The following is a 72,089-nucleotide window of genomic DNA, read 5'->3' on the forward strand; positions in this document are numbered from 1 at the left end:
TGAGATTTGACTTCGAAGCGTCGAATAACAAAGTCGAATACGAGGCCCTATTGGCAGGGCTCCGTATTGCCAAGGAACTAAAGGCAAAAGTGATACATTGCTACAGAGATTCCGAGTTAGTGGTTAATCAAATTTTAGGAGAGTATCAGGCTCGTGGTACGAGAATGGCTGCATATTTAGAAAAGGTAAAATCAACACTAGAGCATTTCGAGTTCTATGTGATAGAACAGGTTCCTCGGGAGCAGAACTCGAACGCGGACGCCTTAGCCAGGCTTGCTACCTCTACCGAGACTGACGAACTAAACATCGTGCCAATCGAACATCTCACAGCGCCCAGCATTCACGAGCTGGAGTAGGAGGATGTTTGCATGATCAATTCCGAGCCAACCTGGATGACTTCGATAGTTGAATACCTTGAGACTGGCATTCTCCCAGAAGAATGGAACAAGGCTCAAAGACTGATGTATCAGATCCCTAGGTATACCATTATAGATGGAAAGTTGTATAGAAGAGGATATTCCATGCCGCTACTCCGATGTGTCACCCCACCTGAAGCTAAGAAAATCATGGAGGAAATTCATGAAGGGTTCTGTGGAGACCATACTGGGGGGCATAGCCTATCGAAGAAGATCATACGCTAGGGATACTTCTGACCTACCATCAAAACAGATTCATTCGACTACGTCAAGAGGTGTGATAAGTGCCAACGGTCTGCCACAATTCCTCAAGCTCCACCCTCCGAACTAACTATGATGACCTCCCCCTGGCCATTTTCGGTCTGTGGAATCGACCTTATAGGCTCATTGCCAACTGGCAAAGTCGGAGTGAAATACGCAGTAGTCGTTGTAGATTACTTCACGAAGTAGACCGAAGCCAAACCTTTGGCGACGAACACCTCGAAGAATGTCCTCGACTTCGTAGTGAAGAACATCATATGTCGATATGAGATGCCAAGGAAGATTGTGTCCGATAACGGTACTCAATTTGACAACGACCTATTTACCAACTTTTGCGGAAAAAATGGGATAATAAAGAGCTTCTCATCGGTGGCCCATCCCTAAGCGAATGGCCAGGTCGAAGCTGTAAATAAGTCCCTAAAGAGTTTTCTAAATAAAAAGTTGGGAGAAGCTAAAGGAAGATGGCCCGATGAATTGCCCCAAGTCCTATGGGCATATAGGACCACGACCCGTACATCAACAGGACATACCCCATTTTCTCTAGTGTCTGGTTGCGAGGCTATGTTGCCAATCGAGGTCGAAATTCCCACAATTCGAGCCTTCGCTTATGACCAAACCTCGAACCAATCCCAGCTCGAAGAAACTTTGGACCTGATCGAAGAAAGAAGGAATGAAGCTCAGCTAAAAAATGCTGCATACCAACAGCGAGCTACCCAGTACTTCAACAAAAGAGTTCGAGATAGAAAATTCACCGTGGGAGATTCGGTGCTGAGGCATGTATTCTTGTCAACACGGGATCCAGCAGTTGGCGTGCTCAGGCCAAATTGGGAAGGACCTTATTAGATAGAATCAGTCATTTGACCCGGTGTATAAAAGTTGGCAAGATTGAATGGAAGTTTGGTTCCACGAGCATGGAATGGCGAACATCTACGACCTTACTATCAATAGTGTAGGAATGGTGTCACCTATAACCATGCTTGTTTGTCTGTACTATTTTCCTATTATTGAATTATTCGAATAAAGTTTGATTTTGTTTTAATATGGTGTATTTTTTGCAATGTCTCTTAATTAAATAACCTATGGTCACACTCATAGGATATTAAGGGGGCATTAATGGTACATATACCATCAGCTTGAAAAAATAAAATAGCATATACGAAAAGCATATAAGTGTTTGGATATAACCAAATGCGCTAGCTAAAATAGTTTGGATATAACCAAACTATCAAAAACATATAAGTGTTTGGACGTAACCAAACGCGCGAGCTAAGAAAGTTTGAACATAACCAAATGATCAAAAGATAAAAATGTTTGGATGTAACCAAATATGTGAACTAGATTAAAAATATAAGTTTATGGATTACAAACCAAACACGACCTTAATAGGTTTGGAACAAACCAGCTAAAACTAATCGACAGTAAGTTGGAACATATTCCTGCTTCGCGATAAGTCGAGATCGAGGCTGGAGTATCTTACAAAACGATAGTTTTGACCTCATAACCTCGGGGAACTACTCGAAGACGAGAAAAAGTAACTAAAAAAGTAAGATATAACTAAACCATTTGCATTACACACCATATAAGCACTTTCAGGTGCATGGTAAAAGTAATCTCCGACCTTGACAAATAACGAGATCGGATGCGGATATTTCGAGCAAACTGTGCATAAATGCATTGAACCTCGAGCTTAAAATCCACCATATGTTTGTATGAATAAACAGGCATGCAAGACACTTTAATATAAAAATGTGTGAAATATTTCGACCCAAGAAATGTAAATCAAATATATTAAAATAAAGTCAAGAATGGTATTTCATATATCATAAACTCTTCCACGAGCTATAGAATTATCATGGCCCCGAGGGCACAAAAAATAAAAAATCGAATATTAATACTATTACAAGAAATTCAGAGGGACGTAGCCCCGAGGCGAGATTTAAGAAGAAGGAGCATTCTCCTTGGCCTTCTCAGCATCAGCATCATCCCTGGCTCCCTCTGCCTCATCCCGAGCAGCCTCCTCATCATCAAGTCGAGCTTGCCATTTAGCGACGAGCTTTTCTTCAAGAGGGCCTAAGAAGCTGGGGTCGAGGTCGACATTGTTGGCCCAGATTCTATACATGGCTAGGTCAACTGCTCGATCCTTCTTCTCCTTAAACTCTTCAAGAAGATGAGTCTTTTAACCCTCCATGATCTTGAAAGTGGCAGCCTTCTCTTCTTCAAGCTTGGCATTGATCTTCTCAAGCTCCACGACCCGAGCATTCACCTTCTTGAGCTCCGCAAGCCGGGCATTCAGTTGCTCAGCTTCTGCCTCCATCTTTGCCTTTGTGGTCTTGAGCTCGTCACTTAGCTTGACTAGGAGATCCTTCACCTCCTGAGCCAAAGACATACTCGAGTGGATCTTGTTGTTCAACTTATAATTAAGCTAAGCAGAGACATCAAGAGTCTGACATACGAGGAAATCAAATTAGCATATGAACCAAGTATAAATACGGTTAGAGGAAAGAGAAGAAAGGTTACCACAGCAGTAAGCTTGATGCTCTTCTCATAAAGAGTGTTGCAATCTCGAGCATTGTTCAAAAACTGCCAGTGAGGGGCGTCGAAGCTGCCAAAACTATGGCCCACCCGAGATAGAACGTCCGAACCTAGCGTAGCCCCATGGGGTCCAGCTGCGTTGCCGATCATATACTCATCGACGTGAGTAGAAATCGAGAGCAACTGTTTTCTTGAGGCTGAGGGTTTCTTCGGAGGTGGGCCAAGTGTGGGATGGACCGAGCTCCAATAGTGCTCAGCCTCGAAGAATTCTCTCCTCGGCTACGAGGTAGAAGGTTCCCCCATCAGTGAGAATTGAAGATCTCCCTGCTTGAAGGCGATTGTCACTTTGAGCGTAGGGTCGAGAGGAATCGGCCTAGGCTCGGTGTCCGAATCTAGATAAAGGGAGACCCTTAGTTTTTTCCTTTTCCCTTCTTTGACCTCGTCTATCTGATGTTGGAAATGGTCTCGAATGTCCTCTTGCTCACGCCTTAGTTTGTGCTCCCGAATCAAGCGTTGGTTCTGAGTAAAAGGAGACTCCGGGCTCGGAGCTACTAGTGAATAAGGAATCGCGAGCTTTGACCCCCACCACTTTCCTGAGTTCTGCAGCATTTAACAAGAAAGCAAAAGGGTGAGGGCCAAGCGAACATGAAATAATGAGATAAATAGAAGACCCAAGCTCGAATGATCGAGGCTACAAGGTAAGCTCGATCCTAAGGATGAGGCCAATCTCAGAGCGTGTAGTCCACCAAAAGAAAAGAAGGTGGACATGTTATTGGAAATCTCGATATATCAGGGAAGAAAGGTGGAGGTAATTCAAAAAGTGATATTTTTGGGAATCGTGCATTCTTTAAAAAAATACCATGATTTTGTACCCAATATCTTGGTGTGCAAGATATGTCCTCAGAAATTCAAAAACCTAAAGAAAGAGCCATATTTGGGTCTCTTTGCACATAAACTGGGTTTGGAGCCAATAATGTTAGAACCTAAATCTAATATTTAGCAGCCGAAATGTTCTAGTGCATTAAACTAATGAATGGACCAACAAAATCCTAGTGCCCAAGGTGCAATAGAAACATGAACACACATGGAAAAAATAATGCAAAGATACGGATATACGAAGCCATGAACAGAAAACTCACACAATGCGATCGGCGAATACAGAGAAATGGATGATTGTGTAAGCGGCTGCAAGTACGATCTCATAGAATCAAAGAGTCCAACGTTGTTTTGTCTTCTCGGCTTGGAGAACATGCAAGAAATGGGAAATGAGGTTTCTGGTTTTTCTTTCTTTCTTTAATTTTGAATGTGAAAGTAAAAAAGAAAAAGACGACTAGAGTCCTATTTATAAGTCCGTTGAAATGTAAAGGGTCGGATTAATCTGGGCCATTGGCCAGATTCCGTATCAGATCAAGTGGCTAGGAATCCGTGAGTTGGTAATACCTTAAAGAATGGAAGGCAGATAGACGTGGGCAGGTTTCCAAGGTACTCAAGTACTTTGAGTGATCAATACCCAGCTGACGCATGTCCACACTCGAGTATGTTTGATGGTACGGTTCCCAATGGAAGTAGTTCAAAAGTTTCCTTCTCATAGGATTTGAACTAATACTTTTGAGGGGGCAAACTGTTACACCCAGATTTCGAGGTAAGAAATTATGACCTCGAAGGCTGGACTCGTCGAGTGTGAGCTCGAGATATATAAAAACTCATGTTCATGGTCTAGCTGTAAATCCCTCGAATCAAGACGGCAATCTCGAAGATGTAACCTTGAGATTCTTTCTAAGCTCGAAAGAGCATAGCATTGGGATACATCCGTTAGCGAATGCCTTCAGATTGAGTAGTCCGAGCTTAAAGAGCACAAGATCGAAATGTGACAGCCTCGATGGTATCTATCTGCTCTGAGCAGGTTTTGGAATAAGACGGCCAGTTCGTAACCTGTCCGTAAACCTTGACTGACGTAATGTTGGTTGCTGACCTCGGAGATTTGATGAGTCATCTGATGTAATGCGTTCTGTACGTTTAAAGATATTTATTGTTGTAACATCCTAACATTAAAGGGATATTAACAAGTCTGTTATCCATTTCCTAGTCTTCTGGGGACGTTTCCTTGTATATAGGAGTTACAACATTTAATATCATTATTTCAATTAATATGCAGAAGTATCTCCCTGAAATATGTGGGAATGAACTCTGAAAACTCTCTATAAATAGAGAGGTCATGAACACTTGTAGGGGGGGGGGATCTTTTAATATCTTAAGAGAGAACTCTGGGGAATTCATCTCTGAAGGATTTCTAGAAAACTCCAAGTTCTAATAAATTAGACTAGTGGTCTAGGCACATTTAACTGCTGAACCACGTAAAACCCTTGTTGTTCCACCATACTATTCATCTGCACCATAGTTCATATTGTTTAATTGCTCTACATTTTAAGTTGACGAAAAACGGCGTCAACATATGTGATGAATATAGGTTTATTTAGATTTTGGGAAATATGATAGAAATAGGGGAAATGCTGCCCAATTTCTTTTAAGATTTAGTAATTTGAGAATTATGCATGTTTGATTGATTAGTTGGATATTTTTGTGTATACCATGTGTTGTATAAATGCACATTTTAAATTTGGGAGATGTGACAGAAATAGGGGAAATACTGCCCAATATTTTTTTGGACATATTGTTTCCTTTATTTACTTGTCAATTAAGTAATCCACAAACTTAATTGTTAATGTTTGTTGCTTTGTTTTTTTTTTGTTGTGTGAAGTTTGACAATGGATAGAGATTGGATGTCAGCGAATAGGTTATCCGTGAAATATAGGAATGGAGTTGAGTTTTTCTTGGAATTTTGTGCAAGAAATACTCAATCTCCTAATAGTATTCTTTGTCCATGTGTTAAGTGTGGTAACGTTGTGAGGATGCCAATTTTTAAAATAAAAGACCACTTATTTAGGAATGGAATAGACAAAAGTTATAAAGTATGGTTTTTGCACGGAGAAAGAATGAAAGTCACTGATGAGGGACCATCTAAGAATCAGAAGTATTTTGATGTGGATTATGAAGTTGATGATAATGCAGAAATGATTGATGATGCGCAATATGAATCACATGGGGATTCAATTAAATTTCAGTCAACCTTAGAAGATGACGAGAAACCTATTTTCCCTAATTGTACAAGGTTCACTAAATTATCAGCACTGCTTAGGTTGTATAACTTAAAAGCCAAATATGGGTGGAGTGATAAGGGAATGGCAGAGTTGTTAACATTTTTAGGAGAATTATTACCCGAAGGTAATGAAATGTAGTCTTCATTTTATGAAGCAAAGAAGACATTGCGTTCGTTAGGCATGCAATATGAAAAAATACATGCTTGTCCTAACGATTGCATCTTATATGGAAAAAGATTTATTGATGCAATTTCATGTCCGACATGTGGCGAGTCTAGATGGCAAAAGAAAAAAAATTTAGATGCAGTTAGAAAAGGTGTCCCTGCAAAGGTTTGACGGTATCTACCACTGATACCTTGTTTGGTTAGGTTGTACCAAAATGATGATCATGCTAAAAATTTTATTTGGCATGCTAAAGATAGAGTAAAGGATGGCAAGATAAGACATCCAACTGACTCGCCAGCTTGGAAAACAATAGATGTTAAATGGCCATAATTTGGCAATGAACCGAGGAATATTCGTTTCGGTCTTTCGGCTGATGGAATTAATCCACACAATTCCCTTAGTAGTAAATATAGTTGTTGGCCTGTAATGTTAGTCATCTATAATCTACCGCCATGGTTGTGTATGAAGAGGAAGTTTACCATGTTGACCTTGTTGATATCTGGTCCTAAACAACCTGGAAATGATATTGATGTATACATAGCTCCTTTAATTGATGATTTGAGCACATTGTGGTATGAGGGAGTTAATGCTTACGATGCTTATAAGAAAGAAAATTTTAATCTTAAAGCACTGTTGTTGGGAACTATTGATGATTTTCCAGCCTTAAGTAATCTTTCTGGATTTAGTGTGAAAGGGTCCCATTTGTGAAGAAGGGACTCATTCTGAATATTTAAAACATTCTAGAAAGATTTGTTATATGGAACACCGAAAGTTCTTATCTGAAAAACATAAATTTCGAAGTTTGATAGATGCCTTTGATGGTAAACCTAAATTTGGAAAGGCTCCACCACCTTTACTTGGAGGACAATTGTTAACAAAGTTGAACAAAGTCCAATGCAAGTTCGGTAAACCTAGAAATTTTTCAAATAAGACAAAAAATGTTAGACGTAAAAAAACAAAGGAGGTTGTAGATGGTGCGACAGGTTGTTGGAAGAAGAAATCTATTTTTTTGAGCTTGAGTATTGGGAGCATTTGGTTTTGCGGCACAACTTGGATGTAATGCACATTGAGAAAAACGTGTCGGATAGCTTAATTAGTACATTGCTGAATATTCCTGGTCAGAGTAAGGATGGAATTAAAGTTTGGTTGGATTTAAAAGTAATGGGTATACGCAGTAAGTTACAACCAGAGGTGAAAGTATGTCATTCTTTGTCAAATGTGAAAGTACCGGAAGGTTATTCTTCAAATATTTCTTCTCTGGTAGATATGAAAAATTTGAATTTAGTTGGAATGAAGTCTCATGACCATCATACACTACTTGAACATCTACTATCGGTAGCTATCCGTTCTGTGTTACCCAAAAAAGTTCGATATGCAATTACGAAACTATGCTTTTTCTTTAAATCTATTTGTTGTAAAGTGGTAGATGTGTCGAAGTTGGACAATCTTCAAACAAATATCGTGATAACTATGTGTGAGTTGGAGCAGTATTTCCCAACTTTATTTTTTGATATAATAGTTCATTTAATAGTTCATTTGGTGAGAGAAATAAAATTGTGTGGACCAGTATACTTGAGATGGATGTACCCATTTGAACGGTATATGAATGTTTTAAAAGGTTATGTTAGAAATAGAAGTAGACCTGAGGGTTGCATAGTTGAATCCTACATCGTTGAAGAAGCAATGGAGTTCTGCTCAGAATACTTATCAGGTGTTGCGAGTATTGGATTATGTTTTTCTAAAATTGAGTTTGAAATAAGTAAAGGTGGTAGAGGTGGTGTTGTTTCTGAAGTAAATAAATCTGATAGAGATGAAGCACATCGCCTAGTCTTACAAAATATTGATGATGTTCAACCATACATCGAGTAAGTTCTCACACATATGCATGGTCAATCTTATTTTTCTCTCTGATTATATTGGCAATGAATTTTTTTTTGTTGATATAAATGATATTTCTTGAAGAGAAAATTTCAATTGGTTCAAGACTACTTATCCTAATAAGTCTCGGAATAAAAAATGGGTACAAGATGAACATTATCGAAAATTTAGCACTTGGTTCGAGAATGAGGTAAAATACTTGTGTTGTTCTTGTTTGAGTGTTGTTGTATTTTAGCTTGTTAGAATTTAATATACTTTGTTTTATTTTATTGTATTCTAGGTTCTGATTAACACCACAAACAAAGTGTCTGAAACACTAAAATGCATAGCACGAGGTCCTTCAATGAGTGTAATTAAGTATCAATGCTATTATATTCACGGTATTCAATTCAACACCATCGAATATGATAATATTAGAAAGACACAAAATAGTGGTGTTACTATTATCGCACAGACTTTTCAAATATCTAGTTTCAAAGATAAAAATCCAATAAATTGTGATATGACATTTTATGGGGTGATCAAAGAAATTTGGGAACTAGATTATGTGACTATTCGAATTCCTGTATTCTTGTGTGATTTGGTGAAAAGTGATAATGGGGTCAAAACAGATGACTTAGGATTCACAATGGTGGACTTAAACTGAATAGGACATAAATCTAACCGCTTTGTAATGGCATCACATGCCAAGCAAGTATTTTATGTGAATGTTCTAGTAGATGCTCGATGGTCAGTTGTCCTAACAAGTAAACCAAAAGATTATTTGATCAAAGAGTCTTGGAGCGATGACATTATACTTGAACAAGAAACATTTACCATTGATTCACCGCCTATTGATGTCGCCATTGATACCGATGATGACTATATACGCGAGAATGGTGAAGGGTTGTGGGTAGATAATTAAAGGTATATATATTAATTTTATGATTTTGTTTTTATGTATTTTGTGAAGTTTATACTTGATAATATTTGTGTTTACTTAATTACAGATTTATTGATTATGGATCCATCATATGATGAAGAGGGCAATCTGTTTTTTGATGATCATGGTAATGGTATGGAAGGGATTAATCCTACCGCACCAACAAATACACAAGATAAGAAGTATAGGGGTAAATCGTACTGTAGTGATGTATTCAAAGCAGGAAGTGAGGGTCGTAATTATGAGGTCGAGTACAATCCTTTTGGTCGAGCGATGGGAAAAGAGGGGATCAAGATGAATAGCACCATCGGTCTTCTATCATGCACAACCCCTCCTTTAGATATCGACAATAGGAAACAAATGCCGAAGGATAAATAACAGACTTTATGGGGTATAGGTAAGCTATAATATTAACTATTAAATTTAGCGTAATTAATTAATATATTGAAAAAAGTTTAATATTTTTTGGTTCGTTTGTGCAGGAAGCGTTCAAACTTCCAAATTCTTCTAAAACAGACGTCCTCAAAGAAGCAGGAAAAACATGGAGAAACTGGAAAACAAGACTAACAAAAGATCTTATATATGTATATAAGAATGTAGCTCCTAAGCTTCTCGCCAAGCCGCCATCAGACTACATCGAGTATTACAAAGCTGGAGATTGGAAAATTTTTGTTGCTAAAAGACTAACCCCAGATTGGGAAGAGATGAGAAAACAAAAACAAGATGCTCGGGCTCAGAACAATTATCCACATCACTCAGGGCGTGGTGGTTATGCACTGGTAGAGAAACAAATGGAAGAGGAATTGGGTCATGAGTTGACCGAATATGACAGAGCTGAGATGTGGACACGGGCACGGATGAACAAGAAAGGAGAAGTTATTGATGAAGAAGCTCAAGATGTGGTGAAGAAGATTGTAAGTGTTCTTCGACTTTTTAAAATAATTGTAATGATTAGTGTGTGTGTTAAATTATAATTGATTTATTTACTATGTATATAGGCCGAATACATGCAAAAAGTAGCAGAAGGCGAGTTGGTGGAGAAAGGTTCAAACGATATACTAACAATGGCATTAGGCACTCCAGAGCATGGGGGACGTGTTAGGGGGTTCGGTGCACACGTCGTTCCCCGTCAAAATTTTCATGTCCCACCGCCAAAAAGATTCAATCACAAACAAAAAGGTGTGGAAGATGCTCGTTATAAGGACCTTGAAGAGAAATGGCGAAAATCCGAAGAAAGGGCATGTCAACAGGAGGAAAAGTTAAAGCAGTTGATGACGCATATTGCATCTCAACAGAGCGGTGCATTTGGATCTTCAAATGCATCTGGTTCGGGTGTAGGAGGAGCCTCAAACGCACCACACACACCATATGCCCCTACACCACCGACACAGGCACAACATGCTCCGCCACCATCGACATGGACATTATACGCTCACCGACCACCCTCACAGCTACCATTTGATTTTCCACCACCGACACAGGCACCATGTGCTCCCCCACCACCACAGTCAAATTTTCTTGATGAGGTAATAGTTTCTTATTAATTCATTATTTCATATATTTGATACAGTAAAAATAAACTAGTTTATTGAAAAGTCTAACAGATTAGTTGTAAGTTATGTCTTGGTTCGACACAAAATATAGTTGCAGAGGGGAAACTTTCAAGTACCTGTTGCACAGAAATACATAGCGTTCAACTACCTCCTGGAAATTATCGTGCCAGAGTTGAGGTAGCCATTCAAGAGAACACTAGTTTACCATATTCGCTTACAATGGAAGGTTATACATTGGTTGGACAAGCAGTCGGGTATGATGTTGGATGGCCACAACATTGGGTTCTTACTAATCAGCAAATGAAAGAGCCTACATAAGTGCCTATCACAAAAATATTGAAGTGTTTGGTGAAGTTTATTGATAAATGGAAAGCTGACTGCGTGGTAGAAATTCCAATTGTTGAAAGGGCATTTGGATTCCAAACTATCGCTCTGTTAGGGAAAGATGATATCCTTCACTTTTGCAACTATGAGATGATTGGACAGATTGAGCTAGCATTATATATGAGGTACAATGGGGTTTATAATCTTTTATTTTATTTAGTTTAACTTGAAATTTAATAGTTTATTAAGTTTTTTAATTATATGTAGCTTCCTCGATGATTTGGTGCTAACGAAGGGATTGAACCACATGTACACTTTCATGCATCCCGCTTTAGTGTCCACTAATGCAGGAACCAATGAAATACGTGCTAAAAATCTCTTCGATCGGTTTCTACAGATGGAGCTAGAGACATAGTTTCTAATTTGTCCTTGGAAAAACAAGTAAGTCAACTTAATCTTATATTCATATATTTTGTTTATTGATAAATATCTTACACAAGTTTTTTTATTGTAGCTTTCATTGGATGTTAGTATTAATTCAGCCACACGGTCATTTGGTGGCCTTTTTGGATCCTGTAAACTCACATTTTCGTCTGGAAATAAAGGAGATAATTATCATGTAAGTTTTTCATATTACTTAATTAATTTATGATTTTATTTCAAACTCATATATGAGTAAATATTAATATTGTGTGCAGGGCGTTGGATCAATATGGTACACATCGAAGACTAAAAGAGTCATTCAATCTAAAAGTTTGTGTTCCTAAGGTAAGTAAATTATATTATTTATTGTATTCAACTTTTTGACATATTTCTATTATAATAACTTACTTAATATAATACTTAAATTTGGATAACTATGTTGTAATAGTGTCAAAACCAGACTGGGCCAATCGAGTGTGGCTTTACATTATGAAATTTGCTAGAGACTTGATTTCACAACCTAGACCGAAGGCCTACTTGAAAAATAAGGTATCGTTTTACTTTTTAATTTTCATTTAAACTATCGTTCATGATTTTATTTGGATGATTTCTAACTTATTATTTTATATATTTTCTAATTAGTTTATGAATACGAGTCCATATTCGGCTGACAAAATCAACAAGATATGGGATGAGTGGACTGAATCAATTATGGCGTATCTCAATTAGCAAATGAGCAAGTTGGTGAGGAAATTTTAGTTTAAGTAGGTTTAATACTTAGAAATTTAGAACACACAAGAGTACATATATTAACTTTGATATCTGAATTACTTTTATAGTTTTGATCACAAATGTTGTTTTTCTGTTCATACTGCTGTTTTTCTGTTTCTAGTGCTGATTTTTTTTTTATCAAAATAGGCTAGGGAAGTTGGCATAAACATTTGAAATTTCCCTGGTTAATACTTTATGTGACAATGCCCAATTGACGCAAAAAATACTCATTTTTAACATTTGTGGCAGTGCCCCACTGACGCAAACCAGAGTGTCATTTGCGTTAGTGGGGCACTGCCACAAATGCCAGTTTGTGACAGTGCCCCACTGACGCAAATGACACTCTGGTTTGCGTCATGGGAAATTGTGTCACATATCAAATTGACGCAAAAAGTCAATTGTGGTAGTTATAAACTGACGCAAATGACCTTTTTTGTTGTAGTGCAGCCTACAAACTACTCGACCAACCGACCTAACTGAGCCCCTTCGCATTGCTGGTGAGTATGGCAAAGAGTTACTAGACCACACTCTTCATCACGTAACAACAACTCAGACCTTTAAGACTCGACCCTGGCAAAGCGTTGAAATTTTCCTACACCAAGGCTTCGCTGAAATAATGACTGTAAGCATTTTATCATAAAAAGCACTAACTTTCTTATCGATTGTTCTTATTTTAATAGTTTTCCAGTAATTTACTCGAGGGACTCATCACTGTTAATCATGCTCAACGTCAAGCAGTCGACTATAAGGAGCTGGTCAAGGTCTTGAATGATCAATTGGTGGAAGTCCAGGCAAAGATTGAAATTCTGAGTAAGTCCGAGAAAGATCTCCAAGAAAAGACTGAGCAGGCAGAGAAAGCAGTTGCTTGCTGGGACATATCTCTAAAAATGTTTGATGATGAGAACAACAAGAGAATCCAGGCCAACAAGACGTTGACAGACCAACTGGCAGAAAAATTCAAGAGAATGAAGAGATGAAGCAAAACAAGGAAACCAATCTGGCTCGTTACGAAGAAATATGTTTCAATTTCTTCTATCAGATATGGAAGTTAAACAAGACTCTCCACCTCGACTTTCTCTCTGAAGAAGCAAAGGCGGAAGAGCTTGCCAAATGTGAAGCAAAGGTCGCCGAGGAGACGGCCCTTCCAGCTGGTGCTGTGCCTACCTCTCTTGCTCTATCATTCAGACTAGAGGAGGTTCCAGATGTTGATGACGGTGTTGACCAGCCAGGGACCAGTTTGCCCAACCAGTAAACATGTTACTCAACCATAGATGCTTCCTACTCGACCAGTGATGCATGCTCAGCCGACCAGGGAAGTTGTATGCGCTCTCCCGGCTAGGGAAACTTTGCACCTGATCAGTAGAACTTTGCACTTGGCCATTGGTTTACTCTTTTTTCTTATGCTTTTGTAAAGACAATTGCTGCTTAGTAGATTTTACATTTTGCTCGTACAGCTGAGCTGTTGGCATTTATACTTTACTTTTATTTTTTAGCTTAAAACATTTTAAGTCTTTTTAGAATTTAAACATTATAAGTTTTTTGTGAATAGTAAAGTCACTTTGATTTATGCCTTATATATTTTCACATGAGTAGTTAGTTTTCTAACTTAGAAATTATAGACATTTCATAAGTCCCTTCTAAGTATACTTTCTCACACTCTTATTGCGCTAACATTTTATGAGCATAATGTTTATTTTCACACGAATATCTACTTCTGACTTGAAATTTTTAAAAATTCCAAGTTACTTAAGCTTTATCAAACAAGTTAGCTTAATAGCCTTTTTTGACTTCGAAAATTTACATGTCAACCTAAAAACAAATATCTTAACTCATGCTCTTATTGCCTATGTTAAATTATATACCAGTATGCCCGATGTGCCCCCAAGTGATCAAGGGTTGAAGGATCCTTGGTCACTTGCTACTTGACCGAATCTGTTCGAGCAGTTAATTTCTTGTGAATATATGGAAAATATTCGAGCAGTTGAACACTACTTGAACGTACCGAATAGTTGAACACTGCCCAATTTTACCGACCAATTGAACACTGTTCAAAAAATTAACACACATGCTTATTTTTAGCAAGAATCGACCACGCTGCACATAGTCTCTTTTATTACTCGTAATATAAAGTGACAAAACGTGTCTAAAAACGAATCTTAACCAAAAAACAGGTGACCGATCGGCTAATGACCAGCCCCTCGACAAAGTTAAATAACAAGTTGAACACTTGAAACTGAGCAACCACTCTGAAAGTGGTATTTATTGATGATGTATCCTCAAATGCTTGTCATTCCAGTAGTTCCTGGTCAATGTCCGTTCAACCAAGAAAGTTTGTAAGTGCCAGGAGGAGAAACTTGCTTGATCTAGTAAGGTCCCTCCCAATTTGGTCCTAGCACTCCAGTTGCTAGTCTTTGATGAACACCTTTCTCAGGACCAAATCTTAGACCAGGAACTTTCGATCTTTCACCTAGAAATTGAAGTAGCGAGATATTTTATATACCAATATACTTTATGTTCCTCGCAATTGATCAAGGGTTAATTACTCGTGAAACACATGGGAATATATGGAAATTTTTTGAGCAGTTGAACACTGCCTGATTTTACAGATCAGTTTAACACTGATCGAATCTACGCACTAGTTGAACATTGTTCAAGTATGTTGAGCAGCTGAACACTACTTGATTTATCGACCAGTTGAACACTGCTTGATTTTACTGACAAGTTGAGCACAGCTCGAGTATACTAACCAGTTGAACACTACTTGATTTTACTGACCAGTTGCACTCTGCCTGATTTACCGACCAGTTGAACACTACCCGATTTTACCGACCAGTTGAATACTTCTCGATTTTGTCGACTAGATGAACTCTACTCGGTTTTACCGACTAGTTGAACACTACCCGATTTTACCGACCAGGGAACACTGCCCGATTGTAAAGACCAGTTGAACACTGCCCGATTTTACCGACTAGTGAACACTGCCTAATTTTACCGACCAATGAACACTACCAAATTTTATCGACCAGTTGAACACTGCCTGATTTTATCGACCAGTTGAATATTGCTTGATTTTGTTGACCAGCTGAACTGTACTCGATTTTATCGACCAGTTGGACACTGCTTGATTTTACCAACCAGTGAACATCGTCCGATTATACCGACCAGTTGAACACTTTCTGATTTTAATACAAATGCTAACATTTCTATGGTCAATGCCATCCAACCCGGTAGACTAATTTTTCAAGCTTTGCACCGCAACAACCAGTACGTCAAGATGAGCTTGAATAATTGGTTGGGCGTTCCCGGCCGGTGTACTTCAATCAACTATTTCAACTTGATTGTCAGGGCAGACAGGGCATTGGTCTTCGACAACGAGGATCTTCTTTTTGTTGCTGATGACGTCTCGCAAATCTCTCTGGGTAGCATGTCCTCTTAGCTGATCAAACTCTGTAATTTTTTATTTTTCCTTATCAAACGGTTTATTGCGCATGTGAATACGGGAAATTTTCCCTATGAGCACCCCACACCAAGTCGCAAGGGTATACCCTAAGAATGACCTCCCAAGTTTTCAAGGTTCCTTGGGAAGAAAGAATGACTTGTTCATTTGCCGAGGCACAAGGGCCTCGCATAACGAGGCCTGCCTTGACCGTCCAACCCATTCGCCGAGGCACTAGGGCCTCAAATACGAGGCTCACCTCGCTCAGTCAGCGTGTCTCACCCGTGTCGCCTAGATGTCATGATGCCATGCGAGCGTTGTTTGCCAATCGTCCCCAGGCAAAGGCGTTAGGGCCTCGCTCGGCTAGCACGTCTCACCCGCATCACCCAGGTGCCATGATGCTGCATGAGCGTCGTTGGCCAAGCGTCCCTAACCAAAGGCACTAATTCCTCGCATAGCGAGGCTCGCCTCACCATAGGGACCGTACACCTCGCTAGCCCGAAGATATGCGAAAAGCGTGTTGCCTCCTCATATATGACCCGTTCCTCGCCGAAGAGGTCATACTTATCCCCCTAGAGCACGGGCCCCCAGCGGGGCACCTCTTCATTGAGTATTCTATTAAAATATTTCCCACACATAGTAAAATATAAGGAGGCTTGGAGAAAATATACATCTTAGAGGTGTAAGAAGATCCATCAGGTACGTGGCACGCGTAAGGGTACATGGTGTACGACCCTGAGGACGACAAAGGCATGATTTTGATATCCGTATCCAAAAAGTTGTGGAGGTATGAATTCGTATGAGACGTGGGGGCATGACTTGTATTCCTCTGATTGTTACCAACATCGACACCATAACCCTCTGCTCCACCAAGACCTGTGCCACTATCCTGTTGGTGTACCAGTGTACAATTTTGCCCCCAGGGACCACTATGTATCAGGGGCCATAGAAGCCCAGTTATAAATAGACCTTCACCACTCAAGGTAAGGGCTGGAAAAATTCATTGTAAACAAAGATAGTAAAGCAATATATGATTTTTTCCTCCATTGTTGTTATGCATCTCTCTTTCTTAAGATTTATCTAAGTCCTTCCTACGTAGTTTTCATAACAAGCTCTTAATTTTCCATCCATATATCATTGATGAGCTCTTACCGTCAATAATTTGGTGTCGTCTGTGGGAAGAACAAGTATCAAGCCAGCGTTCTTTCATCACTTCCAGCAAGGAAAAATGCTAAGGCGTTCCAAACGCCTACGTCAACTACAAGATGTCGAGCTTCGCCTGGACGGAGAATAACTGAGGGCCTCTAGAAAAGAGCGTCTGCCCCATGGGCATGGAGATATGTCGTAGGAACATCCTTCCCAAAGAAAGGAGAAGGAAGCGTCATCCACGGTTGTCCAACCCGGCGGAGATCATTCAGAGGCACTAGCGCACCCACATCCTCGGCCTCCAGTGGCACCACGCTCTGGCCACCAAGACCCCGGTCCCTCGACGCATAGGCCAGGCAAGAGTGCACTTGGTGAGTTCTAGCTCAAGGACTCGCTTCTATGAGGACGAGATTTGTGAGTTACACAAAAATAATTGAAGGCTGGAAACCACACTAGAAAACATGCAGGAGGTTTTAAACGACCTTCTGCAAGGAAAGTGGAGCATACCCCTTCAAAAGCATAAGGAGAAAGAACGTGAAAGAGGGGAAACCACTATCCCTGTAGATGATGGGAGAACTTGACTTTCCACCAGCAACGCTCCCTAGACAAAGTACCATGAGGAACCTAGGCCAGGGAAATACCTCCAGGAGCAAAGGCGGAGTGACGACGCTGGTCGTAAGAACGAAGTCGAAGTCACCTCTAAGGAGGCGCCCCCTGACCTAAGAGAAAATCTCAATGGGATGAGGTCAGATATAAGGACGAAACCTCCTCTGGCCCTTCCAAAGGGCAGAGAAAAGAGAAAGGCCAACCCTACTGAGTTGAAGGACTCCTTGAATAGGAGGCGACAGGAGCTAGATACCGAGATTAGGAGCCTTCTAAGCAAGATCGTCACGACGTCTGGGGGGCACATTACCGATGAAGAGTTCGACTACGAGTCACCCTTCATGTGAGAAATTTAGTTTGAGCGGCTCCTGACTAACTTTAAAGAACCTCATATGACCCCATATGACGGCACCTCGAACCCCAAGTACCACTTGGACGCCTTCAACAATTTAATAAAGATGAGAGGGATCTATATAAGAGTAAGGTGTCACTGTTTTGCTGTCATGCTGAAAAGGTCTACATACAAGTGGTTCAAGAGGCTGAGGCCTGGGACCATTAGGTCATGGCAATAATTTTCTGATGAGTTTCTCCAACAACATCACGCCGTACGCGATTACACCATGCCGGGCACTAGCCTCGCTAACATAAAGCAAGGTGAAGGAGGAAGCCTGGAGAGCTATATCCATAGGTTCAACATGGAGGCGGCTAAAGTGGGAAGTCTGACCAAGGGAGAACTCAAGACGGAAATCACGGCTGGAGTGCACCCAAACAGTAAGATTTGGGATAATATGCTCAAAAGGGAGGTGAACGGCTTAGACGACTTCTACGAAAGCGCACAAAAATACATTCATGTCAAGAATGGCCATGAGAACCTAAAGGCAGGGAAAAGTGAATCCCACGTCAAGCCCTCAGCCTATGAAGGTTCAAATGGCGCGAAAAAGAAGATGGCGTACAAGGGGCCGAGAGATTACCACCAGAGAAAGCCCAAACGCAGAGGCGACCCTAGACAAATGTCTTACACCTTCTATACAATCATGTCAGACACCAGAGAACATATCTACCTCATGAATGAAGGCCAAATTCCCTTCATGAGGCCCCCACCGATGAGAAAATATCGATCCCAAAGGGACCCTAGCAAATACTGTCACTACCGCAAGGACATTGGCCATACTACAACAGAGCGTATCCATTTGAAAGTACAAATTGAGGAGCTCATACGCAAGGGGCACCTGGGTAGATATGTCAGAAGGGAAAATCAAAGACTGGAGGAGGCGTCGGCATCACCTCGTGCCCGAGAAAGAGCCTTGGAAGTACAAGGAGAAGTGAGAATGATCTTTCGAGGCCCATGATTTGGAGGAGAGTCCAAGAATGGGCGAGACCAGTACACTAGAGAAACTAGACGAAGTCCACCACCGTGTGTCATAAGCTTGGAGCAACGGCCCCCGAAGTGTTTTAAGGGAGAAAATGACTCAATCACTTTCACGGAGGAAGATGCACGAGGGGTGCATTTCCCCCACAATGATCATGTGGTGCTGAATGTTCAACTGGCCAATATGAGGGTACATCGGGTCCTCATAGACACCCAAAGTTCCATGGAAATATTGTATCCCTCCACCTTGGAGAAGATGGGATTGGGCGTCAGACACTTGAAACCCTGCCATTCCTCCTTGTACGGATTCACAAGGGACTGATACAACCTTTAATAGTGATCGAATTGGCCCTCACCATGGGAGAATAACCCAGACAAGGCACTATCATGGAAAACTTCGTCATGGTAGATTGTGCTTTGGATTTCAACGGGGTATTGGGGAGACCATCCCTGAGAGAATTGAAAGAAATATCTTCAATATATCACCTAGCTGTCAAATTTCCAACTCCTGGGGGAATTGCGAGTATGAAAGGGGAACAAAAAAAATGAGGGAGTGTTATAACACCTCCCTCTACACGTCTGTAAAGCCCCGGGAATCGATGGCAATGATAATGAATGGAGGCACAAATTGGCAGGATATAGATCCTAGAGTCACAGAGGAGCTAGGGGCCAAACCTGTGGAGGAGTTAGAAGAAATTGTTGTAATGGAAGAACCATTACGAAAGTTGAAGGTGGGAAAAATCCTTCAAGATGGTACAAAGGAGAAATTGGTGAGGTTCCTGAAGGATAATCTTGATGTATTCGCTTGGAGTCACGAAGACATGGTGAGGATAGATCCTTCCATCCTATGCCACCACTTAAATATCAACCCCGAGGCAAGGCTAGTTAGGAAAAAGAGACGAGTGCTCGACCCGGATAGGTATGTTGCCTTGAAGGAGGAAGCCAAAAAATTGAAGGCAAATGGGTTCATCCGCGAAGCGTTCTACCCTGTATGGGTATCGAACCCCGTACTAGACCCAAAATCGAATGGAAAATGGAGGACCTGAGTGGACTTCTCTAACCTCAATAGGGCTTGTCCTAAGGATAGCTTCCCGCTTCGAAGAATAGATCAATTGGTGGATATGATAGCCAGACATGAGTTACTAAGCTTTATGGATGCTTACTTTGGGTACAACCAAATACCCATAAACCTCGCTGATGAAGAGCATGCTTCGTTCATAATAGATAAAGGACTCTATTGCTACAAAGTGATGCCTTTTGGATTGAAGAATGCAGGTGCCACCTACCAAAGATTGGTGAACAAGATGTTCGTTAACCAGATAGGAAGAAACATGGAGGTATACGTTGACGATATGTTGGTGAAGACCAAAAATACTGAAGAACTCAATGGGGACCTGAGTGAGATGTTCGACATAATCCGAAGATACCGGATGAAGCTGAATCCACTCAAGTGCACTTTTGGAGTCTCTTCGGGAAAGTTCTTAGGTTTTATGGTCAACTTCAAAGGCATTGAAGCTAAAGCTGACAAAATAAAGGCACTAGTAGAAATGAATCGACCCAAGAGCAAGAAAGAGGTGCAATGTCTAACAGGAAGAGTGGCAGCACTCAACAGATTCATTTTGAGGTCCACGCACAAGTGTCTAGCATTCTTCAACGTCCTAAAAGGGAGCAAAATGTTTGCTTGGGATGGAGATTTCAAGGAAGCCTTTGCCAAGTTGAAGGAGCACCTAGGCAAGCCACCCTTGTTGACTAAACCCGAGAAGGGCAAAAGGATATACTTATATTTGGCAGTATCCGAGCATGTCATAAGTGTTGCCCTGGCTAAAGGAGAAAAGAAGCACCAACAACCCGTGTACTACGTCAGTAAATGGTGGGTAGACGCGAAGACCCGATACCCAGAGACAGAGAGGTTAGCATATGCCTTAGTTGTGGCCTCAAGAAAGTTAAGGCCCTACTTCCACACCCATGCGATTGAGGTACTCACTGATAACCCCTTGAGACAGGTCTTGCACAAACCTAAATCCTTGAGAAGACTGATGAAATGGTCGATTGAGTTAAGTCAATTCGACATCACATATAACTCAAGGATCTCCATCAATTGGCAAGTGCTCGCAGACTTCATAGTGGAGTTCACCTATCGGCCTAATGATGAAGGAAATATAGGAGGGAGATAATCGGTTGGTAAGGAAGAGGAAAGAAAGTTTGAGGAATGGAGCCTCGATGTGGATGGGGCATCCAACAAAGGGGGAGCTGGAGCGGGTATCGTGATGGCTAGCCCTAGAGGAGACAAGATGTATTGCACGATAAGGTTTTGATTTGAAGCCTCGAACAATGAGGCGGAGTATGAAGCGCTTCTAGCCGGATTGCGGTTGGCCTAGGGGCTAAAGGTAACACATTTACACATTATTAGCGACTCATAGTTGGTGGTATTTCAGGTGAAGGGCGAGTATCAGGCGAGGGGTCCTAATATGGCTGTATACCTAACAAGGGCAAAAGGCTATCTGGAGAAATTGGAGGGGTATAGCATAAAGAAAATCCAAAGAGAAAGGAATACCCACGCTGATGCCATCGCAAAGCTAGCATCCACAAAGGATGAAGATATACTCGAGTCTGTACCTGTGGAGTACTTATCCAGGGCAAGCATCACTGAAGCAGAGGTTCACATGATCAACACCCCAAAAGAATCATTGGTTGACCCAATTATGAAATACCTAAGGGATGGAGCTCTACCGACAGACAAGAGAGAGGCTAGGAGGCTGGTATATAGTCACTCGTTACACCTTAGTAGACGGAGTCGTGTACAAGAGAGGATTTTTTTTGCCGCTCTAGCGGTGTGTTGATGAAGAGGAAGCAATGAATGTTCTGCATGAAATACACAACGGCGAATGCGGCAACCATGCGAGTGGGCCATCTACGGCCAGGAAAGCCATGAGACAAGGACACTACTATCCCTCTATAATGAAGGATGCAAGTGACTTCGGAAGAATGTGTGAAAAATTTCAGAGACACTCAAACTACTCCCAGAAGCCCCCAAATGAGCTAACCAATCAGACCAACCTTTGGCCTTTTGCTATTTGGAGAATAGACCTGATCGGCGCTCTTCCCATAGGCAGAGGAGGAACCAAGTATGCAGTCGTAGCGGTAGATTACTTCACCAAGTGGGTTGAAGCAGAACCTCTAATAAAAATAACGGCCAAGCAAATCACCACCTTTGTCAACAAGTTCATTGTCTGGAAGAATGGAGTGCCCTACAAAATCATTTCTGACAACGACACCCAGTTTGAGGGGGAAACGTTCGAGGAGTACTGTAAGGAGAAGGGAATAAGGAGAAGCATCTTAGCTGTTATGCATCCACAAGCCAATGGGAAAGTGGAGGCCATTAACAAAGTCTTTAAGAAGAACCTAAAAACAAAGCTAGAAAAACTAAAGGGAGCCTGGGTCAAGGAGCTACCCAGTGTGCTTTGGGCCTATAGGACTACACCACACTCAACCACTGTGGAGACCCATTTCGCCTTAGCATATGGATGCGAGGCTATCCTCCTGGTTGAGATGAAGGTTAAGTCAATCAGGATATAGGCATACGAGGACTAAGTCAACCATGCGGCAATGGCTGAAAACTTAGATATGTTAGAAGAAAAAAGGGAAAGGGTGCAACTAAGAGTGGCAGTATACCAACGGGCAGCGAGGTACTACAACTACAGGGTACGAGAAAGATTGTTCAGGGTAGGAGACTTGGTGCTGAGAAAAGTACTCCCCAACACGCAAGACCTAGGGGCGAACTGGGGAGGACCCTACCAAGTCGCCTAGTGCGTACCGCCGAACACTTATAAACAAGCACGCATGGATGACATTGTAATACCCCGAGCATGGAACGCGAAACACCTCAAGAAATACTACCAGTAAGACTTTCATATCTAATGGAAAGAATATATGTATTTAGTTTATTGTATGTTATGCTAACTTCAGCAGATAGGAATCAAAGAGGTTACCCAGATAACCACACAAGTATATGTAATCGTTTCATATATGTCTTTGTATTCTACCTACGATGAATGAAAGTATTCCCTATTTCACATGCTGCATTTCTTCTCTATGTAAATATTCACCAAAGTGATTGCTGGAATAAATTTCACCAAGCACATGGGGGGTAAGACAGGAGGCATGCATATATACAAAAAAGAATAAACTCGGCAAGTTATCTCTTATATTCAAAAGGATTAGCTACCCTTATGAATATCAAGGGAATCAAAAATAATTTTTTTTTACAAAGATAACCTCCAACCAAAGGCTGACACCCCCACAGGGGGTGAGGCTGTAAGGAAGGCATCTTCCAATATGTCTAGAACGACCACTAAGCCGGCTAGCCAAAAAAACGTCCTAAAATAGACTCTTGTAAAAATAGTACTATACATAATGATGAGAAAGACGCCTCTCGCACAAAATTACAAGAGCGCGCAAAGAATATAAAAATGATACCAAGAACCTAAAGGGTTAATATTTCCTTACAAGTGTAGTCAGGGTGCACAAAAAAGACTATTGTCATCAGCCCAAAGAAGACATAAGGAATTCATCAAAAAATAATAATAATAAGAGGGACTTATCAAAGTCCCTTAAGCTTGATAATCAAAAGAGATTGACAAATGATAGAAAGGCCAATGCATCCTCATAGTCGATATAAAAAATAAGCAAGGACTTTGAAATCAAGAGTCCCACATACCATGAAAGACTTATGAGGAGTTCCATAAAACAAAAAACAAAAAAGAGAGAGAGAAAACAATATGGAAGGTTACACGACATCAACATATATGTATACAAATAAGCCTTGAAGAGGGAGCTATGGGTTTGCACCGCGACCTTTCCACTAAGTAATTTTCCCAGTCGCATACTCTCCAAAGGGAGACAAGTCAATGTCATGATTGGTCCTCCGCACGGCGTGCAACATGCGCTCAATTATGCCATTCTCGGCAATTAGAAGTCCAGCTTCATGCGCGTGAATCTTTTCGTTTAGAGTATCGATAGGCGATTTAAGTCTAGTATTGGAGTGAGAGGTCGAAGCAGCCTTGGCCAATGCAACATCCCTCTAGCAAACCGCTTCAGCAAGCTGACCCTCCAAATCGTAGACCCGTGTGGACAAACTATCATTTTCTGCCTCGACCATTGAGAGATTCTTCATTGCCCTATCAAGCTCGAGCTGTAGCCATTGTGTGGATGAGGAGCTTGAGCCGACACACCAGTGACCCATAATGGAGGCCTAACTAACGACAAAGAAACAAAATAAAACATTAACGGTCAGGCAATATCAAAACCGAAAAACATACATTGAGTGTTTCGACAAATACCACCATAGAGGCTCGCATATAAGCCTCACCCAACTCGACATCTGGAATGTCATACATAGACCCCCACTCGCCTTCAAGAATGTTGCCCATGTAACGGTTCATGGCCTCTCCATACTGGCTCGCCAGAGGATGGCCTCCAAAAGTGGAAGATAAGCTGGACGGGGGGAAGCATGTATACCCGTCGAGGCATGCTTAGACAAGGTAGGAGACTGAGAGGGACTTGATCCATCTGCAGAGACAAGATGGGCAGAGGGACGTGGAGTCACCTCTTTAGGCAGAGAGGCACCCGAAGTCAATTGCCCCAACCCCCCCACCCCCGAGGGTGGAAAGGAATCACCAAAAGAAGGTAGGGCGAAGTTCCTCTTAGGGATAGAAGGGGGGGGGATTGGATGTTGAAAGAAAACTCGCCACCAAGCACCGACAACGGAACCCAAGAAGTAACACCGTCAGTGTGTCCGTCATCAGCAACATCCCTAGCCCCACCAGCCAAGGGCCATAAACATGAATACTTCTTGGACTCCAGCAAGACCTCATCTTTCGTTTCCATATGGTCACCTGATGAGTTTTCATAATCTTTATCAGCTTCCTCATCAAAACTATCTTCATCATCACCATATACCCACAGAAGGGTAGATTTGTACGAGACAGAGCATAAGGAAACAACTTGATCTGGAGACAGCAGTTGTACGAATAAGGATTACCCTCTGTAAAAATTGCTCTTCCATGAGCCCCTATTGGAAATGGAACCCTCCACAAGGGGACACCCTGTAAGAGCCACGACTTTCTAGAGCTGATAGAAGCTGGGGGTTGTTTGGTTCGACCTAAGGGTATAAAGGTGGTGGACATCACTCATGGAAGGCCCTCTAGAGTGCACTTGCTTGTATAATATGTATAAACAACTAATCACAACACAAGAGTTGGGAGACAGTTGGAGGGGTGCCAACTCAAAATAGTTGATTACCTTGACAAAAAAGGATTGAAGCAACAAGACTCCACCATATTCGATTATTGAGTCACTGAAAGCAACAAGCCCTGCAAGTGGCTCAGATGCACGATCCTCAAGGGATGGAATGATGAAGTTGATGTTCGGCGATAGTTGGTGGGCCTTCAGCATGTTGGCAAGCTTAAGATGGGTAAGAGTGGACATGATGCCTGCGCCCTCAGAATTTTCAGAAATCCCCTCGGGTTCAAGTGGATCACAATCAGCACTCCCACGAGTAGGACAACCATAGCCTAAGGATTTGTCAGCATAAAAAGAAGGAGGTTCAGGTGCCAAGTTTTCCTCAAGGCAAGCAATTTCGGCTATACAATCCTAAAAGGTTTATTTTAGTTGGGAGACATATGTTTCATGCCATGGGGAGAAACCTAAACCCTCACCACTAGTAACAGATTCAAGTTCATTCTCAAGGCCACACGCCTTCTACCTAAGGTAGGACAACCTCTGAAGGTAGAGCATTCACACACCCTAATTATTAGGGGGTTTGCAAACGTCGGCCTCAGAGTCGGAGGATGACAACTTGATAAATTCAACTCTAGATGGACCTTCAGAACACCGCCCAGATGCCATGGTCTAGCTAAGACTCAATGACGTGTGTGCGTGATGACAACCCTATATCTACAACATAAGTATGAGGGGTGTAAGAAAAGGACCCATGCATATGTGCCTAATGAGTCGTGAGAATAAAAAAGGGGGGGCGGGGGGGCAGAACCTCTAAGGAACTGGTCCATACCAACCAGTGACCCTATCCTTGTATAATAGATAAAGGAGACATGCATATTATTGGAGGAGGTATACCTGGGTGAGTATGTGTGGATCCATAGATGTGTGAGGACAAAATTTTAGGCGTGTAAAGAAGGGCCGAGCGACAAGCGAGCAGACTTATTTTCTCTCTTTTTCTTAAAATATCAGTTTTAAATAAATATCATATTATAAATAAGATATTTATTGATTTCTCACTTTATATTAATCCAAACAAGATTAATATTAATTTTAACCTATAGTTTTTCAAAATAAAAACTATATAGTTAAATAATTAATTAATTCACAATTAATCAATTACCCATAATTATCAAATAATTATTTCCTTGCCCTGGAAAATTAATTCTTTTGGAATTTAGTCATTCTCTTAACAAATCTTTCTTTTGACATCCTTACCATTGATAGTGTAGGACAGAGGTGATCTGGGGACCATGGACCTATAATACGAAGCTCCAAAAATCCAGATTATTAATTAAACTCTTTAATCTAATAATCTTATTTATTAATTCCATGATTACTCCACTATAAATATGGAATTGCACTCTAAGTATTTATAGAATTATATTTATAGAGTTTTCTCTAGTAGTCCATTGATATAATTAATATATGTAGTTATGTCCTCCTTTTATTGGTTCGTTAATTAGAGCTGGTCAAAATTACCGTTTTAACCTTCTAATTACTTCTTGATCCTTAAGTACCATTAATTCATTAGCGAATAATTAATCTATAATCTAATTATAGATTTGAGCTCAATAACTATTTAGTTTCATAATCAACCCTTAAGGAACCAATATTCGATCCGTTAGGAAAGCATGGATTCCAATATTGTAATTCATGTTCCCAGCCATGCATGATATTGGATGTCCCAAACAAAAGTCATTAGACTCATTATTCTAAGAGAACTTAACGAGTGAATTAAAAGATCCAATAAACATAAACAAGAGTTCATGAATATTTAGGATTTAGACTAATCTCCAAATGATCATCTTTTATGAGAAGAATTAAATCTTTACGTCAAACGAAAACTTTATAAAGATAATTAATTCTCATCAGTCCTGTTATATATAATCTCTATTATATACAACACATTTACTAAGATGTCTATCCACACCAGTAATCCGAATCTAGATTACTTGCATCTCGTATGCTTAACAAACCGTACTAGTAACCATTTATTAAAGAATCCTTACTTTAATATGTTATTGACTATTTATTCATTATATATGATCTTAATTCTCTCGTACTAATACAATATCATATTTTCACTGTGTATGCTAATTTCAACACGAGTCTTTCACTCAGATCGTGTACAGCTGGAAAATAAATTAATGGAAGAAAATAGCCAAGGAGTCCATGTATTCTCCACGTAGACAGAACAGTTTTCATGATGGTTGTCCGAGCTAGGGATGCATAGATTGATAAAGGCAAGCTTATAATATTTATAAGGCATGGCCTCCATAGTACAAGCTTGACGGTATATCCAGCTCGTGGTAATTTGGAGATATGGGGTGTCTGTGGATCCCTGAAGACCCAGATACTTTATACGATCATTTATGGCCAGCCTGTGATATTTAATGTCCCAGATATTAGGAGACTATTTATTTCATGATTAGACCATATCCTAGTATAAATGGGAATATTTAATATTAAATGTATGAATCCGTGATTAACTTACACGGTTACCCAAACCGGTCCAAGGACTTTCTCTATAAATACAGAGAATATTGGACAGGAAGGGGGACGATAATTCTGTAATATCGAACTCTGTCAAAGTAAAGAGAAAATCAATATTAATATAGACTCGTGGCCCAGGTGGATTTTAACCACTGAACCACGTAATAATTCTAGTGTTCTTGAGAGTTATTTCTTACATAGGTTTATCATAAAGCACTAATTCAACCTTGTTATTTTCTTAATTCACTGTTGGCGAAAAATCGCGTCAGCACTCACGAATCAATAGGGAATTTTCTTGATATTATTATATAATTAACTCAAACAATAATTATAATATTAAAATATTATAAAATTGTACTTTTATTTAATACCAATAAAATGTCTTTAGATGCCTTTAGGGCATTAATTATAATAGGTTGTTAATTACCTTTAGTCACACGTGTATGGCCGAATGACTCGATTAGAGAGTTTAACACTATTTAAAAGTACACAGTGTAACAATCTTGGCTATCCAGAGCGTTACAGGAATCGTTCCCTGATGAGTGCAAGTTTTATGCACTCAAAATTTGATTTTGATTTTTATAATGGTTTGTTTTTCCTTAATTTTTGTGTAGATTTGATGATTTTCCCTTAACTGTGCAAGAATTGAGTTTTTAGGTGTTTTGAACATTATTTTCGGTGTTCAAGTTAGAGAAGGATTTGTTGCGTCGCTCCCAAGAGGCAAGAAGTAGATGAAATTCGAGAATAATTCAAACTTGGAATAGTCCAGGTGATATGTCACCTGACATATGGCGATGCATCACCTGGTATAGGCAATGCGTCACTCGGGTATAGGCGACACGTCGCCTGGTGCGCCACAAAAATAGGAAAATGGTTTTTTTAACATATTTTTCACTTGAATTCAAAAGTAAGATGGCTAAGGAGGTTTCTAGATACTAGGGCACGACCACAACACATATATAGAGGAAAAGAAACACATTTAGAAGGAAGCGACTCATTGGAGAAGGATTTAAGAAGGGAATCAAGCAATATCAATGGAGTTCTTTACTGTTCTTTGTGTTTCTTATTTTTTTCTTTTCAGATAATTAGAATATTTTTGGGATTATAAACCACATCATGTGTGGCTAATTTTCTTACTTTGTTAGGGTGTAGATGGATCTTTTGACATGATTTTATTTCTATGATTTAATGCAAAGTCTGTTTTAGTCCAATATTGTTCTTGTGTTTTACTCTGAATCATTGTTACTTTAATTTTGATTTTCATATTTTTCTTTACAGTATATGAATTATAATTAGGGTTGTATTTAGATTGTGAAAATTATTACTCGAGAGGAGAACATTCAAACAATCCGGTAGGGGATAGAACAACTTAGGTTGTGTGAGATCGAGAGAAAAGCATAAATCTAGGTAACTGAGATAATTCTAGATTGTGAAATCGAGAGGTGAGATATTTAGGCTTATTTCTAGAGTGAAACTTATTGACGGTAAGGATAAATGGTCGTATAGAGATATAGGTATCACTTACACATTCTTTATGCGACACTCAAGAGAGGGTATAGAGATAAATAATGCTCTAGGTTGTTGAACATATTGGACTGATTTAGGCACAATAATGATTAGGGGTAAAATTGTTAGAGAGTGAAGTTGAAACCTTAACAATTGTTATTATCTTGAGTCTATTCACATTTAGTTGTTTGTTCTTTAAAATTCATAGTTATTTATTATTGCTTCTTCTTATCTTTCGAAATTGATTGTTAAGATGAAGTAAGGATTTAGTATTTGCTATTTTATTTTATTTAATTGATTTCAATCCTTGTGAGACAATATCTATCTTTAGACTACTTTACTACTTGTACGATTTGTGCACTTGCAAGCATATTCATTATTTTTCGCAACAAATTTTTGGTGCCGTTGCCAAGGATTAAAAAGAAATTAAAATTTAATTACTATAGCAAAGAAAATATCAGATTTTAATCTAAGTAGTTTATTTATTTATTTGTTTTCTAACTTTGGTTTCTAAATTTTTTATGGCTGAAGGTGTATGCAGAAATCTCGTCTCTCAAATCTCCTACCATTAGGTTCTGAAATTAAAAGAACTATATCTTCTATTAGGAGAGAGCGATGAGCTAGATCACGAAAAATGGCGGACCAAGGGAATAATAATGTTCCTGTGAACAACAACAATGTACTAGCCAACAATAATAATACTCCTGTGAACACACCAGCAAACCGAGCCTTGAGAGACTATTTTAGGCTAGTTGTGAATTACAATTATTCGGGCGTTCAAAGGCAACAAGTGAATGTCAACAATTTTGAGCTTAAACCAGTCTTGGTTAACATGGTGCAGCAAAATTAATATTCTGGCCTAGCTGATGAAGACCCCAATATTCACTAGGGAACTTTCTTGGAGATTTGTGACACCATCAAGATCGATGGGGTCACTACAGATGCTATAAGATTGAAGATATTTTCATTATCGTTGAAAGACAGAACTCGATCTTGGTTTCAATCTATACCTCCAGGAAATGTGACTACTTGGGAGGATATAACACATAAATTCCACACCAAATTTTTCCCACCATCTAAAATGCCACCACTAAGGGCTGAGATTACTCAATTTAGACAGATGGAGTCTCAGTAATCGTATGAGGCATGGGATAGATTTAATGAGATGCTCAAAAAATGTCCTCAACATGGCATAGAGGATTGGTTCAGGTTCAACTATTCTACAATGGGCTCAATGGTCCAACAATATCACATATTGGTGTCGCATTTGGCGGAACCATTCTATCAAAGAGACACCAACGGAAACATTATCTTGTTTGAGGATATGGCCATGAATAGTTGTCAATGGCAAAGAGAGAGATCAATAGTTAGAATGTTAGGTGGGGTTTTTGAAGTAGACTAAATAACGTCACTGATGGTGTAGATGTCTGCTTTGAGTAATCAGATTAAGGGTCTAACTGATAATAAAGTAATGACAGGTGAAGAAACATTGAGTTTGGCTCAAGCTTCTAGTTTAAATGGGATGATAGATGAACAATGCCAATATTTATATGATTTAATGCAAAGTCTATTTTAATCCAATATTGTTCTTGTGTTCTACTTTGAATCATTGTTGCGTTAATTGTGATTTTCATATTTTTCTTTATAGTATGTGAATTATAATTGAGGTTGTATTTAGATTGTAAAAATTATTACTCGAGAGGGGAACATTCAACAATCCGGCAGCGGGTAGAATAGCTTAGGTTTAGTGAGTTCGAGAGATAAGCATAAATCTAGGTAGCCGAGATAATTCTAGAATGTGAAATCGAGCAGTGGCATATTTAGGATTATTTCTATAGTGGAACTTAATGAATGGTCATATAGAGATATAGGCTAGGTATCAATTACACATTCTTTATGCGACACTCGGGTAAGGGTATAGAGATAAAACAACGCTCTAGGTTTTTGAACATATTGGATTGATTTAGGCATATTAATGATTAGGGGTAAAATTGCTAGAGAGTCTAGTTGAAATCTTAACAATTGTTATTATCTTTAGTCTATTCACATTTAGTTATTTGTTCTTTAGAATTCATAGTTATTTATTATTTTCCTTCTTGTTTTCTTTCGAAAGTGATTGTTTAGATAAAGTTAGGATTTAGTATTTGTTATATTTAATTTATTTAATTGATTTTAATCATTGTGGAATGACATCTGTCTTTATACTACTTTACTACTTGTTCGATTTGTGCACTTGCAAGCATATTCATTATTTTTCGCAACATTCCCGAGCCCTTAGGTTTGAGTCCTCGCAACTCAAAACCTCATTTGTCCATTTCCCCCAATTAGAGTCACGACTTGCCCCTGAAGAGCCACGAACCACAAAGGCACAGGACATGCACGTCATCACATTCTAGTAGGCAGCGCGACACCAAGGTAATTAAGAGGAACCACAACGTGTTTGAGTTCTTGCAGGTCGCGACGCTCCAAGAACAACACCGCGACACAACCCCGCAAACATAAAAATTTTAGCGATTTTCAAAAATCAAAATTCTTCTAAACTCAACGTGAACTCGATTTCTACCCCAATTTCATCCATCAAAATAGTCCACCAACACAGATATACGATAAATAGCAATCCAAAACCTATAAAATATCCACAAACACTAAATTCACTGATATTCCCAAAATACACAAAAAAGCAACAAAACTAACAAACTAAAAAAACTTGGATTATGTAATGCCCTAGATAGCCAAAACCATTACACTATGTATTTTAAATAGTGCTGGACTTGCAAATCAAGTCATTTAGATATAACATGTAACTAAGATTAATTAATAGATTAGGTTTTAAAAGTTTTGATCATAGGAACAATTACTTTCATATAAAAGTTTGTGTCCGTACATGGGATTCCAAAATAAATATTTACAATTCATTTACAAATCCAAAGGGTAATTACAACATAAGCCGGCCTAAGCGCCAAAATTAAGGTTTGACTCTAGTCCCTCTTAAGTCCTCGGCCGTGGCGGTCAAGCAGCTGCAAATGTACATGCCGCCCCAAAAGCTCTTCAACTCATGGCTGGTCCAACTTCCCATTTCCCTTTCCTACACCACATAGCACCATGAGCCAAGGCTCAGCGAGAAAACTTAAATCAATAGATTCAAAAAAGCAATAGAATATAAATAACAAGCATCGCAGTTCTCGAGCCCAATTCTCAAAATTCATCCTAAATAACAACTAAACCCAGAATTGAGTTATAAACTCAAAGCAATTCATCCAGAACAACAATATAACACCACAATATACCCAAAATCCCCATAGAAACCCATAAATCCATTCTTGAGCTTTGAATATCAAGAACACAAAAAATGGAAAATGAAAACTTAGAGTTTATAGGACCAAAATGATACCTCACATGGGAAAGAGATGAACGAGAGAGAGAGAGAGAGAATGGAAGCTCCTGAGTATTAAGTGTTTCCTTTGTTTTTTTTCTTCTGAACGCTTGGCATCCTAACTAAGTCAAACAAAGGCTTGGAAAAAGACCCTAATGCCCCTAACCCAAGTGCTTTCCCTTTAATTCCCTCAAGGGCAAAATAGTCCTTTGCCACATTTCCCACTGATCCTCAAATAGAACTATAAATTCCCAATTAATCCCCAACATACCCAAATAATCACAAAATAACTTTCCATTACCCGATAAATCTTGACTACGTATTAGATTACTAAAATAACCTTAGGCTCACCCTGAGCCGGGTATTTGACCCTACTGTGACTTTACCGTTAACTCGGCCACTAAGATCGCCTCATGCCGAATATCGAAAATATATCCACATAATAATGCGGTCTCAATCACATAACACACATAATTACAATTATACCCTGAACTGGTCAAAATTACAAAAATTCCTTTATTAACGAAAACGGGCTCACATGCATATTTGTTACACATAAACATGCATAAGTATTCATATCATAATATAATTCATATATGCCACATAATCACACATATATTCAATTAAATTCACATATTAATCCATTTATGCCCTCCAGGCACACTAATCGAGGCACTAAGCCTTATTTGCGAATTGGGGGCGTTACTACTATTCCTTCCTACTGAAAATTTTCGTCCTCAAAATTTACCTAAATAATTGAGGATACTAATCCCACATATCTGATTCTAGCTCCCAGATCGCTTCCTCAATCCTACTGTTCCTCCACAGAACTTTAACAAGAGGAATCGTCTTTGTAATGCCCTACTTCCTTAGTAATGCCCTAACATTCAAGTTCCTGAGCTTAAAACCTCAATTTCCCTTTTTTTTTTCCATTTTGGGTCGTGTCATGCCCTCTAGGACTGTGACTCCCTACATGTCAGAGAGAAGAACTCTCTCTGTTGAATCACGCGGGCTGCGGAGTGCCATGCTTGTGTCGCGGTGCCTGGGCAACTCAGAGGCTTCTTCAGCCTCTTTAAACAAGCGGATCGCGGCACCTGAAGAACAGGGTCACGGCGCGGGCCTCCGAAACCCATAAATCCACCAATTTCCTACATTTTTCCTCAAGCCTAAACCACTAATTCTCACCCCCAAACACCAATTAATCCCAGAATTGAGCCTAGATTTCCTATCCACACAACCTAGGCATCATAACCATTTGAAAACAGTTCCTTATGCTCATTAAACACTCAAAATCAAACCAAAAATTCAACTCTTATGCAAGCTTCCAATTGTCAGCAGAATTCAACAAAAACAAATCAAATTTAACCTTTACCTCTGTGATATCTCCTCCCTTGAACTGATTTCCCACAAGCACAAGATGTATAATTCTTCAATTCTTAGTCTAGAATCCTCCAAGTTTCAAAAAAATTTCAAAGTACCGTATAGAGGGAGAGAGAGCCGAATGTGAGAGAGAAGGAGCTGAAAATTCCTATTTTCCTTCCAAGTATTTCTAGAAGTCTAGCTGCCCAAAATGTTAAAGTCTATCCCTTAGCCAAAATGTCCAAAATACCCTTAAGTCAATCTTAATCCTATAGTCCCACCAAGGGAAATTCCATCAATTGCCACCTCCCATTAAATCCTTGAGTGTTCCTATAAATCCAAATTTAACCCCGGCATGCCCAAATAATTGCTAAATTACTACTTGTTACCCGGTAATTCCCGAACATATACTGTATTCCCAAAATACCCCTAGGACCGTCTTGGATCGTGCATTAGAAATATATAACCACTCATTCATGGTATCAATCACAAACCCTCAATGGGAAAAAATAACAAATATGTCCCTAAGAACCAGATGGGGCCCATATGCATATTTAATTCACCTAAACATGCATTTCTAATCACATAATCATTACATTCACATATTAGCATAATTAATTCAATTATTACCCTCTCGGCACGCTAATCAAGGCCCTAAGTCTTATTAGCAAATTTTGGACGCTGCAGTCTTGTTCCTCAGAACCTTGTCTTTTCTATCTAGGATTTGAACTGGTCGCTCCTCATAAGACAAGTCTATCTGTATCTCCGAATCCTCATAACCCTGCACATGGGTTGTGTCCGACACATACTTGTGAAGCATTGAGACGTGAAACACATCATGGACTCCTGATAATAACCAGGGCAAAGCCAACATATAGGCTACCTGCCCGATCCTTTCTAGGATCTCAAAATTTCCTAGAAACCTAGGGCTCAACTTTCCCTTCCTCCCAATCCTTTTTACTCCCCATTGTGGTGAAACTCGCAGAAATTCGTGGTCCCCTACCTAGAACTCCACGTTCCTATGCTTAGGGTCAGCGTAGCTTTTCTGTCTACTCTGCGAGGTGAGCAGTCGATCTCTGATATTCTCAATAGCCTCATTAGTCCTCTGAACCATCTCAGGACCCAAATACTTCCTCTCTCCCAGTTCATCCCAATGAATGGGTGACCTACACTTCCTACCATACAACATCTTGTATGGAGCTATGCCAATCATTGATAGATAGCTGTTATTGTCTGAAAACTCAATCAACGAAAGATACGTACCCCAGGATCCCACGAAATCTAGTACACATGCGCTAAGCCGGTCCTGCAATATCTGAATCCTCCTCTCAGACTGCCCGTCTTTCTGAGGATGATAAGATGTACTGAACTTCAGCTGAGTCCCCATAGCCTTCTGCAGGCTCCTCCAAAACTTGGAGGTAAAAATGGGATCCCAGTCTAACACACTAGATTTTGGAACCCAATGGATACGTACAATCCCCCTCGCTAACAATTATTTATACTCGTCCTCAGCATAGTTTGTTCTCACTGGCAGAAAATGAGTTGACAAATGTAGTTGACAAATGTTTTAAATGAAATAAATCATTGAATTGAATTATTATATATATAGACTATGTCTAATATTATATTGATAATATTAAGTAAATATCATAAAATTCCAAAGTTTATCTATGTGGTCTTAATCTCATATTGGTATGAGAGGATCGGGATTAAGATAATAAACTTAAAACAGTTCTCAGTAAAATAAAGTTATGGATTCTTTAGATTAATTACTTCTAGTATGGTCCACTAGGATTATGAATAAATGTGAGCTAGATCCGGGTTACTAGTGTTGTAGGACACTCTAGTGGAGGTACTTTTCATGCTGAGAGTATGTAGAACTGGACCAGATGTGATTTATTAATACATGTTTAAACATTGTTGCATAGTATTAATCAAACACATCAAACGATGATCATGTACATGATGATCTTAATCCTGAGGTTCCTATGAACTCCTATATATGTCATCTAATCATTTGATTCATATGTTAAGGTTTGTCAGAATGATCAGGCAAAGAATAATTTATTTGGGGACTCAATGATGTATATGACTGAGGACGTAGTTTAACATATATGGAATCTATACCTTCTTATATATTGAATAATGGTTCCCTATTGGGTTGACTTTTGGAACTGAAAATGTTATGAGCGCTCACATCACAAACTTGTTGTGACGCAACCTTCACAAGTAAAGTCAGTAGTGCTATAGGAACAACATATAACTAAAAGGGTAAAATGATAATTTTATTCCCTTTTAATTATGAACCATTAATAGAGGATTAACGTTGTATGTAATACTTATATCAATGGACACTTTATTCTTTAATAAAGTACTCAGTAAATATATGACTGTAATTAGCAAGAGTCCAATCTCATATTTATAGTGGACTAATTATGAGATTAATAAATATGATTATTTAATCAAAGAGCTTTGATTAATAATGTAATATTTATTGGAGCTTGATATTATAGGTCCATAAGTCCCTAGGGTGGCTCTATCAATACCATATCAAGGTAAGAGTTGATACAAGGGTATAACTGTAATTTGGGAATTTGAGTAGAATTTTATTTTTTGGGTCAAGTATACAATTATATGATAATTGAGGTTAAATAATGAATTTGGAATTAGTTATTAATTTTCAAAAATATATTTATTAATTTAAATATGTAAAATTTTGAAATTCATATATATATAAATAAATTAATTAAGTCTTTAAAGTAATTATTTTATTTGAGTGGGAGAAAATAAAATTGATAAGTCGAAAATAGTTTTTGATTTATTGAATTTTAAAAGATTATGATAATGATGATCATCAATTTGAATTATGAATTTAAAATTTAAATCTTAAAATATGGTTGTCATCTTTTCCTTAAAAAGATAAATACCTTATTTTATGGAAGATTGATTTTAGTTAAATAATTAAATAAAAGAAAAATGAAATATCCCTGAAAAGGATATTGCAGTCCATGCATGTCACAGTCCAAGGATTGTGCCATGCGTGTATAACTATACTGATATTGTATCAATGTTGTTTTTATTTTATTTATTTAATTATCTAATAATTTGAAAATAATTTTTTCAAATTTGGTATGTTATATATTTACCTAAATCAAAGGTTATCATCACTATGATATTATCATTATATTACTATTATTATTAGGAATAATAAGGTAATATAAATCTCTATATATATGATATAGAAGAAGAAGAGAATACATATGACCAAACAACATAATACAGAATTCAGAATAGTTCTCAGAATTTTTGTCATACCAAAACTCTTTCTTTTTCTTTATTCTAGCTATTCTCAAACCATAATCCAAGTTCTCATGTATTGAGAAATACTTGTGATTCCTAAAATACAAACTCATGTTCTCTATGTGCCCACACACATCTTGAGGTGTAGAGAACATTCTGGAAGATCGTGGTTTGAGTGCTCAAAGTTTTGGATAGGAAGATCAAAAAATATTAAAAAAGACTCAATGACACTTGATAGACTTCAAGAAGTAATTGTTTACGTCTTGAATTTTTTGTGTTTATATGTTATATATAAATATATTTTATATTTATATATATTTGTTGCATGATTAATAATATTGTGTGTTAATGTTTCTGGATTTTTTTCTTGTTCATACAAACTATTTATACGAGTGATGAAATTTTTTTATTATTGTTGTTTCCTAAAAAAATCGGCCCACCACGCCAATTTCGCTGTGTGCTCTGAATGTTTTTCCAACAAAAAATGGGATCTCGACCCAACACACTAGATTTTGGAACCCCATGGAGACATACAATCTCCCTCACCGACAGTTTTGCATACTGGTCCACAGTATAGTTTGTCCTCACCAGCAGAAAATGAGAGTACTTGGTATATTTTTCTACTATCACCCATACCGAGTCATTTTGCCCCATTGTCTTGGGAAACCCTCCCACAAAATCTATAGTAACGTCTTTCTGCTTCCACTCATGAATACCTAGAGGTTGTAACAACCCCAATGGCTGCTGGAGCTCAGCATTCACCTGCTGACAAGATAGACACTTAGCCATATATTCAACCACATCTTTCTTCATCCCAGGCCATTATACAATGACCTTAGATCCAGATACATTTTCACGGTGCCTGGATGTAATGAGTACAATGTGGTATGAGACTCATCAAGGATCTCTTGTCTGATACCCACGTCCATCAGAACACAAATCTGATCCTTGTAAATCGATAGTCCTGTCTCTGTAATGGAATAATCCTTAGCTACTCCAGCTAGAGCATCCTCTCTAAGTTTTATCAATTGAGAATCACTCATGTGACCCTCCTCTATTCTCTCCAAAAGAGTGGATTGCAAGGTAATTTTGGCCAACCGGTCCACCACCAACTCTATCCTTGATCTAGTCATGTCTTCTGCCAATTCCTTCCATATCTGCTTTGAACTAAAGAACTTTCATGGGCCTCTCCGACTCAAATCGTCTACCACTACATTGGATTTCACTGGATGGTAAAGAGTCTCAAAGTCATAATCCTTTACCAACTCTAGCCAACGTCTCTGTCTCATGTTTAAGTCATTCTGGGTGAAGAAATACTTCAAACTCTTATGATCGGCGTATATCTCACACTTTTATCCATACAAATAGTGTAGCCAATCATCTTCCTAATCTGCATCGACACACATCCTAACCCCAATCTCGATGCATCGTAGTACACCACAAACCTACCCCCATCTGAAGGAAGGCTCAACACTAGAGTAGAAATCAATCATCGCTTTAACTCCTACAATCTATTCTCACATCTGTCTCACCATACAAACTTCAAGTTCTTCCGTGTCAATTCTGTCAGTGGTTTAGAAATTTTAAGAATCCTCCCACAAAGCACTGATAATACCCTGCCAACCCAAGGAAACTCTTGACCTCAGATGCATTCCTTAGCATCGCCCAATCCCTAACTGCTTCCTCCTTGGCCGGATATACCTTAATCCCATCTCCATTGACAATGTAACCAAGGAGTGTCACCTGTGGTAACAGAAACTCATACTTCTTAAACATGGGATACAACCAATGCTCTGTCAATCTCTGCAATACTAACCGTAGGTGCTGCTCATGCTCTGCCTCTGAATTAGAGTAAACTAGGATATCGTCAATGATGACAATCACGAACTGAACCAAATAATCCTTGAACACCCTATTCATTAGATCCATAAAAACTGTTGAGGCATGGGTTAACCCAAATGACATGACTAAAAATTCGTAATGCCCATACCTCGTGCGAAAAGTCATCTTCGGTATATCTTCATCCTTGATCCTTAACTATTGATAACAAGATTGAAGATAAATCTTTAAAAACACTTTCTTACCCTGCAACTAGTCAAATAGGTGGTCTATCCTTGGTAGTGAGAACTTGTTCTTGATAGTCAATTTGTTTAATTCCCTGTAATCTATGCACATCCTCAGGGTCCCATCATTTTTCTTCACAAACAAAACTGGAGCACCCCATTGTGAGAAGCTAGGTCTTAGAAATCCCAGGTCCAGTAATTCCTGTAATTGTACCTTCCACTCCTTCAGTTTTTTCGGAGCCATTCGGTATGGTACCCTTGACACTGGTTTTGTACCTGTTGCCAACTCAATCTCTCGGTGCGGGGGCAGTCCTGGCAAGTCATCAGGAAACACATCTAAGAACTCACACACCAATCTGGTCTCCTATGGTCCCACTGGCATAACCTTAGCGGTGTCCACTACACTAGCTAGTAATACTATGCAACCTCCTTGCAATAGATATCTAGCCCTCAACATTGATATCATGGGAATATTGGTTTCGTGCACAGTGCCAATAAAAACAAAAGGGTCCTCACCCTCAGGCTCAAAAGTCACCATCTTCTTTTTGCAGTCTATAGTCGACCCATACCTGGCAAACCAATTCATTAAAAAATCATGTTGACATCATCCATACCCAACTCAATGAAGTCCATTGATAGTTCTCTGTTGCGCACCACAACTGGTAATGACCTAACCCATCTCCTAGAGACTACCTGCTCCCCAGTTGGCAATAAAGTCCTAAACCCCACATTATAATAATCACAGGGCCTACATAATATATCAATCACTCTACTAGAAACAAATGAGTGTGTAGCACCAAAATCAATAAATATATTGTTGGGAAAAGTAATATAGAATCTTGTTTATTTTCTTGTAAATCTTATACTATTCAAATTAATATAGGAAAACCTATAAAATGTTTATAAAATTGAATTCATACAGAGATAATGCTAAGAACACTTACATTATCGTGCAGCGAAATGATTGAGTCCTTCCTTCAGTTTCTCTAACTCTTGTATCATTTCTGTTGCATGGTATCACCAAGAAACTGAACCTTTCTTCAATTTTCTTCACAACCTTCCAAAGTATCCTTAGAATCACCTAGACTAGAGTGGGCAATTCTCAACACATGAGACAGATACAGAGAGAAGAAGAGAAAATAATATTGAGGCTTAGAAAATGACTTATGCTGTAGAGAGAATGTAAAATCTAAAGCATTAAGACTAGATCTTCTGATCTTCTAAAAAACTTGTGATTTCAACTCTCACTTAGCATTCCTTTTATAGGCTCAATTAGGTCATTTATTTAACTAAAAATCAATAAAATAATAGTCAATAATCAGCCCTATGTCGAAATTCTCATGGGCTTTACGCCCATGAAATTTCTCAATTGATTATAAGCCCATTGGACTTAAAATCAAGGCATGTATTATTTTCTACTAATTTAATTAATTAAATAATTATTTAAATTATTGACCAAAATAATTATTTATAATTTGAACCTTGATTTAAACCTATTTATTAATTTAGATACCAACTTATCTTAATTAATAAATCTGCCCAAATTTATCTTTTCTTCTCTAAATTACATAACTCTTTCAAACTATCGAAAATTGACCTGGTTTACTTTGAAAATTCTAATTAATAATTAAATCAATTGATTAAGACTATCTAGATGATTTTATCCAAGGTACAGTGGGGACCATGGGCCTATGAAATCAAGCTCCAATAAGTTATCATAAGTTTAACAAATAACTTTACTAACTTATTAATTCCTCGTGACTCCACTAAAGACTCAGAATTACACTCTTGAATTCATAGAACGCTCTATAAGCAATATAGATACGCTATTAATTATTCATTGTTACAACCATAATTGTCACTCTATAGACGGTCTACATTGAGATGGGACTAAAATATTATTTTGCCCCTCATTGTATTTTAACTTTAAAACACGTAGTACCTCTATCATTTAGCACCTTGAACCAAACTTAAAGGAAACAATCGTTTCACTTCTTCATCAGAAGCTATAGATGTTCATATCTATGATTAACACTCCCACTCAATTCTATAATCGAGTTCCCAAGATGTAAGTCTGGGCTAGTCCGTAGGGTAAGCTGGTAAACAACAAGTCAAAGAACTCAAATAATACAATCAGTTAGAATACTAATTACCCAGATTTGAGATTGAATTAACTTATGGTCAAATATATGATATGAGTAGAATAGATAATAATAGTATGTTTACTTATCTTTTCTACTGTCAATATCGGTCTAGTTCGATGTGACAAATACATCCGATCTTATGTACTTTACTAATGTTCTGGAAAGAACATAACAATACAATGTGTAAGTGGATCATATCGTAGATTGGCAAGTCAGTGTAAATCATGTGCACTGACTAATCTTAGGACTAACTTATTTGGAACATATAATCATATTTATATTCCACTGTGATTACGTCACTATAAATATGATTAGCTATTTGCTTGGGATTTAATAGAAGTTTATATTAAACAAATAATTATGAAAATAAAACATGTGAGCAAAGTGATTGGCCAAGTCAAAAAATGATTTCTATTCTTTTATTGATAATAAATGAGATTACAAATAAATTGGGTTTTAATTAGGGCATAAAACCCCAACAAACTCCGACTTGCACTAATTGAAACTAATGCCTTAATTGTACTAATCCCATTTCTTTGATATCCTTATCAAATGTACCTTTTGGTAATCTCTTTGTAAACGAATCTGCAAGATTGTCTTCAGATGCAATCTTCATAACCTTCGCATCTCCCATGGCCACATATTCTCAAATAATGTGATACTTCCGTTCTATATGCTTACTCCTCTTGTGACTTCGAGGTTCTTTTGAGTTGGATATCGCTCTTGTGTTGTCACAAAACAACACAAGCAGTTTATCTATTTTTGGAATAACACCAAGATCTGAATAGAACTTCTTTAGCCAGACTGTTTCCTTAGCTGCTTCTGACGTAGCTATGTATTCAGCCTCCTTGGTGGAATCTGAGATCGCAGATTGCTTTACGTTTCTCCATATCATAGCTCCACCCCCAACAGTAAACACTATTCCAAAAGTAGACATCCTGTCATCGACATCAGTCTGAAAATCTGAATCAGTGTAGCCTACAGGGTTCAGAACACCACCCTTGTAGACCAACATGTAATCCCTAGTTTGCCATAAATACTTCACGATATGCTTAACTGTTATCCAATGTTCTAGTCCTGCGTTTGACTAAGACCTGCTCACTACTCCCACTGCATAGCAGATAATTGGTCTAGTATACAACATAGCATATAGAAGACTTCCAATTGCAGATGCGTAAGGAAGTTTTCTCTTTGCATCTTCCTTTTCAGGAGTCTCGGGAGACTGCTTCTTTGAAAGATGAATTCCATGGCAGGACGGTAGACGCCTTTTCTTGGAATTTGTCATTGAGAAACGTTCAACCACTTTATCTATGTAAGCTACTTGAGATATAACTAAGAGTTTGTTCTTTCTATCCCTAATGACCGGTATACTAGAACATAACTAGCTTCACCCAAATCCTTCATTTGGAATCGAGTGTTCAGCCAATTCTTCACATCTGAAAATTTCTTAACATTGATTCCAATGAGTAAGATATCATCTACATAAAGAACCAGAAATACCACTATTTGATTTTCCTTCAGTTGGTAAACACAAGGCTCATCAATATTTTTTTCAAAGCCACAGGTTTTTATTATTTCATCAAACATAAGGTTCTAGGAACAAGAAGCTTGCTTACGTCCATAGATTGACCTATTCAACTTGCAAACTCTTCCTTCTTGTCCAGCTACTTTAAATCCTTCTGGCTGATACATATAAATGACTTCGTCAAGCTTTCCATTAAGAAAATATGTCTTGACGTCCATTTTCCAGATCTATTAGTCAAGAGCGGCTGTTATGGATAGGAGGATGCGAATGGACTTGAGCAAGGCTACCAGACTAAAAGCTTCCTCATAGTCCATGCCTTTTCTTTGGGTATAACCCTGTACCACTAATCGAGCTTTATAAGTTTCGATATTTCGATCAACAATTCATTTCTTCTTGTAGAACCACTTGCACCCAATGGCCCTAAAGTCACTAGGTGCTTCCACAAAATCCCAGACAGAATTTGAGTACATGGACTCCATTTCTTGTTTCATGGCTTCGAGCCATAGTTCCTTTTAAGGGCTAGCCATTGCCTATTTGAAAGACAATGGATCATCGTCACTAGCGTCACCAACAACCATATTGGTTTCACCATCCAAACCATAGTGAATTGGGTTCCTAGAAACCCTCCCACTACGATGAGGCTCCGTGACTATTTGCTCAGGAACATTGATACTTTCTTCTTTTAAATCGACTAGCGTCGATGGGACATGAAGAGTGGGAATTTCATCATCAAATTGCATTGATGGAGATGGAACATTGGTTGGAGTCAATTCCTAAACAATCTTCTTTAAAACTACTTTGTTGCGTGGTATGAAGTATTGGACATAGTCATTTTCGAGAAAAGCTGCATTCGTAGGAGTAAAGACTGTCTTTTCTGAATGACTATAGAAAAGTCCACCCCGAGTACCTTTAGGATAGCTAACAAACATGCAAACTTCAGTTCGTGATTCTAGCTTTCCATTCTTTTTCCTCAGGACATGGGCGGGACATCCCCAAATTCTATGATGGCACGACATTCTAAAGGTTCACGACCATTCAAACATTCTAAAGGTTTTTTGGGGAATGATTTGGATGGCACGACATTGATTCCCGATTTCAATTGCATGTTCCTAGAATGAAGTTGGTAGAGTAGAGTAACTTAGCATATATCTAACCATTTCCAATAAATTTATGTTCCGGCATTCCGCTACACCATTTTGTTGCGGAGTACCTGGGGCAGTAAGCTGTGATAAAATCTCAAGTTTAGTTAAATGATCTTGGAACTGCATATCCAAATATTCTCCACCCCTATCAGATCGCAAGATCTTTAATGTTCTACCTAATTGGTTCTGAGCCATCCCTATGAATTCTTGAAACTTTCAAAATATTTCTGATATCTAAGATAAATGAACTATAATCATTACCTTTGTTAGCTTTAGCATTACCTGGATCAGCAGCAGTAGTAGTAGTTGTCTTCTTTTCTCTTCCCTTACTTGGTCCACCCATGATAGACTAAAAAGTTTGAAGCTCGTTCATGAGCTGCGTCAGACCATAGTTGAGTTTATTCAACACATAGATGGTGGAGAATGGCAGGACCTCATCTATTGTTGCTCCCTACAGTTTAGCTTCCTAAAAGTAGTTTGTCATTTTGATTAGATGATCGTGAACATGTTGAGAAAGTGCAATCCGACCATTGGCATATTTCTTGGTGGCCTCAAAGAGTCTGCGTGTAATGACCCAACTATTGCTAAGACCTTGGACCATTAAAATTACTAGACATAGCTACTATTTCGATACAAACATAAGAAATAACATGCCTTTATTGAAAACCCAAAATATAAGAAATAGCATGTCTTTATTAAAAATGTAAAATAAAATATGATATGGTATGGGATCCCATTTTTTACAAAACATAAAACATAGCTTTAAAAACAAGTTATAAAAAAAAAATTGAATGCAGAATTACAAAAGAGACATATTTCAAAAGACTGAAATAAGCATCATCCTCGATCGACACACATCCTCGACACACATGCCATGCTACCAAGAATCCTTCCGCCTCCATAATCATTTTCCTACATCACACTAAAATAAAGGAATGAGCCTAATACCCAGCAAGGAAAATCTACTAAAAACAAAACATACATCGTAAACATAAGCATAAGACTACATCAAATACTATAAAAGAACATAAGACTATCTAAAACATAAATCATATATTATAAGCATACATTATAAAACACAGGGCTACAAAAACATCTATTACAATGGCCATCATACATCTTGGGCTTGCTAGCTAGGCAATCATATGCCCATAATTCTATAGGGCTAGTTATCTAATCAAGTCATATAAATTTATGGGGCTTGTTATCTAAACAAATCATATGCCCAAGGAATATACTATTGGGACTTGTTATCTAAACAAATTATATGCTTGTTATCTAAACAAAACATATACCCAAGATCTAAAACATATCATACATATACATATCATAGCATAAACATATAACATAACATATCATATCATAACATAACATAACATAAACATAACATAACATATAAGCACATAAAATCTATCCTATTTTCCTTACCAACACCGGGATATGAGAACAAGGACGAGATTTGGAACACTCCTAAAACCAACAATACAAATGGTGAGTATTTCTAAAGAATAAAGAATGAATGTGGAAACTAAACCATAAAGAAGAAACTTACCAAGAAAGAACTTAAGTTTCAAGAACCTAATCAAGAACCAATAACGAAAGTTAGGATCTGAATAAAACGAAACTGAAGAAAACTAAAGAGTTTTAAAGAATTGGACTTAAAGAATAGGAGTACCTTAGTTGACCTTATGGATTGGTCTAACTCCAATACCGAAATACACTAAACCTCACTTCCCAAGTATTTTATAAAACTTAAGAATGGCAAAGATTTTTCCCAACCCAAGTGTTTATCACTCTATGGTATTACTAGCACCTTGGAGTCTGATCACAACTGAAGAGTGAGAAGGGCTGGGTTCTAAGTCCTATTTATAGAGTTCTAGGAATAAGATCTTCTTTTTTGCTTTGAATAAAAATAATGAATTTAATTGCAAATATTTGAATATTCATCAGTCAAAGGCTTAGGACTTGATCAAATCATTTAGAGGGAAGTCTAAGGAGTCAAAGCTTGTTTTAAAAATTAAAAACAAAAATAAAAAAAATAGAATCCTAACTTCTAACTTCCTAATTCTCGTCACTCTAAACTCACCTATAGTAAAATCAACATAACTGGAGCTATAAGACTCTGATTTAGACAATCTTTATACTGTTAGAAAGCTAATTCAATTATCTACAACGTTCTTGAAATACTATTTTTTCGAAATTTATAATATAATTGGGTCAAAAATAGGTCGGAAGTTACAGTACCCTAAAGTTACGGGAAAATCTATTTAATTATCAAAAAAACAACCTAATCCACAAATTTCTTAACTAACCATAAAATAACAAACTCTAATTCCCTAATAATCATGCTTATGACAAGTGTCATATTCTTATTGGCTCTATCTAAACCTTATGTTATAATGAATAATACACTTAGAACTAGCAATATTAATCAAACCATGTGTTATAATTAATATTCGTAAACTATAGGTTAAACTTATAAAATTCATAATTATTGCTATGAGTTTCCAACTAAGTCCCGACTTGAACAAAAATCTACAGAATCTAACATACTACAAACTAATACTAACTACTACTACTACTACTACTACTACTACTACTACTACTACTACTACTACTACTACTATCTAGCTAGTTAAGTAAATATTCTGGGACTCTACAATTCTCCCCCACTAAAAAGAATTTTGTCCCCAAAATTTACTTATCAAACAATTCCAGATACCGGGTCTTCCTCCAACTCCCACGTTGCCTCCTGTTCAGAAAAATTACTCAATAGGACCTTGACTATCGGAAAATTCTTAGACCGTAATTCTTTCATCCTTTTATCTATGATCACTACAAGAAATTCAGCCTTTACCTACCAATTTTATTTGTGGGTAAAAATGGTGCATTGGTAGGTAAATCCCTTTACCTACCAATTTTGACCAATAACCTATTGGTAGGTAATAGTTAGTTGAGAAATGTATTATTACCTACGATTAGTATATTGGTAGGTAAAAATCGTGTGGACCCCACAAAAAATGAGTCAATGTCATTGACCTAGTGTTTGACGTGGCATTATAAGTTGCAAGTGATGTGGCACTCCATGTGGCACATGACGTGGCGCTAAATAATTGGGCTGATTGTCCATTTTTATTGGTTACGTGGTACTAAATAATTGGTCCACATGGCATGAGCTGGTATACCTATTTTTACCTACACTTATTTATTTGTGAGTAAAAATAATGTTTATATGTAAGTAATTTTAATTATATATTTAAATTTAATTTAATATAAACAATAAATGAAAGTAATTAATTTTAAAAATATTTGTCATTATTCCTCAAATAAATTATTTTAACATGAATAGCAAAATAAACAAACATATGTTATAAAATATTCATTGCTTATTAAATGATGAGTGTTACACTAATTACATTTCATAAAATAAAATATCTACAATTCTATACAAATCTCTTTTCTCTAACTACATTTTTCTTGATATTCTTCACTTTGAAATTATTGCACGAGAGAGCCTCCTTCCTCTAACTGAACTTTAAGAATATCGATCATGGCTTTGAGAGGTGAGGTTTGGGTTGGCGATAGTGGGAATGACTATAATTAACTTCAACATAAAAAATATCCCCAATTGAATCATCAGAAGGATTTCAGATTATATATGACTTATTATTATGGGCATTTATGACACTTGACATACCAGCATATATTAAAAACAAATATATGAGCACATCAAGTCTCATAATCACAAACATAGAATAAGTACACTTATTCTTGAACATCATAGGCAAAATAAATTCAAAGTAACAATGGTGAAAATCCACAAACTATAAAAATCAGATTATAGACACAGAACCAGACCCTACAGTCAAAGACCCTACACAACTCAAAGCCGAAACACACTAATCATCAAAACAGAAATTTGTCAAACCTTATCTCAATAAATAAAGTTTAAACATGCAAAAGAATCATAAAACTAGTTTCTTAATTACATATATAGATAGCAAGTATATAAGTTAGTTCAAACAAATCCAGAATTATGTCAAATTCAGCAAGCATAAAGATTATGATGTTACAATCAAAGAATCTCACCAAAATCAGTTTTTCACCCATACTTTCATTCAAGCCAATAAGTCAACAACATACAATATAATTTGACATAAATCATTTAATAGATTTGAATAACCACAGAAAAAACTAAAAAAAAAATCATAGAGCTACTCTCATTTGAAACAATACATCATAAGCAAGCATGAGAAAAGAGTAAGACAGTAATGAATGAGTTACTCTCATTAGAAACTAACCGAACCCCTTTTGGATGAGTAGATTTGCATTTCTCTACAGAGGAAACAATTAATCTACATAATAGTGGAATAAACATTTGATTTCTCACTAACATATATCACCCATTGATTCATTGAATCCAAACTTTTAATTTCAAAATCACACAAAATGCAAAGAATTGATAAATGTTCACCATCACAGTAGGCAATATTACACAGATAATAAAAACTCATCAAAATATCTAGATTATAGAAACTTATCAATATTAATAACTATTGCTTTCAAACAAGATAAAAATGAAGATATACAAGACATTCTAGAGCCACAAACTGTGACATTTAAAGCTTTTCATCTAAACACAACCAAGCTTGTAATTCATAAATACATGAAGTATCCAAAGCCCAAATGAAGACAACAAAGAAGAAAATACAAACTAGAAAGCAGAGTCCCTAATCTGAATATAAATCATTTGAAGTCCCTTAAAAACATGTTCATTGATAATATGTTCTTAAAAACATGAGACATTAAGGTAATATGTTCTTGAAAAAACCCATATTAATTTTAAAATCAAGAACACACGCAAGAAAAGATAGATCATATCCAAAAATACTCAAACACTGAAAATTTAATCTCATAAAGAGATCAAAGACCAGATCTGAAATATACTAAGACACAAGCAGCAAAGCATTGCTAATAGACACACATATATACAAAATCAAGCTAGTAGACATTTAAGGAGAAAGAAGTATTGCTTCACTAGAAAAAAGAACCAAGCTCCAAAGCATGCCACTGTTAGAATAGAAATTCCTCAAAGCATTCAACAATAATTACAAGCTTTGACAAATCACATATTCTTCACAAAGACGTCTCAGATCCATCTCACAAAATTAGAAAATAAAAAAAAGCCTCGGGACAATTTTTCATCATAAATCCTTCAGACATATGGGAGCTGATAAACATAACAAGATAAAAAACAAAGTCTTCTACACTAACACAGTAAACATAGCACAAAGCCTGTAATGACCCACTACTCTAGACTATTTGGACCATTAATGAAACTATACATAAAACGTACATTTTTACGAAAATACCATAATTTATTGAATAACTTGCAAAATGAGAGTTATTTACAAATAAACAGAATACTAAGAAGGATTATGGGATCCCATTGTCTTAAAAAAACAAAACATGATTTAAAATAAAAGACATTACATAATAATGCGGAAAATACATGTAAAACCATAAAAAGAATATAAAATGAGACTACATCCTCGAATCGAATAACGCTCGGCCCCTTGACTCCATTCACCACCGATACACATCCTCCAAGCGTCACGAATCTTTCCACCTCTAAAGCTTATTTCCTGCACATAAACAGAAAGGAATGAGCCTAATGCCCAGCAAGGAAAAATCTAACACATAGTCATAAACATAAACATAATTTCATAATAACGTAAAGACATATCATAACACATAATTCACTTATTATAATGGCCATTATTACTTGGGGTCCCATAGACTAAACAAGCTTATGCCCATGAGATTAGTGGGGTCCTACCAGCTAAATAGGCATATGCCCACAATCTTTTTGGGGTCTTGTTAGTCAAAATAGGGCATAAGCCCAAGCCTACAACAAACACATGCATAACATATTCATAAAATATTCATATCATATCATAACATACCACATAAGATAACATAAGCATAAACATATAGATCCTAGCCTATTTTCCTTACCAAAGTTACCGGGATATGTGGACTGAGTTGGGACTTTTTGGAACACTCCTAATAACCATTAGAAAGAGTGAGTCTAAAGAAGAAGAAGAAATGAAAATGAATAGGAAGACTAAACCATTAAAAGAAAATATGCTTACCACAACTTAAGTGCTTAAGAACTTGGATTCCCTAACCAAAATAAGAATGAGGTTAGGAAATTGAGTAGAAGCAAGGAAACATAATACAGAAAGGAACTAGAGTTTTGGTTACCTCAAGGACTTGAAAGACCAATCTACACTTCCACCGAAATACTATAGAACTCACGTCCCAAAGTGTTTGATAAGCTTATGATGTTTAAGCTTATAGTTTTTCCCCAAACCAGGTGTTTACACTCTCACTCTCACTTAACACTAGCAGCTTCTGAACTTAGAGCAAACGGTGAATAATGGCTGGGTACTAGGTCCTATTTATAGAGTTTGGGAATGAAAATATCTTGATTTTACTTGAATAAAAATAATGGCTTTTTAGGTGAAAATCATTTGAATAATCGTTCAGCAGAGGCTGAAGACTCGTTCAAAAGATGCTGGACTGTTGAAGGAGTTTGAATGGCTGAAAGGAAATGAATTCAAAAACATTTGAAAACATACTGGAGGAGGCGATATATTGCCCCCTGTAGGCGATATATCGCCTGGGCCAGTATGCCCGAGGCGACCGTGCATCGTTTCGTGTTTTCCGTATTTACGTGCTGCGATATATCGCCCCCTATAGCTGCGATATATCGGCACATGCTGAATAATTAAACACGAAATTAAACATTTTTAGCTAAGTTTGAATGGAGTAAACAGCCTTGACTAAGCCCTCAACGTATTCAAAGCTGCTGACTGACCCTATAACATTCAAACTTTACCCTTATTTAATTTAATCCTCCAAAATACTTAATCCTTAATTACCATTCATAACATGTGCTTAAAATCCTATTGGTTGATGTCTAAACCTTATAATATAATAAATATAATCCTTAATATCAGTCACATTAATCAAACCTTAGGTTATACTTAATATTCTTAAACTATAGGTTAAACTTAGAAAATCTATAAGTACTACTACGAGTGTCCAAATAATTCCCGGTCTGAACCAAAAATCCATGGTAAAAAAGATAACACTAAACATACTATAATACTACTAAACAATTAGCTAAGTAAAGTTCTTGGACTCTACAATTCTCCCCTACTAAAAAGAATTTCGTCCTCAAAATTTACTTACCAAATAACTCCGGATATCGGCCTTGCATGTCCTCCTCCAACTCCCACGTTGCCTCGCGTTCAGAACTATTTCTCCATAGGACTTTGACTATAGGAAGGCTCTTGGACCGTAACTGCTTCATCCCTCTATGTAGGATGCTAACCGGTCGTTCCTCGTAACTTAAGTCTTTCTGGAACGCTATGGTATCGTACTTGAGGACGTGAGATGGGTCTGACACATATTTGCGTAGCATCGAAATGTGGAAGACGTTGTGACTATCGGCTAGTGCTGGCGGTAGGGCTAGTCTATACGCAACTGGTCCCACTTTGTCCAATATCTCAAAAGGACCTATGAATCGGGGACTGAGCTTGCCTTTCTTCCCGAACCGCTTGACACCCTTCATAGGAGATCTCTTCAGGAAGACTTGATCTCCAACTTGGAACTCCACATCGCGTCGCTTGGTATCCGCATAGCTTTTCTGACGGCTTTGAGCAGCAAGCATACGCTGTCTAATAAGCGCTACTGCTTCTTGTGCTTGTCTAACAGCTTCGGGCCCTAGAAGATGCCTTTCTCCTACCTCGTCCTAGTGCAACGGTGATCGGTACCATAGCAACTCATAAGATGCCATTTCGATCGATGACTGGTAGCTGTTGTTGTACGAGAACTCGATCAGCGGTAAGTACTTGTTCCACGATCCTCCGAGGTCAAGTACACATGCGCGTAGCATATCCTCTAAAATCTGAATCGTACGCTCGGACTGCCCATCTGTTTGAGGATGGAAAGCTGTACTAAGGGTTAACTTAGTACCCATAGCTCGCTGTAAGTTTCTCCAAAATCTTGACGTAAATACTGATCCTCTATCTGACACTATCGTCTTGGGGATTCCATGCAATCGTACAATCTCTTGGATGTAGATGTCTGCATAGTGGTCTGCCGTAATTGAAGTCTTAACATGCAGGAAATGAGTCGACCTGGTTAGTCTATCTATGACTATCCAAGCGGAATCATGCTGCTTATTCGTCTTTGGCAGACCCGTCACGAAGTCCATGGCTATATCGTCCCACTTTCATTCCGGTATGCTAAGCGGTTGCAAAAATCCTGCAGGCCGCTGATGCTCCGTCTTAACTTGCTGGCATACCAGACACTTAGATACATACTCCGCTATGTCCTTCTTCATCCCTGGCCACCAATAGACTTCCTTGATGCCATGAGTCATCTTGGTAGACCCTGGATAAACTGAGTACGGGGTATTGTGCGCTTCTTCTAGGATCGTCTTCTTGATACTTTGATCATCTGGCACGCATACCCGATCCTTATATCTCAATAAACCTTGACTGGATATTGAGAAATCTGTAGTCTTGCCTTTTCTGACTGCATCCATGTGTGGTGCTAGCTATTCCTCATGTCTCTGACCAATCCGTATGTCCTCTAGCAGATTTGATTGGATAGACAAGTTAGCCAGCTTGCCTACAACCACTTCTATTCCGGCACTGATAAGCTCCTGCTGTAGCGGCTTTTCTATTCCGGATAAGACTGCTAAGTTCCCATAGCTTTTTCTACTAAGCGCATTGGCAACTACGTTCGCCTTCCCTGGGTGGTATAGGATTTCGCAGTCGTAATCCTTGACTAACTCTAACCACCTGCGCTTGCCTCATGTTGAACTCCTTCTGTGTAAAGAAGTATTTTAGACTCTTGTGGTCCGTATAAATCTCGCACCGTTCTCTGTAAAGATAATGGCGCCAGATTTGCAACGACTACCGCTGCCAACTCCATATCGTGAGTTGGATAGCGTTGTTCATACTCCTTCAACTGTCGTGAGGCGTAGGCTATCACCTTGTCGTTTTTGCATCAACACGCATCCCAATCCTAGCTTTGATGCATCGCATTAGACAACGAACTTATCGTCGGGTGTTGGTACACTAAGTACTGGTGTTGAGCAAAGCTTATCTTTAAGCAATTGGAAACTTTCTTCACACTTATCGTTCCAGTTAAACTTTTGTTGCTTCCGGGTTAGGTTGGTGAGTGGAGTGGCTATCTTAGAAAAGCCCTCTACAAACTTCCTATAATAACCTGCTAGCCCTAAGAAGCTTCTTTGGTCTTGGCCAATCCTTCACGGCCTCTACCTTTGATAGATCTACTGCAACTCCGTCTTTCGATATGATGTGTCCGAGGAACGCCACTTGTGAAAGCCAAAACTCGCATTTCTTGAACTTCGCGTAGAGTTGGTGCTCCTTCAATCGCGTCAAAATCATCCTCAAGTGTTCCTCGTGCTCCAGTTCATCCTTGGAGTAAATTAAAATGTCGTCGATGAACACAACAACGAATTTATCCAAGTAGTCTTTGAAGACCCTATTCATTAAATCCATAAACGCGGCTGGCGCGTTAGTAAGACCAAAAGACATAACCAAGAACTCGTAGTGTCCATAACGAGTCCTAAAGGCTGTCTTAGGAATATCTTCTCCCTTTACCTTGAGCTGATGATACCCGGACCGTAAATCGATCTTAGAAAATACAGTCGCGCCTCGGAGTTGATCAAACAAATCATCAATCCGAGGTAACGGGTATTTGTTCTTAATTGTTACTTTATTCAGCTCACGGTAGTCTATGCACATGCGCATACTTCCGTCCTTCTTCTTCACGAATAGTACCGGAGCTCCCCATGGTGAATGGCTTGGCCTAATGAAACCCAACTCTAGGAGTTCTTGTAGCTGCGTCTTTAACTCCTTGAGTTCCGTAGGTGCCATCCGGTATGGTGCCTTAGAGATAGGCTCGGTGCCAGGTACTAATTCTATCGTGAAGTCTATTTCTCGATTTGGCGGCAATCCTGGCAAGTCATCGGGAAATACCTCTGGAAATTCTTGTATAACTCGAACATCTCCATCCTTAAGTGGCGTCTCCCTTTCCACGTTCGTGATGCTGGCTAAGAACGCACGGCATCCTTTCTCTATCCTTTGTTGAGCTTTGAGAGATGACACTAATGGGGTGCGTAATCCTGAAGATTGTCCCATGAAGCATCATCTCTGGCCGTCGGAAGTCTCGAACATCACCTTCTTGCGTTTGCTGTCGATCGTTGCGCCATGCCGTGCTAGCCGATCCATGCCTAGTATTACGTCGAAGTCCTTGATCACTAGCTCTATCAGGTCTCCTTCTAGTTCTATGTCCTCAATCTTGATCGGTACGCCTCGTACTATTCGTGATAATAGAACTACTTTGCCCGAAGGCAACTCGGTTACAAACCTAGTTCTAAATCTTTCACTAGGTTTGTCTAGTTTTTCTATCATTCCTAACAAGATATACGAGTATACTGTTACCAATCAAGCGATACTAGAACATATACTATCGAGGATAGGATCTGACCTGTAAATCCCTGTTACTAGCATGGGTTCCTCCTTGGGTCAAGGCAAAGACCTTGGTCTGGAACCATTGTTTAATCCTTCTTCTCCGCACTAACATTAATCTGAATCCTTTCTACTTCTATTGCCGTTTCTAGAACATTGGCATAGGTTGTAGTTCCCAGGTCTGCTAGCTTAACTCCTAATTCCATCTTTGGTCTAAATCCTCTAACGAACTTGGTCAACCTCGTAAAGTCGGTTGGGACCAACTCTGGTGCAAACTTGACTAATCTGTTGAACTGACGAGCATATTCTTCTACCATTAGCGATGACTGCCGAGGTGTAATACTTCTTGTGGAACGGCTCCACAAATCTTGTCCATATCATGGTGGTGACATCGTTAGTCTGGTGAACTAAGTCCCACCATATTCTGGCATTCTTCCTGAGTAATTTCGAGACGCAGGATATGCGGTCTGCATTACTGAGATTCATGTGCGTAAGAATTGGCTTCATATTCCTTAGCCACTCTTCTGCCTCAAAGGGGTCTATAGTCCCTTCGAAGTTTGGAGCGTGCTGCTTGCGGAACCTCTCATACACTGACTCCATATTCGGTACTGGATGTGGCGCGTAGTTCATCACTGGCCATCCCCTATATGGACCAACTTGTTGGGGTGCTAGGGCCATTTGTTGTAGCTGCGGCTGTGGTTGCGGCGGAGGCTGAGGCTGAGTCTGCGCTTGTTAACATTGTTGCTGTAAGAGTTCCTCGACTTTTTGTCACCGTCTAGCGATTTCCGCGGTGTTGTCAGCTGGCGGTGTCGGCGCGTTGCGTAGTAGCACGCACTCCTCTTCTGCGAACTGGAGGGCATCATTGGTTGTTGGAACAATGTTGGAGGCGTTTCCACTGGTGCGTACAGATCTTCGGAGCGACATCTTCACCAAAAGTTCTAACAGTCGAGAACTTGTTAGAACTTACCCTAATAGGCTCTAAGGCAAAAACTTATTCTAAAACAAACATATCTCGGACCTATTTATTATGACTTCTTATGAAAAATTATATAGGTCTTTATTTATTATTAGAGTGGGTTTCTATACTTAGAAAAACAAGTCATCTTTATTTTCTAAGTGTGTTTCTAATCATCCTATATGACTTAATTCTCAGGCTCGAAACTTATCTTTGTTCCAAAGTTAACCATATTGAGGGAGGGCTGGGATCAGTAAAATCGTTCCCACTACTAAGGCCCCCTAACTCTCAATAAAGAAACTTGGTTCATTGATTTGTATCCACCCTCACTGAACTTAGTCATTATTTATTTTATTTATTACTTATTATGATTGCGAAAATAGAATCAAACTCATACATGATGATAAAATAACATGAAATTAATTTGGAAAAATAATTTTCACTTATTACAATCATAAAATAAAGAAATAAACAAAACAAACAATGAAAAACTAGCTATTCTAAAAATCGGGATCTTCTACATCCGATCCTTCATCTAGCATATCATCATCTATCTCCTTATAATCATCGTTGTCTTGAGCCTCAAAATTTCCTCGGGGAAGATTCAAGAAGATCCTATGTTGTTTCTCATTAGTGAATTGAAACTCTAAATCATAGGTGAACTTAAGTATGAGAGAATAATATCTTAGGGCTGCTTGTAAGTCATCATCATTATTTATATTCTCCCATATTTCTTCTAAAGTTAAAATTGCTGAAGGAAAATCTTTTAAAAGCCTAATTACTAGGACATATTGTTCTGCAGCTCTCATCATGATTTGCTTAGACTCTTGAAGGTGACCTATCTCTTTGTGGAACAAGATCAATCTTCGAGTGATCTTTTCTAGTGCTCCTACGGTGTTTCTTGGCCCCCTTATTCTTTTTAAAGCCTTAATGGCTCGGATATCCTCATTGCTTAAAGCTCCGTTCATTCTTAACGGAAAACATAAACACTAAAGGTGTTAGCTATACACATAAGTAACATAACTAGTAACTTAAACACTTACTTGGCGGTCCGATTCGGAGCTTTGAGCGTGAGTATCGAGGAGAACTTCATGCAAAAGAACCGTTTGCTCTGATACCAACTGTAATGACCCACTACTCTAGACTATTTGGACCATTAATGAAACTATACATAAAACGTACATTTTTACGAAAATACCATAATTTATTGAATAACTTGCAAAATAAGAGTTATTTACAAATAAACAGAATACTAAGAAGGATTATGGGATCCCATTGTCTTAAAAAAACAAAACATGATTTAAAATAAAAGACATTACATAATAATGCGGAAAATACATGTAAAACCATAAAAAGAATATAAAATGAGACTACATCCTCGAATCGAATAACGCTCGGCCCCTTGACTCCATTCATCATCGATACACATCCTCCAAGCGTCACGAATCTTTCCACCTCTAAAGCTTATTTCCTGCACATAAACAGAAAGGAATGAGCCTAATGCCCAGCAAGGAAAAATCTAACACATAGTCATAAACATAAACATAATTTCATAATAACGTAAAGATATATCATAACACATAATTCACTTATTATAATGGCCATTATTACTTGGGGTCCCATAGACTAAACAAGCTTATGCCCATGAGATTAGTGGGGTCCTACTAGCTAAATAGGCATATGCCCACAATCTTTTTGGGGTCTTGTTAGTCAAATAGGGCATAAGCCCAAGCCTACAACGAACACATGCATAACATATTCATAACATATTCATATCATATCATAACATAACACATAAGATAACATAAACATAAACATATAGATCCTAGCCTATTTTCCTTACCAAAGTTACCGGGATATGTGGACTAAGTTGGGACTTTTTGGAACACTCCTAATAACCATTAGAAAGAGCGAGTCTAAAGAAGAAGAAGAAATGAAAATGAATAGGAAGACTAAACCATTAAAAGAAAATATGCTTACCACAACTTAAGTGCTTAAGAACTTGGATTCCCTAACCAAAATAAGAATGAGGTTAGGAAATTGAGTAGAAGAAAGGAAACATAATACAGAAAGGAACTAGAGTTTTGGTTACCTCAAGGACTTGAAAGACCAATCTAGACTTCCACCGAAATACTATAGAACTCACCTCCCAAAGTGTTTGATAAGCTTATGATGTTTAAGCTTATAATTTTTCCCCAAACCAGGTGTTTACACTCTCACTCTCACTTAACACTAGCAGCTTCTGAACTTAGAGCAAATGGTGAATAATGGCTGGGTACTAGGTCCTATTTATAGAGTTTGGGAATGAAAATATCTTGATTTTACTTGCATAAAAATAATGGCTTTTTAGGTGAAAATCATTTGAATAATCGTTCAGCAGAGGCTGAAGACTCGTTCAAAAGATGCTGGACTGTTGAAGGAGTTTGAATGGCTGAAAGGAAATGAATTCAAAAACATTTGAAAACATACTGGAGGAGGCGATATATCGCCCCCTGTAGGCGATATATCTCCTGGGCCAGTATGCCCGAGGCGACCGTGCATCGTTTCGTGTTTTTCGTATTTACGTGCTGCGATATATCGGCACATGCTGAATAATTAAACACGAAATTACACATTTTTAGCTAAGTTTGAATGGAGTAAACAACCTTGACTAAGCCCTCAACGTATTCAAAGTTGTTGACTGACCCTATAACATTCAAACTTTACCCTTATTTAATTTAATCCTCCAAAATACTTAATCCTTAATTACCATTCATAACATGTGCTTAAAATCCTATTGGTTGATGTCTAAACCTTATAATATAATAAATATAATCCTTAATATCAGTCACATTAATCAAACCTTAGGTTATACTTAATATTCCTAAACTATAGGTTAAACTTAGAAAATCTATAAGTACTACTACGAGTGTCCAAATAATTCCCGGTCTGAACCAAAAATCCATGGTAACAAAGATAACACTAAACATACTATAATACTACTAAACAATTAGCTAAGTAAAGTTCTTGGACTCTACAAAGCCACCACCAAGACCCAATAAACTTAATGACAAAACAAATCAATGAACATATCAAAAACATACTGAACAAACAAAAATTGCCTCAAAAATTACAAATCATCATCAATCCTTCAGAATTGGGGATTTTCATCAAATAAGATCATGAATATACCTCAACCAACAAACTACCAAGCCTGTGAGCGATCCGCCAATCCACTTCAGTCTACTAACCGCAGTTGTAAACTACCACTGCAACAACACCATCTATAAAACAAAAATATAAACAACAATGTCTCAGAGAAGATAACACAACAAAAAAATTAAATCATTTTCCTTACAAATCAATACTGGAAAAGGTATAAACAATCATAACAAAAATAAGCAATGGACTTACAAATCATACATGGTAGAGGCAAAGAACAATAGCGGCAACAAAGAGCGGACATGTGGGGAGCAAGGAGGCAGAGGCGCCAAAACCCTCAAGGCGCCAAGAAATCCAAAATCCTCAAAGCCTCCAAAACAAATATAACTAAGTACACAAATTATACACAAGAAACAGAAAAAAATTTGCATACATAAATAGACAAATTAGAAATAATATATAGAAGTACTTAAACAAAACATATATCTAAATGCAGCTGAAGAACAAGCCACCAACAACATTTTGAAATAAAGTACCAAACCAAAATATACAGATAATATAACACATAATATTCATAAATCTAATAATGACAAGAACATAAACAAAATACTTGGAGTAGATAACTAATCCTAGAAACGAAGCATTGTCTATTTTCTGGCCTAGAGGGAATAAGTACACACTTAAGTGTATTGAATTGCCTAAATAGTCAATTGATAACTGTTTCCAAAATAATCATGTTATCCATCAATAGGATTTAACTTCTGCATTTGAATCAAAACCCCAAACCCCATAGAAGAACTAGAAAATAATAGCATTGATATAGATTTCAACCTAAAGAATGTCAACTCTATTTTATCAGAAAATGATGTAATTTCAACATAACTACAAATACATATCAGATTCACTAATGCAGTAAACATATAAAAACTATATCCTAAATTTGAATACTAATATCAAGAACAAAATACAAAACCAACCAAACATCTATATCTGAATATAGCAACAAAGTATCAGATTTAGAACAATGAATATATTCATCATTAACCCTTCAGATTATTGGAGATTTAATCAACATCAGTCATAGAATATACCTCAAAGCCACCTAGCCACCAAGCCAAGAAATGTAAAGCTCTCAAAACCACCAAGCCATCAATGCTAGCCGGTCGTTCCTCATAACTCAAGTCTTTCTGCAGTGCTATCATATCATATTTGAGGATGTGAGATGGGTCTAACATTTCTACGCAGCATCGATATGTGGAACACATTGTGACTATCTGCTAGAACTGGCGGTAGGGCTAATCTATATGCAACTGCTCCCACTTTGTCCAATATCTGAAAATGACCTATAAACTTGGGACTAAGCTTGCCTTTCTTCCCGAATCGCTTCACACCTTTCATAGGAGATATCCTTAAGAAGACTTGATCTCCGACTTTGAATTCCACATCACGCCGCATGGCATCCGCATAACTTTTCTAACGGCTTTGAGCAGCGAGCAATCACTTTCTAATCAGTGCTACTACATCCTGAGCTCCTCTAACAGCTTCAGGTCCAAGTAGTTGCCTTTCTCCTACCTCATCCTAATGCAACGAAAATCGACCCTTCTTCCATAAAGTAGCTTGTAGGGTGCCATCCCGATTGTTGACTGGTAGCTATTGTTGTAGGAGAATTCTATCAACGGCAAATACTTACTCCAAGATCTCAATGTAAACACCGATCCTTTATCGAATACTATTGTCTTAGAGATTCTATGCAGTCGTACTATTTCTTGGACTTAAACGTCTGCGTATTGATCTGCTGTGTACGAAGTCTTAACAGACAGGAAATGAACTGACTTGGTTAATCTATCTATTACTCTCCAAGCCGAATCATGCTGCTTACTTGTTTGTGGCAAACCTGTCACGAAATCTATGGCTACATCATCCCATTTCCATTATGGAATGCTAAGTGGTTGCAATAAGCCTGCAGGCCACTAATGTTTTTCTTTCACTTGCTGGCATACCAAACATTTAGACAAATACTCCGCCATATCTTTCTTCATTCCTGGCCACCAATATAACACTTTGAGGTCGTGAGTCATCTTAGTTGACCCTGGGTGAACTAAGTATGGGGTATTGTGCGCTTCTTCTAAATTATTCATCTTAATCCCTTGATCATTGGGCATGCATACCTGATCCTTGTATGTTAATAACCCCTAACTAGATATTGGGAAATCTGTGGCCTTCCTTTCTCTAACTGCATCCATATATGCTACTAATGTGTCATCATGCCCTTGCCCAATCCGTTTATTTTCTAACAGACTTGACTAGATGGACAAGTTAGCCAGTTTACCAATGACTACTTCTATTCCAACATTGATCAACTCCTGCTGTATCGGCTTTTCTATTTAAGCTAATGATGCTAGATTTCCACACTTCTTCCTAGTTAGCGCATCAACAACTACGTTTTCCTTGAGGCGTAGGCTATCACCTTATCATTCTACATCAGCACACAACCTAATCCTTGCTTCGACGCATCGCAATAGACTACAAACTTATCATTGGGTTTCAGTACATAAAGTACTGGTGTTGAGCATATCCTTAAGAAACTAGAAACTCTCTTCACACTTATCAGACCTGTAACACCATACTTCCTTAGAGCCATTACTAAGTGAGTTTAAAACGTGCATTTAACTCGCTAATCGAGGTTTTAAGACAAACGTGTAATTAAACCATAAACAGGGTCATAAACTTTGAAAATAATTCCATTTACTGAAAATCATAAAGTATTTAACATTTGGGATCCCAAAACACTGTTTAGAAATGTTTACAACACATAAATACAAGCAGAGTCGACTAGACGACAAAATCTATGTTTAGTACAATCATCTCCCAAAATACCCCTTGCCGTGGCAGCCAGGTAGGCCAAACATGTACGTGCTGCTTCACGCTCTCCGTACTCATGGTTGGTCGACTTTTCCCTTGCCCATACCTGCACCACAGAGAACCCATGAGTTGAAGCCCAGCAAGAAAACCCTCACAAGCAATAACATATGCATATCAAACACTTAGCATATAAACAGGTCATCAATAGGCTATACACATACGGCCATGCCGTCCCAGGCGCTTTACCAGGCCCTGGGTTCGCGGTCCTCACCGTGAGGATATCCTAGGTATCCTTTAGGGTCTCGCCCTGGCAACTCGCACTCCACGTGCTAAATGCTGCCCTCGGTCCCTTGCCGCACTCGACCTTGCACTCCACGTGCTTAACGTCGTTCCTGACCCCTTGCCATTCCCGGCCTTGCCGATCTCGGCCTACGCCGTCCCCGGCTCTTGCCGAACATTTACACATATGCATACATAGCATAATAAAGCAAATACTAAACATGAACAACCTCAATCAAAAGGCTACACCTTGCAACACATTCATATGGGGCCCTGCCCTACATACAAGCTCTACGGGACAACAGTTTTCTTACCTGTGTCCCAAGATTTTCAAGGACTGATGTCCCGAGCACAGTCCCCTAATCCGAGCCTCGCTGAAACCCTAGTCACAACACTTTAACAATATTAATCCATCAAGTTCCAATTCATTTAATAACTTCAAGCCATAATTCTAATCTCCGAGACCTTGAATTTTATCAATCCGGGTGATAAAATCCATCTCGAGCCTTAACCTTTGAGTTCCCAAGCCTAAACACACTTAAAATATCAAAATTGCACTAAGATTCGCGGCCCCATAAGGACATGCCGTGGCCCGCCCCCAAAACAGAGAGCAACCCCAAAACAAGGTAGGCGTGCTGTGGCCCGCCCCTCTTCCAGGCCACCAACATGCTTCAGAGGGCCGCGGCTCAGTAGGAACAATGTCATGGCCTGACCCTTCGAACCCAGAAAAATCCTCCATTTATGCCACTAAAACCCAGCCAATTTATCCCAAAATCAACCCAACAATCCCACTCAATCATCACAACATTTCCAGAGAAATCCTAGCTGGAAAACCCAACAAAACTCATCCCAAAACTTACCCAAACAATCAAGAGCAATTCACCATTTTACTCACATGAAAACACTGGAAATATCAATAGAAAATCAATATAGTTCATCAAGATAAAGGCTTACCTTTGCTTAATTAAATCCTGAGCTAATCCTCTAGGTTCCAAGCTTCAATTCCACAAAGCTCCAGCCTTGAATTATGAGTTTTCCTAGCTTAATCTCCTCAAAGTTCCCCTTGATATGGTTTAGAGAAAGAAAGAGAGAAGGAAGAGGTTTGGGTCAGTTTCTCCAAGTTTCTACGTGTTTCCTCTGTTTTGTTTTATTTAACTTAGGTCTTTAAGGTTACCTAAAGGCTCGGGGTGTCAAAAAGGGCCCCGAGGCCAAACTGGTAAATCTCCCCAATATTCCCTCCTAAACATTCTAACCTCAAATATATCTCCAAATATTTATTTCCATAACCCGATAACCCCATAAAGTATCTAATACCCGGAATGCCCCTCGACTCGTCCCGAGTCAGATATTCAACCCTATTGTGACTTCTTGGCTAACGGCTCCCTAAGACTGTCTCGGATCGTGCTACACAAATATATCACAAGCATATCACATTTATCTCATTTATCACATTTATGCCCTCAACGGGCTAAAATTATAGACATGCCCCTAATATCCAAACGGGGCCCACATGCATATTTAATTCAACTAAACATGCATCTCTAATCACATATTCACATAAATTCACATATTATAACCATAATCCAATTATTGCCCTCCAGGCACGCTAATCAAGGCCCTAAGCCTTATTAGCAAATTTAGGTCGTTACAAGTTGAGTTGAACCTTTGTTGTTTCTGGGTTAGGTTGGTAAACGGAGTGACTATCTTAGAAAAGCCTTCTACGAACCTCCAATAATAACCTGCTAGTCCCATAAAACTTCTTACCATAGACGCATTCTTTGGTCTTGGCCAATCCTTTACATCCTCTACCTTAGATGGGTCTACTCCAACTCCTTCCTTGGATCCTATGTGCCCGAGGAACGTTACTTGTGAAAGCCAAATTTCACACTTTTTGAACTTGGCGTAAAGTTGATGCTCCTTTAGTCGTAACAAGATCATCCTTAAATGTTCCTCATGTTCGACTTCATCCTTTGAGGACACCAAGATATCGTCGATGAACACTACGACGAATTCGTCCAAATAATCCATAAAGACCCTATTCATTAAATCCATAAATGCGGCTGAAGCGTTGGTAAGACCAAAAGACATAACTAGAAACTCGTAATTTCCATAACGAGTTCTAAAAGCCGCCCTGGGATTATCCTCTGCCCGTACTTTGAGCTGTGATACCCGATCCGTAGATCAATCTTTGAAAACACGGTTGCCCCATCAGCTTCTCCTTGGGTTAAGGCAAATACCCTGGCAGGAACCATTGTATTGTCCATTTTCTCCTCTTTCTTCAGCTGGGGACACTGCCTCCTTCGGTGACCTTCTTGACCACAGTTGAAGCATCCCTTGATGCTTGCATTACATTCCCCAAGATGTTTCTTTTGGCATTTAGAGCATTGCGGGTATTCTACATAACCCGACTTATTGCCTCCATTGTTCACTACAAGAAAAAATGCTTTTAATAAGACCAAAAATGTGTTATCAAAACATACCATAACAGATTTTGACGCGTTAAGACCGACTATGTTATCGTAGGTCAGGGTACTTTACATAACACTTTATCATTGTTGTACAGATGTGTTATTATACTGTCAACGATAACACACTTTCTGTGTTATTTTAATAAATAGATAAGTGTTTAATTATATTATTTATAGTCAATTATATAGGACATTTCAATACTTATAAATTTGTGTTATACTACACTTTAGTATAACACATTTTTTGTGTTATATAATGATGTTTGCATAACAAAATTCTTTACTTATAAAAAATGTTATTGTAATAGATATTATAACAATTTTTTCGTATTATTTTAATATTTAGATAAGTTTATACATTTCCATTTATTTTCTCTCAAGTCAGACTAGATTTCACAAAAGCATTAAATCAAAATTTCAGTACATACTTATTATATGCCCACAACCAAAATTAGTCATATGATCTACGTCAAATTATATGTAATATTTATATATGTGTATGTATAATAGCATTCCATATTAAATTTAGAATAACAATTATATTATCAAGTCCCCATATTTAAAATCAATGGTCATATAATAATAAAAGGCCACAAACAGAATTATAATAACCACTCCCAAGCAAACAATACCCCCAGCACCACTACCATATCTACTCTTAAATGTTTGGTAAAATATTTCAGCAATGGCATAACCACCAGAATCATTATTTTCATCCAAAATGGATGTGATATTGGTTACAGCAAAAGTGATGCCAAGTATGTAACACAGTCCAACAATGATAGAAATCCCAACAACACTAATTATTCCTCTTGGTCCATTCTTATCAGCATTCTTGGTTTCTTCTGTCTATAATAAGAAAAACAAGAAGAATTAGTCTGACCCTTCTGTTACATAGAACAAAAATTGGGGTCACTACACAAGCCAATTAGGCAAAAATGTCATATGCATCTTGGTAAGAAGTTGTTATTATATATGAGACAAGTATCAACTTTTCATACCATGTGAGCAGATGCATCATAACCAGTTAGTGAATACTGACTCATCAAAAGCCCCAAAATGAAAATGTAAACCGAGTCACCGATTCCTTGCTCATTATCAGTGTTGAAATGAGTGAAGACATATTTGACACTAGCTCTCTCAGTGGAAACAGAAGGAATGAGGATAATAAGAACAAACACTCCTGATTAAGTGAAAATTTCAGTAATTTTCAATGAGAAATTGGAAAATGTATGTTATAGGCAGGAGAAGGAAACTCTTGATCATACCAACAATATTCCATGCAGCAGCCAACTGTCCAAAGAAAGATAACCAATATATGGGAAGACTGTTTGTGATAGCATGAAGAAGCAAAATTCCTCCATGGAAAGCAATGACTAAGTACTTTGAGGCCTCATATCCACCACCAGTATTTCCACCAATGATAAGGAGAATGATCACTTGAATAAGCTCTATATAAATAATTGTGATAAGTTCACATATATGATGATAAGTGTGCTAAATAAGTATAGGCCAATGTAATCATTCAAAAGTGTGCTAAAGTAGTTGCTGTATTGGAGACCCTTTATGTATATATTGACATAATTAAAAAATCAAGCAAAGTTAACATTCCAAGATGTCGTTTAACTCACAAATGGAAGGAGAGCTTCTACAAATATACCACTACACACTTAAACAGAGTGGAGAAGAGAAGACGTGTACCTCAATTGAAAGAATAAAAGAGCAAAGAAGTGGTTATATGTGCAAATCTATAAAAACGGTGATCATCTATATAAACAGGACCTAAAGTACAAATATAGTCACTCCAGTCTAAAAACTCACACCTCACGGCTGCATTCAACACCTCAAATATCAACCTAATTGACCAACACCCAATCGGGCAAGAAAGACCCAAATTGAACAAGACAGATGCTCTTATTTTTATTCTTTATTTCAGATGTAGACACACATTATAATAAATCATATTAAACATAACTAAACACAAGCGTATACAATGCACAGAAAATTAATAAGGAAATTTACACACATATATATAACACATACATGTATATAGATCAAGAATATTATTTGAAATAAAAAACAGAATATCTTAAAAGAATATACCTTCTTATTCAGTTTCTAGAGATCTTTCCCCTTTTTTGAAAGTTTAAATCAAGCCCTAAATCAACTTTTTCCAACCATATTTTTAATGAAGTGAGACCGGAAAAAAAACACATTAAATTAAGAGCACAACAGAGTGATCGGAGCATAAAAATACCCCATAAATACAAAAATGGATATTAAAAAAAAAGCTTATTGTAATTGAGAGAGGGACAAAAATCAGAGAAACCCTGAGTGAGAGAAAGAGAAAGGCAGTTAAGAAAAAAAACAAGAAAAAGATTAATATTATATAAAAGTTGTTTTGTTCAAAAAAAAAAGAACTATTTCAGCTAAATTTTACCTGATTGTGAGAGCACCTTTCATAAATGAAGATAAATCAAATTCCATAGCATACACTAAAGACAATATTATTTATATCTTTTCTCCTAAACTCGTATTAAAAATAAAAATCATCTTTTTAAAATCTTAACATGCATTGACATCTGATATTAAAGTAGACTCATAAACTATATACCATTGGAAAAAACTCATTTTTCATGACAGTAATGATGAATACACAAACTCTCCTTTTTTCTTTTTATTTTCCTTATTCTTTTTATTTTTTTTAAATAACAATTCTTCTCTTTATAATGCTAGGTTTTGTCTTCTCACTGTACATAAATTCCAATCAAAAGTGATTGGTCTGTTGGGATACAAATGCTCATTATAAAGATCGTAAAAGGTGCAGCTGAAAAAATAAAAGTGAAAACTTACCAGGAAAACCAGCATAGATTGCTGCCATTCTGCACTCTGTTGCTCTTTGTGAACCAGGTGGCAAAACAGTGTCAACAACTATATCCCCAACTTCACTTGGGTCCAGATTTGTTTTCTCTATCATGGCCTAAATTGTATATTAATCACATATAAGAAAGAAAAAAAAATCAATAATCCTGTGTATATAAGCCAAATCAGAACAAAATCATATACATTAATGCTATTACAAGCCAAAATCAATGGGTTGTTTACCTTTAAAATAACTCCAAGTAAATCATCAGCTGGAGTATCCTTAAACCTTCCTCGCTTAGCTTTGCAAATTGGAGTCCGGTAAGCCCTGTTTGAGAAAATTTTCAAAGGAAAAAAAAACTACATAAAAATATTAACAAACGCTTAAAACAAATCAAACGTTCATTTTGTTGAAGCAAGAAATTTACGCCACAATCACTATATCGTCTCCAAGAAATTTTACCTGATTGAACCTGCTACCACATCAAGGGTTGTCTTCATCTAAAGGAAAATTAAAATTAAACTTCATGAAAATTTAATGACTGACAACATTTAGCTACATTAGTCTCACTGTTTAGTAAGATTTCTTATGTCTTAAAGTAAGGTGTCAAAAAAGCAATTAATAAGATTCTTACTGTTGATTTTCTCCTCTATCTCAAAGTTCAAAGAGTAAATTTAAGTAGAAGATGAAAGGAAACAACAAACAAAGAATAAACATTTTTCTGAAATAGAATGGACCACAGTTCAATATAAAAGGCATCATATTGCAACTTCAGTCAATAAATCAGTTGTTAAAAAAACATCAACGAATGAAGAAAATATTGAATTCAACAAAAACATTGTCTTATCTTAAAGCATAAATAATGATTGTTGGAATGATTTAGAGGGATTGAAAACGAAATAATTAAAAAGAAACTAAGATATACCCAATTACATTTGATCAAAATGGAAAGTAATGAAGATATAATATAGAATTTGTAAATAATTTTGACTGAACTCAACTCACCTGACAGAGATAACAATTTCAGTCTAGTCCACCACCATGAGCAGAATAGAGAAGGTCCAACTTACAGCAATTACAGGAGACCATAAGCTAGCAACAGTCAGAGCATTATGATTATCTGCAAGCATAAGTATAAGTACGAGCACATAAATAAAAATGATCAAATAGCACAAATTTCTGAATTCAAACATGCAAAAACCAACATATAATAATCCACGAAAACCACAAACATCAACATAGGAATACCATAATAAACAAAACCAGATAATATAAGCACTTCACATTTCCATAATGAAATAGCTTAGCCGCTTACGTTGAGATACAAAATCATGCCAAGAATATTATATGGTATCCATATTTACTAGTTTTCGAGTTGGTTTTACCAATGGCCTGATCTGGAAGAAAGCAAAAATAGAATTCACAATATTAACAAATAAACATTACTGCCAAAGAAAATATTGTTGATGACTAACTTGTAGTAAATAAGCAAATGAAAACTTTGCACTCAAAATCACAAGCCAAAACAGCAAATTAAAAACAACTAATTTTAAAAATCATTGCAAAGGAAAAAAAGTGACTAGTTAACCAGAAATAGGAAACATATATACAAATGAAAAGGTAGTGATTAGCAGTTATTACTTGATAAAATCAGTGGCCCTTTCATACATTCCACGCCCAACATAATAGCGTTCCTACAAAAATGATAAATAATAATTAATAGACCAAAATTGAAAGTAAAGCAATGAACAATAGGAAAAATGATAGTCAATGCATAATTAAATAAAGATTAAGTCAACAGAATTATCTCATTTCATATGATAAAAAAAAATAGAACACAACCTGGCGCATCCATTTGACGAAACAAATTAAAGGCCAGCGATCACATTGATTAGTCAGTCGGTGACAGGCAAATATTCGCATCATGAAACTAATGGAAAATAGGATGCCACCATAAATGGCAATGATAATCAAGTATAATTTGAATATAACACCATTTCCATTTGGTTTACTCTCCTACTGAAGCGCTTTCCTAAATTAAAACAAAGAATAAAGATTAAATTTGACTCAAAGAGTTAAGCCCAAACAAACCAAAGACAAAACAAAGATTGAGTGCATACACATATAGGAGAGGTACAACAACTGAAGCAGAGCCAAACCAAATAAAATGAAGAAAAATACGAGGAAGCCTCCGTGATGTAGAGTATGCCCCAAACATCATGATAACATCTAGGACACCTAAGAGAAAGGGCAGAATTTCTTAATATAAGAAATCTAATTTTCCAGCTAAGTAGCTAACAATAATAAAATGACATTGTCTGCACAAGATAAAGACATACTCTCAAAAAAATTCATTACAACAAATGTTGGAGCAAGACTGAGAACCTCCCGAAAGGTCTTCCTATTAAGTTTTTCAACATTGAATGCGATAATGGCAAGTCCCTACAAATCAGAAAGAAAATAAAACTATTAAAAACGCAAAAGACTGCAGAGTCCTAGAGTTAACTAATTTTAGCTGATATAGACTACAATATCAAAAGCTAAAACACAGCAAAATACAACAATAAAAAGTAAAAGAATGGAGAATACAAATCAAATTTGACTAATTAGTGATAGCAAGTTACAACAAAGACTACAAGATATCGATAAATTAGCAATTCGGTGTAATTTGTTAATATGTATACCTGGAATATCATTGCAAGGAATATCCATAGGCGATGAAAGCTATGATAGAGATGAAGAAAAGTCTGGTGCTCAGCAAATGAAGTTTTCCCTCGATGTTTACTTCTGCCTGATTTAAGCATATTCTGTATTAAAACAAATCAAAATTAGTAGCAAATGTTTATGAGTAGGTATAGTTCATAAAGGTCAACACAAAATTAAAAAGTACATTAAGTTTACAAGTTTAGTGTAGAACTCAGCAACCGATAATGAAAACAAAAACTACTTAAATTAACATAAACAAATACTTCTAAATTTAAAGTAAGATTGTGTTGTTTTCAAGAACCTTTTCATTATCACTTCACCAAGGAATAAAAATGAACTTTGAATGCCCATACCTATAGTAACATCTAAATGCAGTACAAGTGCCAATAACTTCAATAATCTTAGGGAGAATTTAGAAAAGAATTTGGAATTAATCGAGAAATAACAAACATAGATCAAATAAACAGATATCTATAGCTTCTTTTTTCATTCAAACATTCAATCAAACATCATAACTACATTAATTATATAGTTAAAATGTATATTTTATAAACATTTCCATTCTCACAAATGAATCACAGATAATGGAACACCACTATCAAATACACACATTTTCAACAAAATCAATAATACTCAATCAAATTTATTGAAATATAAGTTATTTTGTAGAAAAAAAAAACTCATCATAAAAAAAAAGAGAAAAATACCAAAATGCTGAAATGCTTAGCTTGCATGGCTCTAGGTTGGAGAAGGTGTCTGGGCAACGAAGAATGCCTGAACTGAAGTCTGGATAGAGCTAGCTGGTCTCACGCCAGGAAGAAGAAGGCTTGGCCGCACACAGGGAAGAGGAGAAGAAGAGCTGGCCTCCGGTGTCGTCGTTCACCTCTGGTGTCATGTGAGGGCTTGGGCCCGCATCGGTCGAAGCTTTGACAGCCTCTGAAGATCCCTAGCCAGCGTGTGTAGGGGAAGGTAGCGATTGGGCTCCATAAAGACACAGGCGAGAGAGAAAGAGTGAAGGAGAGAGGTCTGGTGGGAGAAAGAGATCTGAGAGAGAGGAGAGAGAACGATGAGGAAAAAAGGGAAGAAAAGAAAGAGAAAGAGACATCTGAATTAAGTGAGACATAGAAAATTAAAAAAGAATACTAGAAAAAGAAGAAAAAAGAAGGAAATAACGAGAGAGAATGAGAGAGGAAAGGATAACACATTTTTTTATTCTGGTGCCATTTGTTTTGCCAATTTTCACTTTACCGCTTTTTTATATTATCAATTATAATACTTTTTAAATAAGCTTATATTAATGTGTTGTAGAAAGTAATATTTGGTGTAGTGGTTTGTCTGTGCTCTTTTATCACCATTGGCCTGCTTATCATCTGGATGCCTTGTCTTCTGACCATTACTATTACTATTGTTATGCTGACGGCTGTTGTTGTGGTTGTGTCGACCATTTTGACGTTGTAATGACCCACTAATCTATACTAATTGGACCATTATCGAAACTATACATAAAACTTACATTTTTACGAAAATACCATAATTTATTGAGTAACTTGAAAATAAGAGTTATTTACAAATAAACAGAATACTAAGAAGGATTTTGGGATCCCATTGTTTTTAAAACAAAACATGGTTTTAAATAAAAGACATTACATCATAATGCGGAAAATACACATAAAAACCATAAAAAACATAAAAGGAAGACTATATTCTCGAATCGAATAACGCTCGGCCCCTTGACTCCATTCATCATCGATACACATTCTCCAAGCGTCACGAATCTTTCCGCCTCTAAACTTATTTTCCTGCACATAAACAGAAAGGAGTGAGCCTAATGCCCAGTAAGGAAAATCTAACACAAAGTCACATACATAATTTCATAAGAAAACATAAAGACTTAACATAATACATATAACATACACTTATTATAATGGCCATTATTACTTGGGGTCCCATAGACTAAACAAGCATATGCCCATGGGGTTAATGGGGTCCTACTAGCTAAGTAGGTCATATGCCCATAACCCATTTGGGGTCTTGTTAGTCATATGGGTCATATGCCCAAGCCTACAAACATACACATATACATATCATAACACTTTT

The 72,089-nt window shown here is 37.7% G+C and overlaps 1 protein-coding gene and 1 pseudogene across 1 annotated transcript; one reads left to right on the plus strand and one right to left on the minus strand.

The window, feature by feature from the left end:
* The first annotated feature begins 18,208 nt into the window (after positions 1-18,208).
* Positions 18,209-18,937, plus strand: LOC133779710 (uncharacterized). Its single transcript, XM_062219635.1, has one exon. The coding sequence runs from the start codon at positions 18,209-18,211 to the stop codon at positions 18,935-18,937; it is 729 nt and encodes a 242-aa protein (XP_062075619.1).
* An 11,422-nt stretch (positions 18,938-30,359) lies between these two features.
* On the minus strand, positions 30,360-30,429 carry LOC133781263 (small nucleolar RNA R71; annotated as a pseudogene).
* Positions 30,430-72,089: the final 41,660 nt, after the last annotated feature.

The sequence above is a fragment of the Humulus lupulus genome, chromosome 5 (genome assembly GCF_963169125.1).
Source record: "Humulus lupulus chromosome 5, drHumLupu1.1, whole genome shotgun sequence".
Classification (NCBI taxonomy): Eukaryota; Viridiplantae; Streptophyta; class Magnoliopsida; order Rosales; family Cannabaceae; genus Humulus; species Humulus lupulus.

Bases quoted from the DNA above. Each gene is read 5' to 3' on its own strand.
- LOC133779710 (XM_062219635.1), top strand. From the start codon at position 18,209: ATGCCGGGCACTAGCCTCGCTAACATAAAGCAAGGTGAAGGAGGAAGC.